Source organism: Chiloscyllium plagiosum, unplaced genomic scaffold, assembly GCF_037043375.1.
Source record: "Chiloscyllium plagiosum isolate Xiang-an unplaced genomic scaffold, Cpla_swu_hap1 HiC_scaffold_50, whole genome shotgun sequence".
In the NCBI taxonomy this organism is placed as follows: domain Eukaryota; kingdom Metazoa; phylum Chordata; class Chondrichthyes; order Orectolobiformes; family Hemiscylliidae; genus Chiloscyllium; species Chiloscyllium plagiosum.
In genome coordinates this window covers 52,205,601-52,272,834 of record NW_028270188.1, presented here as the reverse complement: position 1 = coordinate 52,272,834, position 67,234 = coordinate 52,205,601, and the positions used below count along the sequence as shown (strand labels likewise).

General features: G+C 54.6%; 1 protein-coding gene across 2 annotated transcripts; it reads left to right on the top strand.

Moving 5' to 3' along the window:
* Positions 1-7,561: 7,561 nt before the first annotated feature.
* Positions 7,562-52,413, top strand: LOC148135309 (uncharacterized). Of its 2 annotated transcripts, none has more exons than XM_087985047.1 (4): positions 7,562-7,684; positions 11,659-11,699; positions 12,966-13,095; positions 52,217-52,413. In XM_087985047.1, exons 1-4 carry the CDS (start codon positions 7,625-7,627, stop codon positions 52,316-52,318), a joined length of 333 nt encoding a protein of 110 aa, XP_087841173.1. In that variant the 5' UTR covers positions 7,562-7,624; the 3' UTR covers positions 52,319-52,413. The 2 variants fall into 2 exon arrangements, with proteins under 2 accessions (XP_087841173.1, XP_087841172.1); XM_087985046.1 differs by having other exon boundaries at positions 52,103-52,413.
* Positions 52,414-67,234: the final 14,821 nt, after the last annotated feature.

Genomic DNA, 67,234 nt, shown 5'->3' with positions numbered 1-67,234 from the left:
GGGGGTGAGGAGATGGGGGGGGTGAGGAGATGGGGGGGTGAGGAGATGGGGGGGTGAGGAGATGGGGGGGTGAGGAGATGGGGGGGTGAGGAGATGGGGGGGTGAGGAGATGGGGGGGGTGAGGAGATGGGGGGGTGAGGAGATGGGGGGGTGAGGAGATGGGGGGGTGAGGAGATGGGGGGGGTGAGGAGATGGGGGGGTGAGGAGATGGGGGGGTGAGGAGATGGGGGGGTGAGGAGATGGGGGGGTGAGGAGATGGGGGGGGTGAGGAGATGGGGGGGTGAGGAGATGGGGGGGTGAGGAGATGGGGGGGTGAGGAGATGGGGGGGTGAGGAGATGGGGGGGTGAGGAGATGGGGGGGTGAGGAGATGGGGGGGTGAGGAGATGGGGGGGGTGAGGAGTTGGGGGGGTGAGGAGATGGGGGGGTGAGGTGATGGGGGGGTGAGGAGATGGGGGGGTGAGGAGATGGGGGGGTGAGGAGATGGGGGGGGTGAGGAGATGGGGGGGTGAGGAGATGGGGGGGTGAGGAGATGGGGGGGTGAGGAGATGGGGGGGGTGAGGAGATGGGGGGGTGAGGAGATGGGGGGGGTGAGGAGATGGGGGGGGGAGGAGATGGGGGGGGAGGAGATGGGGGGGAGGAGATGGGGGGGGAGGAGATGGGGGGGGAGGAGATGGGGGGGGAGGAGAGGGGGGGGGAGGAGAGGGGGGGGGAGGAGAGGGGGGGAGGGGAGGGGGGGGGGAGGAGATGGGGGGGAGGAGATGGGGGGGGAGGAGATGGGGGGGGAGGAGATGGGGGGGGGAGGAGATGGGGGGGGAGGAGATGGGGGGGGGAGGAGATGGGGGGGGAGGAGAGGGGGGGGGAGGAGAGGGGGGGGGAGGAGAGGGGGGGGGGGAGGTGGAGGGGGGGGGGAGGAGAGGGGGGGGGGGGGGAGGAGAGGGGGGGGGGAGGAGAGGGGGGGGGAGGAGAGGGGGGGGAGGAGAGGGGGGGGGAGGAGAGGGGGGGGAGGAGTGGGGGGGGGAGGAGATGGGGGGGGAGGAGATGGGGGGGGAGGAGATGGGGGGGGTGGGATGGGGGGGGGAGGAGATGGGGGGGGGGTGGAGATGGGGGGGGGAGGAGATGGGGGGGGTGGAGTGGGGGGGGAGGAGATGGGGGGGAGGAGATGGGGGGGGAGGAGATGGGGGGGAGGAGATGGGGGGGGAGGAGATGGGGGGGGGAGGAGAGGGGGGGGGAGGAGAGGGGGGGGGAGGAGAGGGGGGGGAGGGGAGGGGGGGGGGAGGAGAGGGGGGGGGGGAGGGGAGGGGGGGGGAGGAGATGGGGGGAGGAGATGGGGAGGGAGGAGATGGGGGGGGGGAGGTGATGGGGGTGATGGCGGGGAGGAGATGGGGGGGATGGGGAGATGGGGGGGGAGGAGATGGGGGGGGTGGCGGGGAGGAGATGGGGGGACGGGGGGGAGGAGATGGGGGGACGGGGGGGAGGAGATGGGGGGATGGGGGGGATGGGGAGATGGGGGGGGGAGGAGATGGGGGGGGAGGAGATGGGGGGGGGAGGAGATGGGGGGGGAGGAGATGGGGGGGGAGGAGATGGGGGGGGGGAGATGGGGGGGGGGAGGAGATGGGGGGGGGGAGGAGATGGGGGGGGGGAGGAGATGGGGGGGGAGGAGATGGGGGGGGGAGGAGATGGGGGGGGGAGGAGATGGGGGGGGGAGGAGATGGGGGGGGGAGGAGATGGGGGGGGAGGAGATGGGGGGGGAGGAGATGGGGGGGAGGAGATGGGGGGGGGGAGGAGATGGGGGGGGGAGGAGATGGGGGGGGGAGGAGATGGGGGGGGAGGAGATGGGGAGGGAGGAGATGGGGAGGGAGGAGATGGGGAGGGAGGAGATGGGGGGGGGAGGTGATGGGGTGATGGCGGGGAGGAGATGGGGGGATGGGGAGATGGGGGGGAGGAGATGGGGGGATGGGGGGACGGGGGGGAGGAGATGGGGGGACGGGGGGGGAGGAGATGGGGGGGATGGGGGGGGAGGAGATGGGGGGGGAGGAGATGGGGGGGGGGAGGAGATGGGGGGGGGAGGAGATGGGGGGGGGAGATGGGGGGGGGGAGGAGATGGGGGGGGGAGGAGATGGGGGGGGGGAGGAGATGGGGGGGGGAGGAGATGGGGGGGGGAGGAGATGGGGGGGGAGGAGATGGGGGGGGGAGGAGAGGGGGGGAGGAGATGGGGGGAGGAGATGGGGGGACGGGGGGGGGAGGAGATGGGGGGACGGGGGGGGAGGAGATGGGGGGACGGGGGGGGGAGGAGATGGGGGGACGGGGGGGGGAGGAGATGGGGGGACGGGGGGGGAGGAGATGGGGGGACGGGGGGGGAGGAGATGGGGGACGGGGGGGGAGGGGATGGGGGGACGGGGGGGGAGGAGATGGGGGGACGGGGGGGGGAGGAGATGGGGGGACGGGGGGGAGGAGATGGGGGGACGGGGGGGGAGGAGATGGGGGGACGGGGGGGGGAGGAGATGGGGGGACGGGGGGGGAGGAGATGGGGGGACGGGGGGGGGGAGGAGATGGGGGGACGGGGGGGAGGAGATGGGGGGACGGGGGGGGAGGAGTTGGGGGTACGGGGGGGGAGGAGATGGGGGTACGGGGGGGGAGGGGATGGGGGGTACGGGGGGGGAGGGGATGGGGGGACGGGGGGGGAGGAGATGGGGGGACGGGGGGGGAGGGGATGGGGGGACGGGGGGGGAGGGGATGGGGGGACGGGGGGGGGAGGGGATGGGGGGACGGGGGGGGAGGGGATGGGGGGACGGGGGGGGGAGGGGATGGGGGGACGGGGGGGGGAGGGGATGGGGGGACGGGGGGGAGGGGATGGGGGGACGGGGGGGGGAGGGGATGGGGGGACGGGGGTGAGGATGGGGGGTAAGAGGAGGTGGGGATGGGGAAGTGGGGGGGGAAGAGGGAGTGAGGATGGGGGTAAGTGGGGATGGAGATTGGAGGGTGGGTGACAGGAAGTACCCGGAGGGAAGTGTTTGTGAGTGACACTTGGAGAAGATGAGCAACCGGAAGCCGGGGGGGGGGGAACACTCACCTGCCTGCACTCGGGGCACTTGTAGCTGCTGCGCACTTCCGGCGCCGGGATCGGGGAGACCTCGGGTCCTCCTCCACTTCCTGCCGCCGCCGCCGTCCGGCCCGGAGCCGAGGCCAGCCTTTGCTGGCGCTCCCGGCTCCGCCAGACGTGTGTGATGCAGCCCTGACAGAAGCTGTGGCCGCAGGCCAAGGTCACGGGCTCCCGGAAAAGCTCCAGGCAGACGGAGCAGCTCAGCTCCCGGCGGAGGCCCGCCTCCAGCGAAGCGTTGGCCTCGCCCGCCATCTTGGTGAAGGAAGCCTGGCGACGGGCCCGAGGTGCACACTGCGCATGCCTAAACGGGCCGGGACTACCTAGAGTGGGGGCGGTGATGGGAGCTTTGACCCGCCTCCTGCAATACAAAGTAATAGAGGCCTTTCACGTACGTCATCAGTGACGTAGGGGGGCAGGGCCGGCCGCCATCTTGGACGCCCCTTTTCACCTTGTTTCAGTTTTGGTCCACTTTCCAGATGCCCTGTACCATCCTGTATATTCTTTATTTGCTTAGTTTTTAATTGTTTTTAAAAAGTCTTAAATTTGGCCTTCAACATTTATCATTAGTACATTTTGTTTTATTTTTTAAAAAAATTCTGGCACGTTAATCCAGCCCATTTTAAAAATGTATTCATTTTGAAGGACGTGGGCACTGGTTGGGCCAGCTTTATTGCCCCATCCCGAGTTACCCCTTGAGAAGGTGGTGGTGAGTTGCCTTCCCCAGCCACTGCAGTCCACCTCTTTGGGGTGACCGGCTCACTGCTTGTCACAGCTCAGGCTGGGAGGGCTCGGGGGGAATTAGGGACATGGTGACTCAGTGGTTAGCGCTGCGGCTTCACAGCGCCTGGGACCCAGGTTCGATTCCACCCTCGGGCAACTGTTGTGTAGAGTTTGCACATTCTTCCCTGGGTTTGCAGGGGTTTCCTCCCACAGTCCAAAGATGTGCAGGTAGGGGTGGATTAGCCATGCTATATTGCCCATAATCTCCAGGGATATGCAGGTTAGGGTGGATTGGCCAGGCTCAATTGCCATATTGTGTCCAGGAATGTGTAGGCTAGGAGGTTGAGCCATGGGGAAATGCAGGGATAGGGTAGGCAGATGGGTCTGGGTGGGACGCTCTTCAGAGGGTTGATGCGGACCCAATAGGCTGAATGGTCTTCCAAACTGGAGGGATTCTACATCAGAATAGCCTTGGTTCTGGTCCTGATGTGGGTTGGAGCCATCTGACTTTTGAAAGTTCTCTCCAGTCAGTCTGCCAACCTCTGCATGGACTGGATAAAGCAATACAGTCTGAGGCATCTTAATTTTAACCTTTTTATGGTGGAGGCATCAACTTCATGGGGAAGTATGTAAGGAGCAGGAGGTTTAGAGGGGAAGTGAAGAGATTTTTTCTTCACCAGAGGATGGTACAAATCTGGACCTCACTGCTGACAGGGCAGAGACAGAAACCATCGTAACATCAACACTTGTGATGTTATGGCGTACAAGGCTAAGTTGTTGAAAAATGGGATTAGATTAGTGAGGACTCGAGACTGGCGCAGACTCAATGGACCTTTTCCTGTGCGTAGATCTCCATGATTCTTTGCGTCTACAGACTGATGTGAATCTAGTGACTAGTTACCACAGTACCGCTCGCAAAAGATCAAACATGTGATCCATCGGGCCAGATTTTGCTCTGGGATCTGACATGTCCTGTACTTTCTTTCTTTCCTTTTGGAAAGATCTCAGTTTTCTTGTTTCAGGTAAAACCTGTGACACTTAATTAAACAGTGAATAACTAATAAACACTACCCAACAGCGTCAGTTCAGCAATAATGAAAACTGGGGGTGGCAAAAAAGAGAGGCAGGGGATTGAATTAAAATTAAAGATAGTCAGCATGGCTTTGTGGAGGGGCAGGTCATGCCTCACAAGCCATATTGAGAACATGACGAGATAAGTTGACAAAGGATGAGCAGTAGACGTAGTGTAAATGTATTTCAGTAGGGCATTCGTTAAGGTTCCCCATGGTAGGCTCATTCAGAAAGTTAGGAGGTGTGGGATGCCTATTATGAAGGGTTGGGTGGATCTTTAAGAGAGTTAAAATCAGCAGAACTACTGGACACAGCGCCAAGTGTTCTCAATAAGTCAACAATGTAAGAGTGGGTTGGATAACTCAATTAGTTCGTTGCCCGGAGACAGAACCAAATTTGAATTTGGCCAATCAGTTTATACCCCGAAAAAGATACCAATTTCCAATCAAGTTTGAATTGAGTATATTGACAATCTTAAAAGCTAATGACACAATCTGATTTTGTGTGGTGTAAGACCGGGGGAAAATTGAACAGTTGAGAGGAGAACTTCCAAGTCCTAGCATGTAGACTGCTTTTGAAAAAAAGTATCTCTCTTAAAAGTACTTTTTCGATCAATAACCTGTGTGGGATATAGGTAAAGCAATGTTACTTCTGCAACCATAATTGTTTATACAAGGTAAAATGAATTAACACCATGAATGGAAATTATGTGAAAGAAATTCATAGTTGCTTTTCATTAGCTGAAATGTGCATATAGGAATGAAATGTGCCTGCAAACAATGGAAGATGTTACAGACAAACAGATAAGGTGAAAAGAACATCAAGATATGCCAAGCTCAGCACGTTTCTCTCATGTCAGCACTGAAGCGAGCCAAGTCGCTTACAAATAAGGGATAGGGGTGAGGGTCACCTGGCTTGGAGTAAGAGGAGAAGTAAATAAGGGCACAGAGCAGTTGAAAATGTGTTGCTGGAAAAGCGCAGCAGGTCAGGCAGCATCCAGGGAACAGGAGAATCGATGTTTCGGGCATAAGCCCTTCTTCAGGAATTCCTGAAGATTCCTGAAGAAGGGCTTATGCCCGAAACGTCGATTCTCCTGTTCCCTGGATGCTGCCTGACCTGCTGCGCTTTTCCAGCAACACATTTTCAGCTCTGATCTCCAGCATCTGCAGACCTCACTTTCTCCACAGAGCAGTTGGGCAGGGGCAGAACACAAGAAGGAATATTGATAGGTTTGAAGGCCAATGAGGTAAACGGGGAAGTACTCAGAATTAAACTGTATCAATTGTGGAGTAATGTCTGGATCGGGGTACCTACTTGCGAACCACCCCTCCTTGCAAGAACGTTTCAATAAAATCGGCTGCTTCAGAATTTGAATCGGACTGAAATTTATTATATTGTGAGCTCTGTTTCTCACACCTGTGATGCAGAAATTCCTAACAAAGAGAAAATAAGGGACAGGAAGATGCAAAGACAAGAACCTACAGCTGCCTGGTTTTGAGATGTGAAGCGTTGTTTTGTAAATCTTGATTGGGAGTTTTATCAGACCAGTATTACAGAAGGGAAGGTAAAAGAGGAAGAAATTGTAAATAATGGTTAGTTAATTACTCTCTGTTATACTTTACGAAATAAAGTTGTTAATTTTCACTTTACATAGTTCTTGGCCACTTGAATTTTTTACAGATTACTGCACGGGATAAATCTTTTCCGTGTTGCTGGTTTTAAACCAAGCAGGAGAGTTTACCCTGTGTTGGAACGTACAGGGAAATTTGGCTGTCTGGATACTGAATTGGTTGGCCGAATGAAGACAGCAAGTGGTAGTGGATGGAAAGATGTGGGCCAAAAGCAGGCAGTAGTTCAGTCTGGGAAAGCAGCATGGATGAGTTGGGCCGAAGGGCCTGTTTCAGTACTCTATGAACTCTGTTGCCAGAAATCGTCTGAGGATGCCTGATCAAGGAAAGGACCAGGAGCAGAATGGGGTCGAAAGCAGGGGGTGGGGTGGGAAATAGACGTGAGAAGGCCACCTCACACCCTTACACACCTCTGCCCCCCGAGGGTCAGCGACTGAGATCGGTCCAATCCACCTCTTGCTAACCCACTTGGTTGGGGACAAGCCTGCAGACACTGGAATCCAAGATAGACCAGCAGGAGGCTGGAGGAAGGCAGCATCAGGAGGTGGACAGGCCAACGTTTCGGGTGTAACCAGCCCACTGTTGAACGGCATACTTATTTTCAGTAGGAGGGACTTGCATCGGTGTGGCGCCTGTCACGTCCTTGGTGGTGTCCCTCCCTCACAGGCAGCCCCCCCACACACACACACACACAAAGTACCCTTCAGCAGTACAAGGCCACTCACTTATCCCCTCAGTCAGAGGGCTCTGGCTCGTTGGCTGCGGATTTTTTAAAAATTAAAACAAAAACCTCTCGAATTGTCGCTTGGCTGTTTATGGGACCTTGCTGTGTGCAGAACCGCCCCTGTCAGGACAGCCCGGGGAGGGGGGCTGTCCCAAACCCCTTGGCCCACCAGAGGGGGGAAAGGAGAGAGACATGGGACTGATCCCTTCGGTGAGAGGTAACAGCCCCTTTAAGACAGAGGGTAGCTGTCCCTTCCAGAATGTCGTCACCCCTGGCAACGACCCACCACTTCCGTCAACAAAGCCCAGGGGCACTGAGACAGTCTATACTTTCCTCCTCTGAGAGCGCAGAGAGCCTTCCAGTCCCCCACAGGAGCAGCCATGTGTACCCCCAAGAAGGAAGAGGTTGTCAAAGAAAGCTTGATGTCAGACACCATGCAGGTACTGGGCTATTCGACCAGGGAAGGGGGAGCAGGCAAGGAAGGAGGGGTGGGGGGTGTAATTGAGCTGGAGGGGAAAGGGCTATTCGACTGGGGGAGGGGGCAGGCCGAGAGGGGAAGGGGCTATTCGACTGGGAGAGGCAGGCAGAGAGGGGGAAGGGGCTATTCGACTGGGAGGGGCAGGCAGAGAGGGGAAGGGGCTATTCGACTGGGAGGGGCAGGCAGAGAAGGGGAGGGGGTTATTCGACTTGTGGAAGGGGAGGGAGGAGGCAGCAGGGACTGACCGCGATCTGCTATTCGAACGGGAGGGGCTGTTACAAAGGGCAAGGTGGGTCATTCGATTGGGGGGGACGGGCAGGGAGTGCAAGCTGAACTATTCGACTGGGGACGGAGGCACACGGAAAACCAGCCATTGGACTGGGTGAGGGAGGGGGTTGGTGGGAACAGCGAGGCAAGGACTGCGGGAATGCTATTCAACTGGGGAGGCAGCGCCAATAAGACAGTTCCCCGAAGGTGGAGGCAGTCAGAGGTGGCTGGAATGAAGCAGATGAGAGACTGCGGGCTGGCTATTCGACTGAGGTTGTCAGTCCAGGGCGATGGGTGGCTATTCAACCGAGAGGGGCAGGGAGGGGACTGCAAAGCTGGCTATTGGACTGGGAGTCAAAACATGTGGTGCTGGAAAAGCACAGCAGGTCAGGCAACGTCCGAGGAGCAGGAGAGTCGATATTTCGGGCATAGGCCCTTTATCGGGAATGCGGGGTGGCCCAAGGGGACCGAGAGATAAGTGGGAGGGGGAAGGTCGCTGGGAAGGCGATAGGTGGGGGAGGTCAGGGGGAAGTAATGGTGATAGGTCGGCGATGAGGGTGGAGTGGACAAGTGGGATGGACAGGTAGGATAGTTCAAGATGGTGGAGGACTGGATCTGGGGTAAGGTGGGGTGGGGGAAGGGGAGATGAGGAAACTGGTGAAATCTACATTGAGCCCATGTGGTTGGAGAGTCCCGAGGTGGAAGATGAAGCGTTCTTCCTCCAGGCGTCGGATGGCTAGGATTTGGCAGCGGAGGAGGCCCAGGACTTGCACAGAGTGGGAGGGGGGGGAAGTGTTGAACTGTTTCGGCCGGGGGGGAGGGTTGGTTGGTGCCAGATACAGAAGGATCCGTCAGGGCCTTGGATGGAGGATAGCAGGCCGGGACGATAGACCTGTTGGAATTTCAATGCCCCTTTAGCATTGACCAACAGGAAGGAACTGGGGATGGGGGGGTGGGGAGGGGAAGTGGGGAGGGGGGGGGGGGTGGTAACCCAAATTCAAATATATTGTCAGTCTGTGCCCCCTAAGTAAGCCCACAGCCATCACATTCATTGAATGGCAGGGCAGACTCGATGGGTTGAATGGCCTAATTTCTGCTCCTATGTCTTATGGATGACTAATGGGTTCAAGAGGTAATGGCAAAGTGGGGGGGGGGGGGGGTTTGGAGGTCAAAGGTTGCAAAAAAAAAGGATGTAGGGCAGGTAAGATAAAGAATCTCACCTCCAATTGGGGGCTGGGGTTTTTAAAAAATCAGACACAATCCATCCACCTCCCCATGCTCAGTTACCAGTCCCCTCTTCCTCCCTGGTGCTCCTGTAAAAACCAGCAACGCAGAAAAAGATATATCTCATGCAGCAAAATTCAAGAGGCCAAGAACTATTTTAAAGTAAAAATGAGCAGCTTTATTTCTTGAAGTATAACAGAGAATAACAACTGTTTACAATTCTTTCTCCAACCTATCTTTCTGGGCAGTGTGTAGATGTTGTTGGCTTGGCAGTTCTCATCCCAACTGTTCAATTTTCACTGGTCTCATACCCCCCCCCCCCCCCTCCCCTGCCAAAGCATCGGATGTGTCATTGGCTCTTAAGATTATCAATATCCTCAATTCAATTGGAGTTTGGTATTTTTTCTGGGTATAATTTAAACTGATTGACCTAATTTGAATCTGTTCTGTCATTTCCAGGCAACCAGCCAATCAAGTTGTTTGACCAAATATACGTGTAGATGAATAGGAAGGGTTTGGAGGGATATGGGCCGGGTGCTGGCAGGTGGGACTAGTTTGGGTTGGGATATCTGGTCGGCATGGACGGGTTGGACCGAAGGGTCTGTTTCCGTGCTGTACCCATCTCTATGACTCTATAAATGTTACATTATGTATATTTTTCAGAACACTCTGTAGTTTTTGCTAGCTCTTAACGCTCTTCAAGGTCCAGTACATCCACATCTTCACAAACGCTGGTAAAACAAAATAAAATCTGATGGGGTGGGTCATAGAATCACAGAGATACGCAGCGCAGAAATAAGACACTTTGGTCCAACTGAATTAATCTAGTCCCACCTGCCAGCACCCGGCCCATATCCCTCCAAACCCTCCCTATTCATATACCCATCCAAATGCCTTTTAAATGTTGCAATTGTACCAACCTCCACCTCTTCCTCTGGCAGCTCATTCCATACACGTACCATCCTCTGCGTGGAAAAAGTTGCCCCTTAGGTCTCTTTTATATCTTTCCCCTCTCACCCTAAACCTATGCCCCTCTAGTTCTGGACTCACCCACCCCAGGGAAAAGACCTTGTCTATTTATTCAATCCAACCCTTCATAATTTTGTAAACCTCTATAAGGTCACCCCTCAGCCTCTGACGCTCCAGGGAAAACAGCCCCAGCCTATTCAGCCTCTCCCTGTAGCTCAAATCCTCCAACATCCTTGTAAATCTTTTCTGAACCTTTTCTAGTTTCACAACATCCTTCCTATAGCAGGGAGACCAGAATTGAGCACAATATTCCAACAGTGGCCTAACCAATGTCCTGTACAGCCGCAACATGACCTCCCAACTCCTGTACTCAATACTCTGACCAATAAAGGAAAGCATACCAAACGCCGCCTTCACTATCCTATCTACCTGCAACTCCACTTTCAAGGAGCTATGAACCTGCACTCCAAGGTCTCTTTGTTCAGCAACACTCCCTAGGACCTTACCATTAAGTGGATAAGTCCTGCTAAGATTTGCTTTCCCAAAATACAGCACCTCACATTTATCTGAATTAAACTCCATCTGCCACGTCTCAGCCCATTGGCCCATCTGGTCCAGATCCTGTTGTAATCTGAGGTAACCCTCTTCGCTGTCCACTACACCTCCAATTTTGGTGTCATCTGCAAACTTACTAACTGTACGTCTTATGCTCGCATCCAAATCATTTATGTAAATGACAAAAAGTAGAGGACCCAGCAGCGATCCTTGTGGCACTCCACTGGTCACAGACCTCCAGTCTGAAAAACAACCCTCCACCACCACCCTCTGTCTTCTACCTTTGAGCCAGTTCTGTATCCACATGGCTCGTTCTCCCTTTATTCCGTGAGATCTAACCTTGCTAATCAGTCTCCCATGAGGAACCTTGTGAGATATGATTTCCCGCGCACAAAGCCATGTTGACTATCCCGAATCAGTCCTTGCCTTTCCAAATACATGTACATCCTGTCCCTCAGGATTCCCTCCAACAAATTGCCCACCACCGAGGTCAGACTCACTGGTGTATAGTTCCCTGGCTTGTCCTTAGCACCCTTCTTAAACAGTGGCACCACATTTGCCAACCTTCAGTCTTCCAGCACCTCACCTGTGACCATCGATGATACAAATATCTCAGCAAGAAACCCAGCAATCACTTCTCTAGCTTCCCACAGAGTTCTCGGGTACACCTGATCAGGCCCTGGGGATTTATCCACCTTTAACCATTTCAAGACATCCAGCACTTCCTCCTCTGTAATCTGGACATTTTGCAAGATGTCACCATCTATTTCCCTACAATCTATATCTTCCATATCCTTTTCCACAGTAAACACTGACGCAAAATACTCATTTAGCAAGGCAGGACAGTGATCAAGTTGGGGTGCGAGGGCTGCTGTAGCCAAATAGCCAGTGCTTACCAATCTGCTCTCTTTTGCATTTCAGAAGGAGGAGGAGATAAATGAACTCTTGAAAAGAATAGAGAGGTAAGAGGAGGGACGCTTTGAAAGGGGGTGAATGTCGGAGTTGGGGGGAGAATGGGGGATTCGCTCCCAAGGGGAGTGGGGGGGAGAATGGAGGACTCACTCCCACAGGGAGTGGGTGGAGAATGGGGGACTCACTCCCACAGGGAGTGGGGGGAGAATGGGGACTCGCTCCCACGGGGAGTGGGGGGGGGGAATGGGGGACTCGCTCCCAAGGGGAGTGAGGGGGGAGAATGGGGGACTCGCTCCCATGGGGAGTGGGGGGAGAATGGGGCACTCGCTCCCACGGGGAGTGGGGGGGGGGGGGAATGGGGGACTCGCTCCCAAGGGGAGTGAGGGGGGAGAATGGGGGACTCGCTCCCACGGGGAGTGGGGGGGAGAATGTGGGACTCGCTCCCACGGGGAGTGGGGGGAGAATGGGGGACTCACTCCCACGGGGAGTGGGGGGAGAATGGGGGACTCGCTCCCACGGGGAGTGGGGGGGGAGAATGTGGGACTCGCTCCCACGGGGAGTGGGGGGGAGAATGTGGGACTCGCTCCCACGGGGAGTGGGGGGAGAATGGGGAACTCACTCCCACGGGGAGTGGTGGGGAGAATGGGGGACTCGCTCCCACGGGGAGTGGGGGGAGAATGGGGGACTCGCTCCCACGGGGAGTGGGTGGGGGGGGGGAATGAGGGAACTCGCTCCCACGGGGAGTGGGGGGGGGAGAATGGGGGAACTCGCTCCCACGGGGAGTGGGGGGGGGGGGATTGAGGGACTCGCTCCCACGGGGAGTGGGTGGGGGGGGGAATGAGGGACTCGCTCCCACGGGGAGTGGGTGGGGGGGGGGGAATGAGGGGACTCGCTCCCACGGGGAGTTGGGGGGAGAATGGGGGACTCGCTCCCACGGGGAGTTGGGGGGAGAATGGGGGACTCGCTCCCACGGGGAGTGGGGGGAGAATGGGGGACTCGCTCCCACGGGGAGTGGGGGGGAGATTGGGGTGTTCGCTCCCACGGGGAGTGGGTGGGGGGGGGGAATGAGGGACTAGCTCATTGGGGTGTGATCAGACCCAACAGATGCATTTACATCGGGTAGCTGGAATACACAAGTGGGAAAGGGTAGAGGAGGCTAGTCTGGAACAGTAGGGCCGAATAGCCCTGGCTGTTGAGCATCTGGTTCCAAGCCGTTAGCCCGGTCGTGCCCGGGTGGCTGAGTGCCACTCTGGTGAAGCAGGTATAGACAGGACATGAGGCCAGCTCCTTTCACCCACCGGACTGTTTCCCGGCAGGTGGGAAAAACTCATCAAGGAAAACAGGATCCTGAAGGAAACTCAGATGTCGCTGCAGGTCAAGCAGAACCAAAAGCAGGTCAAAGCGATCCTGGACGAAGTGAGACTGGCCTCGAAAGCACTTCTGCTGGTAAACGTTCAGACTTTAACTTATAAAACAAACCTTCCTCTGGGCTCGAGTGGGAAGAGGGGAGTGTGAGAGGGAAGGTGGGAGTGCGAGGGAGGGAAGGAGGGAGTGAGAGGGAAGGAGGGAGTGCGAGGGAGGGAAGGAGGGAGTGTGAGAGAGAGGGAAGGAGGGAGTGAGAGAGAGGGAGTGAGAGAGAGAGGGAAGGAGGGAGTGCGAGAGAGGGAGTGAGAGAGAGAGGGAAGAAGGGAGTGAGAGAGAGGGAAGGAGGGAGTGTGAGAGAGGGAGTGAGAGAGAGGGAAGGAGGGAGTGCGAGAGAGGGAGTGAGAGAGAGAGAAGGAGGGAGTGCGAGAGAGGGAGTGAGAGAGAGCGAAGGTGGGAGTGCGAGAGAGGGAAGGAGGGAGTGCGAGAGAGGGAAGGAGGGAGTGAGAGAGAGGGAAGGAGGGAGTGCGAGAGAGGGAGTGCGAGAGAAGGAAGGAGGGAGTGCGAGAGAGGGAAGGAGGGAGTGTGAGAGAGAGGGAAGGAGGGAGTGAGAGAGAGGGAGTGAGAGAGAGGGAGTGAGAGAGAGAGGGAAGGAGGGAGTGCGAGAGAGGGAGTGAGAGAGAGAGGGAAGGAGGGAGTGAGAGAGAGGGAAGGAGGGAGTGCGAGAGAGGGAGTGAGAGAGAGAGAGGGAAGAAGGGAGTGAGAGAGAGGGAAGGAGGGAGTGCGAGAGAGGGAGTGAGAGAGAGAGAGGGAAGAAGGGAGTGAGAGAGAGGGAAGGAGGGAGTGCGAGAGAGGGAGTGAGAGAGAGGGAAGGAGGGAGTGCGAAAGAGGGAGTGAGAGAGAGAGAAGGAGGGAGTGCGAGAGAGGGAGTGAGAGAGAGCGAAGGAGGGAGTGCGAGAGAGGGAAGGAGGGAGTGCGAGAGAGGGAAGGAGGGAGTGAGAGAGAGGGAAGGAGGGAGTGAGAGAGAGGGAAGGAGGGAGTGAGAAAGAGGGAAGGAGGGAGTGCGAGAGAGGGAGTGCGAGAGAGGGAAGGAGGGAGTGTGAGAGAGGGAGTGTGAGAGAGGGAAGGAGGGAGTGCGAGAGAGGGAAGGAGGGAGTGTGAGAGAGGGAAGGTGGGAGTGCAAGAGAGAGTGAGTGAGAGAGAGGGAAGGAGGGAGTGCGAGAGAGGGAGTGAGAGAGAGGGAAGGAGGGAGTGAGAGAGAGGGAGTGAGAGAGAGGGAAGGAGGGAGTGCGAGAGAGGGAAGGAGGGAGTGCGAGAGAGGGAGTGCGAGAGAGGGAGTGCGAGAGAGGGAAGGAGGGAGTGAGAGAGAGGGAAGGAGGGAGTGAGAGAGAGGGAGTGAGAGAGGGAAGGAGGGAGTGCGAGAGAGGGAGTGCGAGAGAGGGAGTGCGAGAGAGGGAAGGAGGGAGTGCGAGAGAGGGAGGGTGAGAGAGGGAAGGAGGGAGTGCGAGAGAGGGAAGGAGGGAGTGAGAGAGAGGGAGTGCGAGAGTGGGAATGAGAGAGAGGGAAGGAGGGAGTGTGAGAGTGCGAGAGAGGGAGTGAGAGAGAGGGAAGGACGGAGTGCGAGAGAGGGAGTGCGAGAGAGGGAGTGCGAGAGAGGGAAGGAGGGAGTGCGAGAGAGGGAGTGTGAGAGAGGGAAGGAGGGAGTGCGAGAGAGGGAAGGAGGGAGTGCGAGAGAGGGAGTGCGAGAGAGGGAAGGAGGGAGTGAGAGAGAGGGAAGGAGGGAGTGAGAGAGAGGGAAGGAGGGAGTGCGAGAGAGGGAGTGCGAGAGTGGGAATGAGAGAGAGGGAAGGAGGGAGTGTGAGAGTGCGAGAGAGGGAGTGAGAGAGAGGGAAGGACGGAGTGCGAGAGAGGGAGTGCGAGAGAGGGAGTGCGAGAGAGGGAAGGAGGGAGTGCGAGAGAGGGAGTGTGAGAGAGGGAAGGAGGGAGTGCGAGAGAGGGAAGGAGGGAGTGCGAGAGAGGGAGTGCGAGAGAGGGAGTGAGAGAGAGGGAAGGAGGGAGTGAGAGAGAGGGAAGGAGGGAGTGCGAGAGAGGGAAGGAGGGAGTGCGAGAGAGGGAGTGCGAGAGTGGGAATGAAAGAGAGGGAAGGAGGGAGTGAGAGAGAGGGTGGGAAGGGGGGAGTGAGAGAGAGGGAGTGAGAGAAAGGGAAGGAGGGAGTGCGAGAGAGGGAGTGAGAGAGAGGGAGGGAAGGAGGGAGTGCGAGAGAGGGAGTGAGAGAGAGGGAAGGAGGGAGTGCGAGAGAGGGAGTGAGAGAAAGGGAAGGAGGGAGTGAGAGAGAGAGGGAAGGTGGGAGTGCGAGAGAGGGAATGACAGAGGGAAGGAGGGAGTGCGAGAGAGGGAGTGAGAGAGAGGGGGAAGGAGGGAGTGAGAGAGAGAGGGAAGGAGGGAGTGCGAGAGAGAGGGAAGGTGGGAGTGCGAGAGAGGGAGTGCGAGAGAGGGAGATCGAGAGCGGGAGTGAGAGAGAGAGGGAAGGAGGGAGTGCGAGAGAGGGAGTGAGAGAGAGAGGGAAGGAGGGAGTGCGAGAGAGGGAGTGAGAGAGAGGGAAGGAGGGAGTGCGAGAGAGGGAGTGAGAGAGAGGGAAGGTGGGAGTGTGGGAGAGGGAGTGAGAGAGAGGGAAGGTGGGAGTGAGAGAGAGGGAATGAGAGGGAGGGAAGGAGGGAGTGCGAGAGAGGGAATGAGAGGGAGGGAAGGTGGGAGTGCGAGAGAGGGAAGGTGGGAGTGAGAGAGAGGGAGTCAGAGAGAGGGAAGAAGGGAGTGCTAGAGAGAGATTGAGAGAGAGGGAAGGAGGGAGTGCGAGAGAGGGAAGGTGGGAGTGAGAGAGAGGGAAGGAGGGAGTGCGAGAGAGGGAGTGAGAGAGAGGGAAGGTGGGAGTGAGAGAGATGGAGTGAGAGAGAGGGAAGGAGGGAGTATGAGAGAGGGAAGGAGGGAGTGCGAGAGAGAGAGGGAGTGAGAGAGAGGGAAGGAGGGAGTGCGAGAGAGGGAAGGAGGGAGTGAGAGAGAAGGAGGGAGTGAGAGAGAGAGAGGGAAGGGAGTGTGAGAGAGGGATGGAGGGAGTGAGAGAGAGAGAAGGAGGGAGTGAGAGAGAAGGAAGGAGGGAGTGAGAGAGAGGGAGGGAAGGAGGGAGTGTGAGAGAGGGAGTGCGAGAGAGGGAAGGAGGGAGTGTGAATGCGAGTGAGGAAGGGAGTGGTAGTGTGTGCATGTGAGAGAGAGAGACAGTGAGTGAGTGTGTGTGAGAGACAGAGAGTGAGTGTGTGTGAGAGACAGTGAGTGAGTGTTTGTGAGAGACAGTGAGTGAGTTTGTGTGAGAGACAGTGAGTGAGTGTGAGAGAGAGACAGTGAGTGAGTGTGAGAGAGACACAGTGAGTGAGTGTGTGTGTGAGAGAGAGAGACAGTGAGTGTGTGTGAGAGACAGTGAGTGAGTGTGAGAGAGAGACAGTGAGTGAGTGTGTGAGAGAGACAGTGAGTGAGTGTGAGAGAGAGACAGTGAGTGAGTGTGTGTGAGAGACAGTGAGTGAGTGTGTGTGAGAGACAGTGAGTGAGTGTGAGAGAGAGACAGTGAGTGAGTGTGTGTGTGAGAGACAGTGAGTGAGTGTGTGTGAGAGACAGTGAGTGAGAGTGTGTGAGAGACAGTGAGTGAGTGTGAGAGAGAGACAGTGAGTGAGTGTGTGTGACAGACAGTGAGTGAGTGTGAAAGAGAGACAGTGTGAGTGTGTGTGAGAGACAGTGAGTGAGTGTGTGTGAGAGACAGAGAGTGAGTGTGTGTGAGAGACAGTGAGTGAGTGTGTGTGAGAGACAGTGGGTGAGTGTGTGTGAGAGACAGTGAGTGAGTGTTTGTGAGAGACAGAGAGTGAGTGTGTGTGAGAGACAGTGAGTGAGTGTGTGTGAGAGACAGTGAGTGAGTGTGTGTGAGAGACAGAGAGTGAGTGTGTGTGAGAGACAGTGAGTGAGTGTGTGTGAGAGACAGTGAGTGAGTGTGAGAGAGAGACAGTGAGTGAGTGTGTGTGAGAGACAGTGAGTGAGAGTGTGTGAGAGACAGTGAGTGTGTGTGAGAGACAGTGAGTGAGTGTGTGTGAGAGACATGGAGTGAGTGTGAGAGAGAGACAGTGAGTGAGTGTGTGTGAGAGACAGTGAGTGAGTGTGTGTGAGAGACAGTGAGTGAGTGTGTGTGAGAGACAGAGAGTGAGTGTGAGAGAGACAGTGAGTGTGTGTGAGAGACAGTGAGTGAGTGTGTGTGAGAGACAGTGAGTGAGTGTGTGTGAGAGACAGTGAGTGAGTGTGAGAGAGAGACAGAGAATGAGTGTGTGTGAGAGACAGTGAGTGAGTGTGTGTGAGAGACAGAGAGTGAGTGTGAGAGAGACAGTGAGTGTGTGTGAGAGACAGAGAGTGAGTGTGTGTGAGAGACAGTGAGTGAGTGTGTGTGAGAGACAGTGAGTGAGTGTGAGAGAGAGAGACAGTGAGTGACTGTGTGTGTGAGAGACAGTGAGTGAGTGTGTGTGAGAGACAGTGAGTGAGTGTGTGTGAGAGACAGAGAGTGAGTGTGTGTGAGAGACAGTGAGTGAGTGTGTGTGAGAGACAGTGAGTGAGTGTGTGTGAGAGACAGTGAGTGAGTGTGTGTGAGAGACAGAGAGTGAGTGTGAGAGAGACAGTGAGTGTGTGTGAGAGACAGAGAGTGAGTGTGTGTGAGAGACAGTGAGTGAGTGTGTGTGAGAGACAGTGAGTGTGTGTGAGAGAGAGTGAGTGAGTGTGTGTGAGAGACAGAGAGTGAGTGTGTGTGAGAGACAGTGAGTGAGTGTGTGTGAGAGACAGAGAGTGAGTGTGTGTGAGAGACAGTGAGTGAGTGTGTGTGAGAGACAGAGAGTGAGTGTGAGAGAGACAGTGAGTGTGTGTGAGAGAGAGTGAGTGAGTGTGTGTGAGAGACAGAGAGTGAGTGTGTGTGAGAGACAGTGAGTGAGTGTGTGTGAGAGACAGAGAGTGTGTGTGTGAGAGACAGTGAGTGAGTGTGTGTGAGAGACAGTGAGTGAGTGTGTGTGAGAGACAGTGAGTGAGTGTGTGTGAGAGACAGAGAGTGAGTGTGTGTGAGAGACAGTGAGTGAGTGTGAGAGAAAGACAGAGAGTGAGTGTGTGTGAGAGACAGTGAGTGAGTGTGTGTGAGAGACAGAGAGTGAGTGTGAGAGAGACAGTGAGTGTGTGTGAGAGACAGAGAGTGAGTGTGTGTGAGAGACAGTGAATGAGTGTGTGTGAGAGACAGTGAGTGAGTGTGAGAGAGAGAGACAGTGAGTGAGTGTGTGTGAGAGACAGTGAGTGAGTGTGTGTGAGAGACAGAGAGTGTGTGTGAGAGACAGTGAGTGAGTGTGTGTGAGAGACAGTGAGTGAGTGTGTGTGAGAGACAGAGAGTGAGTGTGTGTGAGAGACAGTGAGTGAGTGTGTGTGAGAGACAGTGAGTGAGTGTGAGAGAGAGACAGAGAATGAGTGTGTGTGAGAGACAGTGAGTGAGTGTGTGTGAGAGACAGTGAGTGAGTGTGTGTGAGAGACAGAGAGTGTGTGTGTGAGAGACAGTGAGTGAGTGTGTGTGAGAGACAGTGAGTGAGTGTGTGTGAGAGACAGAGAGTGAGTGTGTGTGAGAGACAGTGAGTGAGTGTGTGTGAGAGACAGAGAGTGAGTGTGTGTGAGAGACAGTGAGTGAGTGTGAGAGAGAGACAGAGAGTGAGTGTGTGTGAGAGACAGTGAGTGAGTGTGTGTGAGAGACAGAGAGTGAGTGTGAGAGAGACAGTGAGTGTGTGTGAGAGACAGAGAGTGAGTGTGTGTGAGAGACAGTGAGTGAGTGTGTGTGAGAGACAGTGAGTGAGTGTGAGAGAGAGAGACAGTGAGTGACTGTGTGTGAGAGACAGTGAGTGAGTGTGTGTGAGAGACAGAGAGTGAGTGTGTGTGAGAGACAGTGAGTGAGTGTGTGTGAGAGACAGTGAGTGAGTGTGTGTGAGAGACAGAGAGTGAGTGTGAGAGAGACAGTGAGTGTGTGTGAGAGACAGAGAGTGAGTGTGTGTGAGAGACAGTGAGTGAGTGTGAGAGAGAGAGACAGTGAGTGAGTGTGTGTGAGAGACAGTGAGTGAGTGTGTGTGAGAGAAAGAGAGTGAGTGTGTGTGAGAGACAGAGAGTGAGTGTGTGTGAGAGACAGTGAGTGTGTGTGAGAGACAGTGAGTGAGTGTGAGAGACAGTGAGTGAGTGTGAGTGAGAGACAGTGAGTGAGTGTGTGTGAGAGACAGAGAGTGAGTGTGTGTGAGGGACAGTGAGTGAGTGTGTGTGAGAGACAGAGAGTGAGTGTGTGTGAGAGACAGTGAGTGAGTGTGTGTGAGAGACAGAGGGTGAGTGTGTGTGAGAGACAGAGAGTGAGTGTGTGTGAGAGACAGTGAGTGAGTGTGTGTGAGAGACAGTGAGTGAGTGTGTGTGAGAGACAGTAAGTGAGTGTGTGTGAGAGACAGTGAGTGAGTGTGTGTGAGAGACAGTGAGTGAGTGTGAGAGAGAGACAGTGAGTGAGTGTGTGTGAGAGACAGTGAGTGAGTGTGTGTGAGAGACAGAGAGTGAGTGTGTGTGAGAGACAGTGAGTGAGTGTGTGTGAGAGACAGTGAGTGAGTGTGTGTGAGGGACAGTGAGTGAGTGTGTGTGAGAGACAGTGAGTGAGTGTGAGAGAGAGAGACAGTGAGTGAGTGTGTGTGAGAGACAGTGAGTGTGTGTGAGAGACAGTGAGTGAGTGTGAGAGAGAGAGACAGTGAGTGAGTGTGTGTGAGACAGAGAGTGAGTGTGTGTGAGAGACAGTGAGTGAGTGTGTGTGAGAGACAGTGAGTGAGTGTGAGAGACAGTGAGTGAGAGTGTGTGAGAGACAGTGAGTGTGTGTGAGAGACAGTGAGTGAGTGTGAGAGAGAGAGACAGTGAGTGAGTGTGTGTGAGAGACAGAGAGTGAGTGTGTGTGAGAGACAGAGAGTGAGTGTGTGTGAGAGACAGTGAGTGAGTGTGAGAGAGAGAGACAGTGAGTGAGTGTGTGTGAGACAGAGAGTGAGTGTGAGTGAGAGACAGTGAGTGAGTGTGTGTGAGAGACAGTGAGTGAGTGTGTGTGAGAGACACTGAGTGAGTGTGTGTGAGAGACAGTGAGTGAGTGTGTGTGAGAGAGAGACAGTGAGTGAGTGTGTGTGAGAGAGAGAGTTAGTGTGTGAGAGACAGAGAGTGAGTGTGTGTGAGAGACAGCGAGTGAGTGTGTGTGAGAGACAGTGGGTGAGTGTGTGTGAGAGACAGTGAGTGTGTGTGAGAGACAGTGAGTGAGTGTGAGAGAGAGAGACAGTGAGTGAGTGTGTGTGAGACAGAGAGTGAGTGTGTGTGAGAGACAGTGAGTGAGTGTGTGTGAGAGACAGTGGGTGAGTGTGTGTGAGAGACAGTGAGTGTGTGTGAGAGACAGTGAGTGAGTGTGAGAGAGAGAGACAGTGAGTGAGTGTGTGTGAGACAGAGAGTGAGTGTGTGTGAGAGACAGTGAGTGAGTGTGTGTGAGAGACAGTGTGTGAGTGTGTGTGAGAGACAGTGAGTGAGAGTGTGTGAGAGACAGTGAGTGAGTGTGTGTGAGAGACAGTGAGTGAGTGTGTGTGAGAGACAGTGAGTGAGTGTGAGAGAGAGAGACAGTGAGTGAGTGTGTGTGAGAGACAGAGAGTGAGTGTGTGTGAGAGACAGAGAGTGAGTGTGAGAGAGAGACAGTGAGTGAGTGTGTGTGAGAGACAGTGAGTGAGTGTGAGAGAGAGAGAGTGAGTGTGAGAGAGAGAGAGACAGTGAGTGAGTGTGTGTGAGAGACAGTGAGTGAGTGTGTGTGAGAGAGAGAGTGAGTGTGTGTGAGAGACAGTGAGTGAGTGTGTGTGAGAGACAGAGAGTGAGTGTGTGAGAGACAGAGAGTGAGTGTGTGTGAGAGACAGTGAGTGAGTGTGTGTGAGAGACAGTGAGTGAGTGTGAGAGAGAGAGACAGTGAGTGAGTGTGTGTGAGAGACAGAGAGTGAGTGTGTGTGAGAGACAGAGAGTGAGTGTGAGAGAGAGACAGTGAGTGAGTGTGTGTGAGAGACAGTGAGTGAGAGTGTGTGAGAGACAGTGAGTGAGTGTGAGAGAGAGACAGTGAGTGAGTGTGTGTGACAGACAGTGAGTGAGTGTGAAAGAGAGACAGTGTGAGTGTGTGTGAGAGACAGTGAGTGAGTGTGTGTGAGAGACAGTGAGTGAGTGTGTGTGAGAGACAGAGAGTGTGTGTGAGAGACAAAGAGTGAGTGTGTGTGAGAGACAGTGAGTGAGTGTGTGTGAGAGACAGTGGGTGAGTGTGTGTGAGAGACAGTGAGTGAGTGTTTGTGAGAGACAGAGAGTGAGTGTGTGTGAGAGACAGTGAGTGAGTGTGAGAGAGAGACAGTGAGTGAGTGTGTATGAGAGACAGTGAGTGAGAGTGTGTGAGAGACAGTGAGTGTGTGTGAGAGACAGTGAGTGAGTGTGTGTGAGAGACATGGAGTGAGTGTGAGAGAGAGACAGTGAGTGAGTGTGTGTGAGAGACAGTGAGTGAGTGTGTGTGAGAGACAGTGAGTGAGTGTGTGTGAGAGACAGAGAGTGAGTGTGTGTGAGGCACAGTGAGTGAGTGTGTGTGAGAGACACTGAGTGAGTGTGTGTGAGAGACAGTGAGTGTGTGTGAGAGACAGTGAGTGAGTGTGAGAGAGAGAGACAGTGAGTGAGTGTGTGTGAGAGAGAGAGTGAGTGTGTGTGAGAGACAGAGAGTGAGTGTGTGTGAGAGACAGCGAGTGAGTGTGTGTGAGAGACAGTGAGTGAGTGTGTGTGAGAGACAGTGAGTGAGTGTGTGTGAGAGACAGTGAGTGAGTGTGAGAGAGAGACAGAGAGTCAGTGTGTGTGAGAGACAGTGAGTGAGTGTGTGTGAGAGATAGTGAGTGAGTGTGTGTGAGAGACAGAGAGTGAGTGTGTGTGAGAGACAGTGAGTGAGTGTGTGTGAGAGACAGAGAGTGAGTGTGAGAGAGACAGTGAGTGTGTGTGAGAGAGAGTGAGTGAGTGTGTGTGAGAGACAGAGAGTGAGTGTGTGTGAGAGACAGTGAGTGAGTGTGTGTGAGAGACAGAGAGTGAGTGTGTGTGAGAGACAGTGATTGACTGTGTGTGAGAGACAGTGAGTGAGTGTGTGTGAGAGACAGAGAGTGAGTGTGTGTGAGAGACAGTGAGTGAGTGTGTGTGAGAGACAGAGAGTGAGTGTGTGTGAGAGACAGTGAGTGAGTGTGTGTGAGAGACAGTGAGTGAGTGTGAGAGAGAGACAGAGAGTGAGTGTGTGTGAGAGACAGTGAGTGAGTGTGTGTGAGAGACAGAGAGTGAGTGTGAGAGAGACAGTGAGTGTGTGTGAGAGACAGAGAGTGAGTGTGTGTGAGAGACAGTGAGTGAGTGTGTGTGAGAGACAGTGAGTGAGTGTGAGAGAGAGACAGTGAGTGAGTGTGTGTGAGAGACAGAGAGTGAGTGTGTGTGAGAGACAGTGAGTGAGTGTGTGTGAGCGACAGTGAGTGAGTGTGTGTGAGAGACAGAGAGTGAGTGTGAGAGAGACAGTGAGTGTGTGTGAGAGACAGAGAGTGAGTGTGTGTGAGAGACAGAGAGTGAGTGTGTGTGAGAGACAGTGAGTGAGTGTGAGAGAAAGACAGAGAGTGAGTGTGTGTGAGAGACAGTGAGTGAGTGTGTGTGAGAGACAGAGAGTGAGTGTGAGAGAGACAGTGAGTGTGTGTGAGAGACAGAGAGTGAGTGTGTGTGAGAGACAGTGAGTGAGTGTGTGTGAGAGACAGTGAGTGAGTGTGAGAGAGAGAGACAGTGAGTGAGTGTGTGTGAGAGACAGTGAGTGAGTGTGTGTGAGAGACAGTGAGTGAGTGTGTGTGAGAGACAGTGAGTGAGTGTGTGTGAGAGACAGAGAGTGAGTGTGTGTGAGAGACAGTGAGTGAGTGTGTGTGAGAGACAGTGAGTGAGTGTGAGAGAGAGACAGAGAATGAGTGTGTGTGAGAGACAGTAAGTGAGTGTGTGTGAGAGACAGTGAGTGAGTGTGTGTGAGAGACAGAGAGTGTGTGTGTGAGAGACAGTGAGTGAGTGTGTGTGAGAGACAGTGAGTGAGTGTGTGTGAGAGACAGAGAGTGAGTGTGTGTGAGAGACAGTGAGTGAGTGTGTGTGAGAGACAGAGAGTGATGTGTGTGAGAGACAGTGAGTGAGTGTGAGAGAGAGACAGAGAGTGAGTGTGTGTGAGAGACAGTGAGTGAGTGTGTGTGAGAGACAGAGAGTGAGTGTGAGAGAGACAGTGAGTGTGTGTGAGAGACAGAGAGTGAGTGTGTGTGAGAGACAGTGAGTGAGTGTGTGTGAGAGACAGTGAGTGAGTGTGAGAGAGAGAGACAGTGAGTGAGTGTGTGTGAGAGACAGTGAGTGAGTGTGTGTGAGAGACAGAGAGTGAGTGTGTGTGAGAGACAGTGAGTGAGTGTGTGTGAGAGACAGTGAGTGAGTGTGTGTGAGAGACAGAGAGTGAGTGTGAGAGAGACAGTGAGTGTGTGTGAGAGACAGTGAGTGAGTGTGTGTGAGAGACAGTGAGTGAGTGTGTGTGAGAGACAGTGAGTGAGTGTGAGAGAGAGAGACAGTGAGTGAGTGTGTGTGAGAGACAGTGAGTGAGTGTGTGTGAGAGAAAGAGAGTGAGTGTGTGTGAGAGACAGAGAGTGAGTGTGTGTGAGAGACAGTGAGTGTGTGTGAGAGACAGTGAGTGAGTGTGAGAGACAGTGAGTGAGTGTGAGTGAGAGACAGTGAGTGAGTGTGTGTGAGAGACAGAGAGTGAGTGTGTGTGAGGGACAGTGAGTGAGTGTGTGTGAGAGACAGAGAGTGAGTGTGTGTGAGAGACAGTGAGTGAGTGTGTGTGAGAGACAGTGAGTGAGTGTGAGAGAGAGACAGTGAGTGAGTGTGTGTGAGAGACAGAGGGTGAGTGTGTGTGAGAGACAGAGAGTGAGTGTGTGTGAGAGACAGTGAGTGAGTGTGTGTGAGACAGAGAGTGAGTGTGTGTGAGAGAGAGTGAGTGAGTGTGTGTGAGAGACAGTGAGTGAGTGTGTGTGAGAGACAGTAAGTGAGTGTGTGTGAGAGACAGTGAGTGAGTGTGTGTGAGAGACAGTGAGTGAGTGTGAGAGAGAGACAGTGAGTGAGTGTGTGTGAGAGACAGTGAGTGAGTGTGTGTGAGAGACAGAGAGTGAGTGTGTGTGAGAGACAGTGAGTGAGTGTGTGTGAGAGACAGTGAGTGAGTGTGTGTGAGGGACAGTGAGTGAGTGTGTGTGAGAGACAGTGAGTGAGTGTGAGAGAGAGAGACAGTGAGTGAGTGTGTGTGAGAGACAGTGAGTGAGTGTGTGTGAGAGACAGTGAGTGTGTGTGAGAGACAGTGAGTGAGTGTGAGAGAGAGAGACAGTGAGTGAGTGTGTGTGAGACAGAGAGTGAGTGTGTGTGAGAGACAGTGAGTGAGTGTGTGTGAGAGACAGTGAGTGAGTGTGAGAGACAGTGAGTGAGAGTGTGTGAGAGACAGTGAGTGTGTGTGAGAGACAGTGAGTGAGTGTGAGAGAGAGAGACAGTGAGTGAGTGTGTGTGAGAGACACTGAGTGAGTGTGTGTGAGAGACAGTGAGTGTGTGTGAGAGACAGTGAGTGAGTGTGTGTGAGTGAGAGACAGTGAGTGAGTGTGTGTGAGAGAGAGAGTTAGTGTGTGTGAGGGACAGAGAGTGAGTGTGTGTGAGAGACAGCGAGTGAGTGTGTGTGAGAGACAGTGGGTGAGTGTGTGTGAGAGACAGTGAGTGTGTGTGAGAGACAGTGAGTGAGTGTGAGAGAGAGAGACAGTGAGTGAGTGTGTGTGAGAGACAGTGAGTGAGTGTGTGTGAGAGACAGTGAGTGAGAGTGTGTGAGAGACAGTGAGTGAGTGTGTGTGAGAGACAGTGAGTGAGTGTGTGTGAGAGACAGAGAGTGAGTGTGAGAGAGACAGTGAGTGTGTGTGAGAGACAGAGAGTGAGTGTGTGTGAGAGACAGTGAGTGAGTGTGTGTGAGAGACAGTGAGTGAGTGTGAGAGAGAGAGACAGTGAGTGAGTGTGTGTGAGAGACAGAGAGTGAGTGTGTGTGAGAGACAGTGAGTGAGTGTGTGTGAGAGACAGTGAGTGAGTGTGTGTGAGAGACAGTGAGTGAGTGTGTGTGAGAGACAGAGAGTGAGTGTGTGTGAGAGACAGTGAGTGAGTGTGTGTGAGAGACAGTGAGTGAGTGTGAGAGAGAGACAGAGAATGAGTGTGTGTGAGAGACAGTAAGTGAGTGTGTGTGAGAGACAGTGAGTGAGTGTGTGTGAGAGACAGAGAGTGTGTGTGTGAGAGACAGTGAGTGAGTGTGTGTGAGAGACAGTGAGTGAGTGTGTGTGAGAGACAGAGAGTGAGTGTGTGTGAGAGACAGTGAGTGAGTGTGTGTGAGAGACAGAGAGTGATGTGTGTGAGAGACAGTGAGTGAGTGTGAGAGAGAGACAGAGAGTGAGTGTGTGTGAGAGACAGTGAGTGAGTGTGTGTGAGAGACAGAGAGTGAGTGTGAGAGAGACAGTGAGTGTGTGTGAGAGACAGAGAGTGAGTGTGTGTGAGAGACAGTGAGTGAGTGTGTGTGAGAGACAGTGAGTGAGTGTGAGAGAGAGAGACAGTGAGTGAGTGTGTGTGAGAGACAGTGAGTGAGTGTGTGTGAGAGACAGAGAGTGAGTGTGTGTGAGAGACAGTGAGTGAGTGTGTGTGAGAGACAGTGAGTGAGTGTGTGTGAGAGACAGAGAGTGAGTGTGAGAGAGACAGTGAGTGTGTGTGAGAGACAGTGAGTGAGTGTGTGTGAGAGACAGTGAGTGAGTGTGTGTGAGAGACAGTGAGTGAGTGTGAGAGAGAGAGACAGTGAGTGAGTGTGTGTGAGAGACAGTGAGTGAGTGTGTGTGAGAGAAAGAGAGTGAGTGTGTGTGAGAGACAGAGAGTGAGTGTGTGTGAGAGACAGTGAGTGTGTGTGAGAGACAGTGAGTGAGTGTGAGAGACAGTGAGTGAGTGTGAGTGAGAGACAGTGAGTGAGTGTGTGTGAGAGACAGAGAGTGAGTGTGTGTGAGGGACAGTGAGTGAGTGTGTGTGAGAGACAGAGAGTGAGTGTGTGTGAGAGACAGTGAGTGAGTGTGTGTGAGAGACAGTGAGTGAGTGTGAGAGAGAGACAGTGAGTGAGTGTGTGTGAGAGACAGAGGGTGAGTGTGTGTGAGAGACAGAGAGTGAGTGTGTGTGAGAGACAGTGAGTGAGTGTGTGTGAGACAGAGAGTGAGTGTGTGTGAGAGAGAGTGAGTGAGTGTGTGTGAGAGACAGTGAGTGAGTGTGTGTGAGAGACAGTAAGTGAGTGTGTGTGAGAGACAGTGAGTGAGTGTGTGTGAGAGACAGTGAGTGAGTGTGAGAGAGAGACAGTGAGTGAGTGTGTGTGAGAGACAGTGAGTGAGTGTGTGTGAGAGACAGAGAGTGAGTGTGTGTGAGAGACAGTGAGTGAGTGTGTGTGAGAGACAGTGAGTGAGTGTGTGTGAGGGACAGTGAGTGAGTGTGTGTGAGAGACAGTGAGTGAGTGTGAGAGAGAGAGACAGTGAGTGAGTGTGTGTGAGAGACAGTGAGTGAGTGTGTGTGAGAGACAGTGAGTGTGTGTGAGAGACAGTGAGTGAGTGTGAGAGAGAGAGACAGTGAGTGAGTGTGTGTGAGACAGAGAGTGAGTGTGTGTGAGAGACAGTGAGTGAGTGTGTGTGAGAGACAGTGAGTGAGTGTGAGAGACAGTGAGTGAGAGTGTGTGAGAGACAGTGAGTGTGTGTGAGAGACAGTGAGTGAGTGTGAGAGAGAGAGACAGTGAGTGAGTGTGTGTGAGAGACACTGAGTGAGTGTGTGTGAGAGACAGTGAGTGTGTGTGAGAGACAGTGAGTGAGTGTGTGTGAGTGAGAGACAGTGAGTGAGTGTGTGTGAGAGAGAGAGTTAGTGTGTGTGAGGGACAGAGAGTGAGTGTGTGTGAGAGACAGCGAGTGAGTGTGTGTGAGAGACAGTGGGTGAGTGTGTGTGAGAGACAGTGAGTGTGTGTGAGAGACAGTGAGTGAGTGTGAGAGAGAGAGACAGTGAGTGAGTGTGTGTGAGAGACAGTGAGTGAGTGTGTGTGAGAGACAGTGAGTGAGAGTGTGTGAGAGACAGTGAGTGAGTGTGTGTGAGAGACAGTGAGTGAGTGTGTGTGAGAGACAGTGAGTGTGTGTGAGAGACAGTGAGTGAGTGTGAGAGAGAGAGACAGTGAGTGAGTGTGTGTGAGAGACAGAGAGTGAGTGTGTGTGAGAGACAGAGAGTGAGTGTGAGAGAGAGACAGTGAGTGAGTGTGTGTGAGAGACAGTGAGTGAGTGTGAGAGAGAGAGAGTGAGTGTGAGAGAGAGAGAGACAGTGAGTGAGTGTGTGTGAGAGACAGTGAGTGAGTGTGTGTGAGAGAGAGAGTGAGTGTGTGTGAGAGACAGTGAGTGAGTGTGTGTGAGAGACAGAGAGTGAGTGTGTGAGAGACAGAGAGTGAGTGTGTGTGAGAGACAGTGAGTGAGTGTGTGTGAGAGACAGTGAGTGAGTGTGAGAGAGAGAGACAGTGAGTGAGTGTGTGTGAGAGACAGAGAGTGAGTGTGTGTGAGAGACAGAGAGTGAGTGTGAGAGAGAGACAGTGAGTGAGTGTGTGTGAGAGACAGTGAGTGAGTGTGTGTGACAGACAGTGAGTGAGTGTGAAAGAGAGACAGTGTGAGTGTGTGTGAGAGACAGTGAGTGAGTGTGTGTGAGAGACAGTGAGTGAGTGTGTGTGAGAGACAGAGAGTGAGTGTGTGTGAGAGACAAAGAGTGAGTGTGTGTGAGAGACAGTGAGTGAGTGTGTGTGAGAGACAGTGGGTGAGTGTGTGTGAGAGACAGTGAGTGAGTGTTTGTGAGAGACAGAGAGTGAGTGTGTGTGAGAGACAGTGAGTGAGTGTGAGAGAGAGACAGTGAGTGAGTGTGTGTGAGAGACAGTGAGTGAGAGTGTGTGAGATACAGTGAGTGTGTGTGAGAGACAGTGAGTGAGTGTGTGTGAGAGACAGAGAGTGAGTGTGTGTGAGAGACAGTGAGTGAGTGTGTGTGAGAGACAGAGAGTGAGTGTGAGAGAGACAGTGAGTGTGTGTGAGAGAGAGTGAGTGAGTGTGTGTGAGAGACAGAGAGTGAGTGTGTGTGAGAGACAGTGAGTGAGTGTGTGTGAGAGACAGTGAGTGAGTGTGTGTGAGAGACAGAGAGTGAGTGTGTGTGAGAGACAGTGAGTGAGTGTGTGTGAGAGACAGAGAGTGAGTGTGTGTGAGAGACAGTGAGTGAGTGTGTGTGAGAGACAGTGAGTGAGTGTGTGTGAGAGACAGTGAGTGAGTGTGTGTGAGAGACAGAGAGTGAGTGTGTGTGAGAGACAGTGAGTGAGTGTGTGTGAGAGACAGTGAGTGAGTGTGAGAGAGAGACAGAGAATGAGTGTGTGTGAGAGACAGTGAGTGAGTGTGTGTGAGAGACAGTGAGTGAGTGTGTGTGAGAGACAGAGAGTGTGTGTGTGAGAGACAGTGAGTGAGTGTGTGTGAGAGACAGTGAGTGAGTGTGTGTGAGAGACAGAGAGTGAGTGTGTGTGAGAGACAGTGAGTGAGTGTGTGTGAGAGACAGAGAGTGATGTGTGTGAGAGACAGTGAGTGAGTGTGAGAGAGAGACAGAGAGTGAGTGTGTGTGAGAGACAGTGAGTGAGTGTGTGTGAGAGACAGAGAGTGAGTGTGAGAGAGACAGTGAGTATGTGTGAGAGACAGAGAGTGAGTGTGTGTGAGAGACAGTGAGTGAGTGTGTGTGAGAGACAGTGAGTGAGTGTGAGAGAGAGAGACAGTGAGTGAGTGTGTGTGAGAGACAGTGAGTGAGTGTGTGTGAGAGACAGAGAGTGAGTGTGTGTGAGAGACAGTGAGTGAGTGTGTGTGAGAGACAGTGAGTGAGTGTGTGTGAGAGACAGAGAGTGAGTGTGAGAGAGACAGTGAGTGTGTGTGAGAGACAGTGAGTGAGTGTGTGTGAGAGACAGTGAGTGAGTGTGTGTGAGAGACAGTGAGTGAGTGTGAGAGAGAGAGACAGTGAGTGAGTGTGTGTGAGAGACAGTGAGTGAGTGTGTGTGAGAGAAAGAGAGTGAGTGTGTGTGAGAGACAGAGAGTGAGTGTGTGTGAGAGACAGTGAGTGTGTGTGAGAGACAGTGAGTGAGTGTGAGAGACAGTGAGTGAGTGTGAGTGAGAGACAGTGAGTGAGTGTGTGTGAGAGACAGAGAGTGAGTGTGTGTGAGGGACAGTGAGTGAGTGTGTGTGAGAGACAGAGAGTGAGTGTGTGTGAGAGACAGTGAGTGAGTGTGTGTGAGAGACAGTGAGTGTGTGTGAGAGAGAGACAGTGAGTGAGTGTGTGTGAGAGACAGAGGGTGAGTGTGTGTGAGAGACAGAGAGTGAGTGTGTGTGAGAGACAGTGAGTGAGTGTGTGTGAGACAGAGAGTGAGTGTGTGTGAGAGACAGTGAGTGAGTGTGTGTGAGAGACAGTGAGTGAGTGTGTGTGAGAGTCAGTGAGTGAGTGTGTGTGAGAGACAGTAAGTGAGTGTGTGTGAGAGACAGTGAGTGAGTGTGTGTGAGAGACAGTGAGTGAGTGTGAGAGAGAGACAGTGAGTGAGTGTGTGTGAGAGACAGTGAGTGAGTGTGTGTGAGAGACAGAGAGTGAGTGTGTGTGAGAGACAGTGAGTGAGTGTGTGTGAGAGACAGTGAGTGAGTGTGTGTGAGGGACAGTGAGTGAGTGTGTGTGAGAGACAGTGAGTGAGTGTGAGAGAGAGAGACAGAGAGTGAGTGTGTGTGAGAGACAGTGAGTGAGTGTGTGTGAGAGACAGTGAGTGTGTGTGAGAGACAGTGAGTGAGTGTGAGAGAGAGAGACAGTGAGTGAGTGTGTGTGAGACAGAGAGTGAGTGTGTGTGAGAGACAGTGAGTGAGTGTGTGTGAGAGACAGTGAGTGAGTGTGAGAGACAGTGAGTGAGAGTGTGTGAGAGACAGTGAGTGTGTGTGAGAGACAGTGAGTGAGTGTGAGAGAGAGAGACAGTGAGTGAGTGTGTGTGAGAGACAGAGAGTGAGTGTGTGTGAGAGACAGAGAGTGAGTGTGTGTGAGAGACAGTGAGTGAGTGTGAGAGAGAGAGACAGTGAGTGAGTGTGTGTGAGACAGAGAGTGAGTGTGTGTGAGAGACAGTGAGTGAGTGTGTGTGAGAGACAGTGAGTGAGTGTGTGTGAGAGACACTGAGTGAGTGTGTGTGAGAGACAGTGAGTGTGTGTGAGAGACAGTGAGTGAGTGTGTGTGAGTGAGAGACAGTGAGTGAGTGTGTGTGAGAGAGAGAGTTAGTGTGTGTGAGAGACAGAGAGTGAGTGTGTGTGAGAGACAGCGAGTGAGTGTGTGTGAGAGACAGTGGGTGAGTGTGTGTGAGAGACAGTGAGTGTGTGTGAGAGACAGTGAGTGAGTGTCAGAGAGAGAGACAGTGAGTGAGTGTGTGTGAGAGACAGTGAGTGAGTGTGTGTGAGAGACAGTGAGTGAGAGTGTGTGAGAGACAGTGAGTGAGTGTGTGTGAGAGACAGTGAGTGAGTGTGTGTGAGAGACAGTGAGTGTGTGTGAGAGACAGTGAGTGAGTGTGAGAGAGAGAGACAGTGAGTGAGTGTGTGTGAGAGACAGAGAGTGAGTGTGTGTGAGAGACAGAGAGTGAGTGTGAGAGAGAGACAGTGAGTGAGTGTGTGTGAGAGACAGTGAGTGAGTGTGAGAGAGAGAGAGTGAGTGTGAGAGAGAGAGAGACAGTGAGTGAGTGTGTGTGAGAGACAGTGAGTGAGTGTGTGTGAGAGAGAGAGTGAGTGTGTGTGAGAGACAGTGAGTGAGTGTGTGTGAGAGACAGAGAGTGAGTGTGTGAGAGACAGAGAGTGAGTGTGTGTGAGAGACAGTGAGTGAGTGTGTGTGAGAGACAGTGAGTGAGTGTGAGAGAGAGAGACAGTGAGTGAGTGTGTGTGAGAGACAGTGAGTGAGTGTGTGTGACAGACAGTGAGTGAGTGTGAAAGAGAGACAGTGTGAGTGTGTGTGAGAGACAGTGAGTGAGTGTGTGTGAGAGACAGAGAGTGAGTGTGTGTGAGAGACAAAGAGTGAGTGTGTGTGAGAGACAGTGAGTGAGTGTGTGTGAGAGACAGTGGGTGAGTGTGTGTGAGAGACAGTGAGTGAGTGTTTGTGAGAGACAGAGAGTGAGTGTGTGTGAGAGACAGTGAGTGAGTGTGAGAGAGAGACAGTGAGTGAGTGTGTGTGAGAGACAGTGAGTGAGAGTGTGTGAGAGACAGTGAGTGTGTGTGAGAGACAGTGAGTGAGTGTGTGTGAGAGACAGAGAGTGAGTGTGTGTGAGAGACAGTGAGTGAGTGTGTGTGAGAGACAGAGAGTGAGTGTGAGAGAGACAGTGAGTGTGTGTGAGAGAGAGTGAGTGAGTGTGTGTGAGAGACAGAGAGTGAGTGTGTGTGAGAGACAGTGAGTGAGTATGTGTGAGAGACAGAGAGCGTGTGTGTGAGAGACAGTGAGTGAGTGTGTGTGAGAGACAGTGAGTGAGTGTGTGTGAGAGACAGAGAGTGAGTGTGTGTGAGAGACAGTGAGTGAGTGTGTGTGAGAGACAGAGAGTGAGTGTGTGTGAGAGACAGTGAGTGAGTGTGAGAGAAAGACAGAGAGTGAGTGTGTGTGAGAGACAGTGAGTGAGTGTGTGTGAGAGACAGAGAGTGAGTGTGAGAGAGACAGTGTGTGTGAGAGACAGTGAGTGAGTGTGTGTGAGAGACAGTGAGTGAGTGTGAGAGAGAGACAGAGAGTGAGTGTGTGTGTGAGACAGTGAGTGAGTGTGTGTGAGAGACAGTGAGTGAGTGTGTGTGAGAGACAGAGAGTGAGTGTGTGTGAGAGACAGTGAGTGAGTGTGTGTGAGAGACAGTGAGTGAGTGTGTGTGAGAGACAGAGAGTGAGTGTGTGTGAGAGACAGTGAGTGAGTGTGTGTGAGAGACAGTGAGTGAGTGTGAGAGAGAGACAGAGAATGAGTGTGTGTGAGAGACAGTGAGTGAGTGTGTGTGAGAGACAGTGAGTGAGTGTGTGTGAGAGACAGAGAGTGTGTGTGTGAGAGACAGTGAGTGAGTGTGTGTGAGAGACAGTGAGTGAGTGTGTGTGAGAGACAGAGAGTGAGTGTGTGTGAGAGACAGTGAGTGAGTGTGTGTGAGAGACAGAGAGTGAGTGTGTGTGAGAGACAGTGAGTGAGTGTGTGTGAGAGACAGAGAGTGAGTGTGTGTGAGAGACAGTGAGTGAGTGTGAGAGAGAGACAGAGAGTGAGTGTGTGTGAGAGACAGTGAGTGAGTGTGTGTGAGAGACAGAGAGTGAGTGTGAGAGAGACAGTGAGTGTGTGTGAGAGACAGAGAGTGAGTGTGTGTGAGAGACAGTGAGTGAGTGTGTGTGAGAGACAGTGAGTGAGTGTGAGAGAGAGAGACAGTGAGTGAGTGTGTGTGAGAGACAGTGAGTGAGTGTGTGTGAGAGACAGAGAGTGAGTGTGTGTGAGAGACAGTGAGTGAGTGTGTGTGAGAGACAGTGAGTGAGTGTGTGTGAGAGACAGTGAGTGAGTGTGTGTGAGAGACAGAGAGTGAGTGTGAGAGAGACAGTGAGTGTGTGTGAGAGACCGTGAGTGAGTGTGTGTGAGAGACAGTGAGTGAGTGTGTGTGAGAGACAGTGAGTGAGTGTGAGAGAGAGAGACAGTGAGTGAGTGTGTGTGAGAGACAGTGAGTGAGTGTGTGTGAGAGAAAGAGAGTGAGTGTGTGTGAGAGACAGAGAGTGAGTGTGTGTGAGAGACAGTGAGTGTGTGTGAGAGACGGTGAGTGAGTGTGAGTGAGAGACAGTGAGTGAGTGTGTGTGAGAGACAGAGAGTGAGTGTGTGTGAGGGACAGTGAGTGAGTGTGTGTGAGAGACAGAGAGTGAGTGTGTGTGAGAGATAGTGAGTGAGTGTGTGTGAGAGACAGTGAGTGAGTGTGAGAGAGAGACAGTGAGTGAGTGTGTGTGAGAGACAGAGGGTGAGTGTGTGTGAGAGACAGAGAGTGAGTGTGTGTGAGAGACAGTGAGTGAGTGTGTGTGAGACAGAGAGTGAGTGTGTGTGAGAGACAGTGAGTGAGTGTGTGTGAGAGACAGTGAGTGAGTGTGTGTGAGAGACAGTGAGTGAGTGTGTGTGAGAGACAGTAAGTGAGTGTGTGTGAGAGACAGTGAGTGAGTGTGAGAGAGAGACAGTGAGTGAGTGTGTGTGAGAGACAGTGAGTGAGTGTGTGTGAGAGACAGAGAGTGAGTGTGTGTGAGAGACAGTGAGTGAGTGTGTGTGAGAGACAGTGAGTGAGTGTGTGTGAGGGACAGTGAGTGAGTGTGTGTGAGAGACAGTGAGTGTGTGTGAGAGACAGTGAGTGAGTGTGTGTGAGAGACAGTGAGTGAGTGTGTGTGAGAGACAGTGAGTGAGTGTGAGAGAGAGAGACAGTGAGTGAGTGTGTGTGAGAGACAGTGAGTGAGTGTGTTTGAGAGACAGAGAGTGAGTGTGTGTGAGAGACAAAGAGTGAGTGTGTGTGAGAGACAGTGAGTGAGTGTGTGTGAGAGACAGTGGGTGAGTGTGTGTGAGAGACAGTGAGTGAGTGTTTGTGAGAGACAGAGAGTGAGTGTGTGTGAGAGACAGTGAGTGAGTGTGAGAGAGAGACAGTGAGTGAGTGTGTGTGAGAGACAGTGAGTGAGAGTGTGTGAGAGACAGTGAGTGTGTGTGAGAGACAGTGAGTGAGTGAGTGTGTGTGAGAGACAGAGAGTGAGTGTGTGTGAGAGACAGTGAGGGAGTGTGTGTGAGAGACAGAGAGTGAGTGTGAGAGAGACAGTGAGTGTGTGTGAGAGAGAGTGAGTGAGTGTGTGTGAGAGACAGAGAGTGAGTGTGTGTGAGAGACAGTGAGTGAGTATGTGTGAGAGACAGAGAGCGTGTGTGTGAGAGACAGTGAGTGAGTGTGTGTGAGAGACAGTGAGTGAGTGTGTGTGAGAGACAGAGAGTGAGTGTGTGTGAGAGACAGTGAGTGAGTGTGAGAGAAAGACAGAGAGTGAGTGTGTGTGAGAGACAGTGAGTGAGTGTGTGTGAGAGACAGAGAGTGAGTGTGAGAGAGACAGTGTGTGTGAGAGACAGAGAGTGAGTGTGTGTGAGAGACAGTGAGTGAGTGTGTGTGAGAGACAGTGAGTGAGTGTGAGAGAGAGAGACAGTGAGTGAGTGTGTGTGAGAGACAGTGAGTGAGTGTGTGTGAGAGACAGAGAGTGAGTGTGTGTGAGAGACAGTGAGTGAGTGTGTGTGAGAGACAGTGAGTGAGTGTGTGTGAGAGACAGTGAGTGAGTGTGTGTGAGAGACAGTGAGTGAGTGTGTGTGAGAGACAGTGAGTGAGTGTGAGAGAGAGACAGAGAATGAGTGTGTGTGAGAGACAGTGAGTGAGTGTGTGTGAGAGACAGTGAGTGAGTGTGTGTGAGAGACAGAGAGTGTGTGTGTGAGAGACAGTGAGTGAGTGTGTGTGAGAGACAGTGAGTGAGTGTGTGTGAGAGACAGAGAGTGAGTGTGTGTGAGAGACAGTGAGTGAGTGTGTGTGAGAGACAGAGAGTGAGTGTGTGTGAGAGACAGTGAGTGAGTGTGAGAGAGAGACAGAGAGTGAGTGTGTGTGAGAGACAGTGAGTGAGTGTGTGTGAGAGACAGAGAGTGAGTGTGAGAGAGACAGTGAGTGTGTGTGAGAGACAGAGAGTGAGTGTGTGTGAGAGACAGTGAGTGAGTGTGTGTGAGAGACAGTGAGTGAGTGTGTGTGAGAGACAGTGAGTGAGTGTGTGTGAGAGACAGAGAGTGAGTGTGAGAGAGACAGTGAGTGTGTGTGAGAGACAGTGAGTGAGTGTGTGTGAGAGACAGTGAGTGAGTGTGTGTGAGAGACAGTGAGTGAGTGTGAGAGAGAGAGACAGTGAGTGAGTGTGTGTGAGAGACAGTGAGTGAGTGTGTGTGAGAGAAAGAGAGTGAGTGTGTGTGAGAGACAGAGAGTGAGTGTGTGTGAGAGACAGTGAGTGTGTGTGAGAGACAGTGAGTGAGTGTGAGAGACGGTGAGTGAGTGTGAGTGAGAGACAGTGAGTGAGTGTGTGTGAGAGACAGAGAGTGAGTGTGTGTGAGGGACAGTGAGTGAGTGTGTGTGAGAGACAGAGAGTGAGTGTGTGTGAGAGATAGTGAGTGAGTGTGTGTGAGAGACAGTGAGTGAGTGTGAGAGAGAGACAGTGAGTGAGTGTGTGTGAGAGACAGAGGGTGAGTGTGTGTGAGAGACAGAGAGTGAGTGTGTGTGAGAGACAGTGAGTGAGTGTGTGTGAGACAGAGAGTGAGTGTGTGTGAGAGACAGTGAGTGAGTGTGTGTGAGAGACAGTGAGTGAGTGTGTGTGAGAGACAGTGAGTGAGTGTGTGTGAGAGACAGTAAGTGAGTGTGTGTGAGAGACAGTGAGTGAGTGTGAGAGAGAGACTGTGAGTGAGTGTGTGTGAGAGACAGTGAGTGAGTGTGTGTGAGAGACAGAGAGTGAGTGTGTGTGAGAGACAGTGAGTGAGTGTGTGTGAGAGACAGTGAGTGAGTGTGTGTGAGGGACAGTGAGTGAGTGTGTGTGAGAGACAGTGAGTGAGTGTGAGAGAGAGACAGTGAGTGAGTGTGTGTGAGAGACAGTGAGTGTGTGTGAGAGACAGTGAGTGAGTGTGAGAGAGAGAGACAGTGAGTGAGTGTGTGTGAGAGACAGAGAGTGAGTGTGTGTGAGAGACAGAGAGTGAGTGTGTGTGAGAGACAGTGAGTGAGTGTGAGAGAGAGAGACAGTGAGTGATTGTGTGTGAGACAGAGAGTGAGTGTGTGTGAGAGACAGTGAGTGAGTGTGTGTGAGAGACAGTGAGTGAGTGTGTGTGAGAGACACTGAGTGAGTGTGTGTGAGAGACAGTGAGTGTGTGTGAGAGACAGTGAGTGAGTGTGTGTGAGAGAGAGACAGTGAGTGAGTGTGTGTGAGAGAGAGAGTTAGTGTGTGTGAGAGACAGAGAGTGAGTGTGTGTGAGAGACAGCGAGTGAGTGTGTGTGAGAGACAGTGGGTGAGTGTGTGTGAGAGACAGTGAGTGTGTGTGAGAGACAGTGAGTGAGTGTGTGAGAGAGAGACAGTGAGTGAGTGTGTGTGAGACAGAGAGTGAGTGTGTGTGAGAGACAGTGAGTGAGTGTGTGTGAGAGACAGTGAGTGAGAGTGTGTGAGAGACAGTGAGTGAGTGTGTGTGAGAGACAGTGAGTGAGTGTGTGTGAGAGACAGTGAGTGAGTGTGTGTGAGAGACAGTGAGTGAGTGTGAGAGAGAGAGACAGTGAGTGAGTGTGTGTGAGAGACAGAGAGTGAGTGTGTGTGAGAGACAGAGAGTGAGTGTGAGAGAGAGACAGTGAGTGAGTGTGTGTGAGAGACAGTGAGTGAGTGTGAGAGAGAGAGAGTGAGTGAGAGAGAGAATGAGTGTGAGAGAGAGAGAGACAGTGAGTGAGTGTGTGTGAGAGACAGTGAGTGAGTGTGTGTGAGAGAGAGAGTGAGTGTGTGTGAGAGACAGTGAGTGAGTGTGTGTGAGAGACAGTGAGTGAGTGTGTGTGAGAGACAGAGAGTGAGTGTGTGAGAGACAGAGAGTGAGTGTGTGTGAGAGACAGTGAGTGAGTGTGTGTGAGAGACAGTGAGTGAGTGTGAGAGAGAGAGACAGTGAGTGAGTGTGTGTGAGAGACAGAGAGTGAGTGTGTGTGAGAGACAGTGAGTGAGTGTGTGTGTGAGACAGAGAGTGAGTGTGTGTGAGAGACAGTGAGTGAGTGTGTGTGAGAGACAGTGAGTGAGAGTGTGTGAGAGACAGTGAGTGTGTGTGAGAGACAGTGAGTGAGTGTGAGAGAGAGAGACAGTGAGTGAGTGTGTGTGAGAGACAGAGAGTGAGTGTGTGTGAGAGACAGAGAGTGAGTGTGTGTGAGAGACAGTGAGTGAGTGTGAGAGAGAGAGACAGTGAGTGATTGTGTGTGAGACAGAGAGTGAGTGTGTGTGAGAGACAGTGAGTGAGTGTGTGTGAGAGACAGTGAGTGAGTGTGTGTGAGAGACACTGAGTGAGTGTGTGTGAGAGACAGTGAGTGTGTGTGAGAGACAGTGAGTGAGTGTGTGTGAGAGAGAGACAGTGAGTGAGTGTGTGTGAGAGAGAGAGTTAGTGTGTGTGAGAGACAGAGAGTGAGTGTGTGTGAGAGACAGCGAGTGAGTGTGTGTGAGAGACAGTGGGTGAGTGTGTGTGAGAGACAGTGAGTGTGTGTGAGAGACAGTGAGTGAGTGTGAGAGAGAGAGACAGTGAGTGAGTGTGTGTGAGACAGAGAGTGAGTGTGTGTGAGAGACAGTGAGTGAGTGTGTGTGAGAGACAGTGAGTGAGAGTGTGTGAGAGACAGTGAGTGAGTGTGTGTGAGAGACAGTGAGTGAGTGTGTGTGAGAGACAGTGAGTGAGTGTGTGTGAGAGACAGTGAGTGAGTGTGAGAGAGAGAGACAGTGAGTGAGTGTGTGTGAGAGACAGAGAGTGAGTGTGTGTGAGAGACAGAGAGTGAGTGTGAGAGAGAGACAGTGAGTGAGTGTGTGTGAGAGACAGTGAGTGAGTGTGAGAGAGAGAGAGTGAGTGTGAGAGAGAGAATGAGTGTGAGAGAGAGAGAGACAGTGAGTGAGTGTGTGTGAGAGACAGTGAGTGAGTGTGTGTGAGAGAGAGAGTGAGTGTGTGTGAGAGACAGTGAGTGAGTGTGTGTGAGAGACAGAGAGTGAGTGTGTGTGAGAGACAGTGAGTGAGTGTGTGTGAGAGACAGTGAGTGAGTGTGAGAGAGAGAGACAGTGAGTGAGTGTGTGTGAGAGACAGAGAGTGAGTGTGTGTGAGAGACAGAGAGTGAGTGTGAGAGGGAGACAGTGAGTGAGTGTGTGTGACAGACAGTGAGTGAGTGTGAAATAGAGACAGTGTGAGTGTGTGTGAGAGACAGTGAGTGAGTGTGTGTGAGAGACAGTGAGTGAGTGTGTGTGAGAGACAGAGAGTGAGTGTGTGTGAGAGACAAAGAGTGAGTGTGTGTGAGAGACAGTGAGTGAGTGTGTGTGAGAGACAGTGGGTGAGTGTGTGTGAGAGACAGTGAGTGAGTGTTTGTGAGAGACAGAGAGTGAGTGTGTGTGAGAGACAGTGAGTGAGTGTGAGAGAGAGACAGTGAGTGAGTGTGTGTGAGAGACAGTGAGTGAGAGTGTGTGAGAGACAGTGAATGAGTGTGTGTGAGAGACATGGAGTGAGTGTGAGAGAGAGACAGTGAGTGAGTGTCTGTGAGAGACAGTGAGTGAGTGTGTGTGAGAGACAGTGAGTGAGTGTGTGTGAGAGACAGAGAGTGAGTGTGTGTGAGGCACAGTGAGTGAGTGTGTGTGAGAGACACTGAGTGAGTGTGTGTGAGAGACAGTGAGTGTGTGTGAGAGACAGTGAGTGAGTGTGAGAGAGAGAGACAGTGAGTGAGTGTGTGTGAGAGAGAGAGTGAGTGTGTGTGAGAGACAGCGAGTGAGTGTGTGTGAGAGACAGTGAGTGAGTGTGTGTGAGAGACAGTGAGTGAGTGTGTGTGAGAGACAGTGAGTGAGTGTGAGAGAGAGACAGAGAGTCAGTGTGTGTGAGAGACAGTGAGTGAGTGTGTGTGAGAGATAGTGAGTGAGTGTGTGTGAGAGACAGAGAGTGAGTGTGTGTGAGAGACAGTGAGTGAGTGTGTGTGAGAGACAGAGAGTGAGTGTGAGAGAGACAGTGAGTGTGTGTGAGAGAGAGTGAGTGAGTGTGTGTGAGAGACAGAGAGTGAGTGTGTGTGAGAGACAGTGAGTGAGTGTGTGTGAGAGACAGAGAGTGAGTGTGTGTGAGAGACAGTGATTGAGTGTGTGTGAGAGACAGTGAGTGAGTGTGTGTGAGAGATAGAGAGTGAGTGTGTGTGAGAGACAGTGAGTGAGTGTGTGTGAGAGACAGAGAGTGAGTGTGTGTGAGAGACAGTGAGTGAGTGTGTGTGAGAGACAGTGAGTGAGTGTGAGAGAGAGACAGAGAGTGAGTGTGTGTGAGAGACAGTGAGTGAGTGTGTGTGAGAGACAGAGAGTGAGTGTGAGAGAGACAGTGAGTGTGTGTGAGAGACAGAGAGTGAGTGTGTGTGAGAGACAGTGAGTGAGTGTGTGTGAGAGACAGTGAGTGAGTGTGTGTGAGAGACAGAGAGTGAGTGTGAGAGAGACAGTGAGTGTGTGTGAGAGACAGTGAGTGAGTGTGTGTGAGAGACAGTGAGTGAGTGTGTGTGAGAGACAGTGAGTGAGTGTGAGAGAGAGAGACAGTGAGTGAGTGTGTGTGAGAGACAGTGAGTGAGTGTGTGTGAGAGAAAGAGAGTGAGTGTGTGTGAGAGACAGAGAGTGAGTGTGTGTGAGAGACAGTGAGTGTGTGTGAGAGACAGTGAGTGAGTGTGAGAGACGGTGAGTGAGTGTGAGTGAGAGACAGTGAGTGAGTGTGTGTGAGAGACAGTGAGTGAGTGTGTGTGAGGGACAGTGAGTGAGTGTGTGTGAGAGACAGAGAGTGAGTGTGTGTGAGAGATAGTGAGTGAGTGTGTGTGAGAGACAGTGAGTGAGTGTGAGAGAGAGACAGTGAGTGAGTGTGTGTGAGAGACAGAGGGTGAGTGTGTGTGAGAGACAGAGAGTGAGTGTGTGTGAGAGACAGTGAGTGAGTGTGTGTGAGACAGAGAGTGAGTGTGTGTGAGAGACAGTGAGTGAGTGTGTGTGAGAGACAGTGAGTGAGTGTGTGTGAGAGACAGTAAGTGAGTGTGTGTGAGAGACAGTGAGTGAGTGTGAGAGAGAGACAGTGAGTGAGTGTGTGTGAGAGACAGTGAGTGAGTGTGTGTGAGAGACAGAGAGTGAGTGTGTGTGAGAGACAGTGAGTGAGTGTGTGTGAGAGACAGTGAGTGAGTGTGTGTGAGGGACAGTGAGTGAGTGTGTGTGAGAGACAGTGAGTGAGTGTGAGAGAGAGACAGTGAGTGAGTGTGTGTGAGAGACAGTGAGTGTGTGTGAGAGACAGTGAGTGAGTGTGTGTGAGAGACAGTGAGTGAGTGTGTGTGAGAGACAGAGAGTGAGTGTGTGTGAGAGACAGAGAGTGAGTGTGTGTGAGAGACAGTGAGTGAGTGTGAGAGAGAGAGACAGTGAGTGATTGTGTGTGAGACAGAGAGTGAGTGTGTGTGAGAGACAGTGAGTGAGTGTGTGTGAGAGACAGTGAGTGAGTGTGTGTGAGAGACACTGAGTGAGTGTGTGTGAGAGACAGTGAGTGTGTGTGAGAGACAGTGAGTGAGTGTGTGTGAGAGAGAGACAGTGAGTGAGTGTGTGTGAGAGAGAGAGTTAGTGTGTGTGAGAGACAGAGAGTGAGTGTGTGTGAGAGACAGCGAGTGAGTGTGTGTGAGAGACAGTGGGTGAGTGTGTGTGAGAGACAGTGAGTGTGTGTGAGAGACAGTGAGTGAGTGTGTGAGAGAGAGACAGTGAGTGAGTGTGTGTGAGACAGAGAGTGAGTGTGTGTGAGAGACAGTGAGTGAGTGTGTGTGAGAGACAGTGAGTGAGAGTGTGTGAGAGACAGTGAGTGAGTGTGTGTGAGAGACAGTGAGTGAGTGTGTGTGAGAGACAGTGAGTGAGTGTGTGTGAGAGACAGTGAGTGAGTGTGAGAGAGAGAGACAGTGAGTGAGTGTGTGTGAGAGACAGAGAGTGAGTGTGTGTGAGAGACAGAGAGTGAGTGTGAGAGAGAGACAGTGAGTGAGTGTGTGTGAGAGACAGTGAGTGAGTGTGAGAGAGAGAGAGTGAGTGAGAGAGAGAATGAGTGTGAGAGAGAGAGAGACAGTGAGTGAGTGTGTGTGAGAGACAGTGAGTGAGTGTGTGTGAGAGAGAGAGTGAGTGTGTGTGAGAGACAGTGAGTGAGTGTGTGTGAGAGACAGAGAGTGAGTGTGTGAGAGACAGAGAGTGAGTGTGTGTGAGAGACAGTGAGTGAGTGTGTGTGAGAGACAGTGAGTGAGTGTGAGAGAGAGAGACAGTGAGTGAGTGTGTGTGAGAGACAGAGAGTGAGTGTGTGTGAGAGACAGTGAGTGAGTGTGTGTGTGAGACAGAGAGTGAGTGTGTGTGAGAGACAGTGAGTGAGTGTGTGTGAGAGACAGTGAGTGAGTGTGAGAGACAGTGAGTGAGAGTGTGTGAGAGACAGTGAGTGTGTGTGAGAGACAGTGAGTGAGTGTGAGAGAGAGAGACAGTGAGTGAGTGTGTGTGAGAGACAGAGAGTGAGTGTGTGTGAGAGACAGAGAGTGAGTGTGTGTGAGAGACAGTGAGTGAGTGTGAGAGAGAGAGACAGTGAGTGATTGTGTGTGAGACAGAGAGTGAGTGTGTGTGAGAGACAGTGAGTGAGTGTGTGTGAGAGACAGTGAGTGAGTGTGTGTGAGAGACACTGAGTGAGTGTGTGTGAGAGACAGTGAGTGTGTGTGAGAGACAGTGAGTGAGTGTGTGTGAGAGAGAGACAGTGAGTGAGTGTGTGTGAGAGAGAGAGTTAGTGTGTGTGAGAGACAGAGAGTGAGTGTGTGTGAGAGACAGCGAGTGAGTGTGTGTGAGAGACAGTGGGTGAGTGTGTGTGAGAGACAGTGAGTGTGTGTGAGAGACAGTGAGTGAGTGTGAGAGAGAGAGACAGTGAGTGAGTGTGTGTGAGACAGAGAGTGAGTGTGTGTGAGAGACAGTGAGTGAGTGTGTGTGAGAGACAGTGAGTGAGAGTGTGTGAGAGACAGTGAGTGAGTGTGTGTGAGAGACAGTGAGTGAGTGTGTGTGAGAGACAGTGAGTGAGTGTGTGTGAGAGACAGTGAGTGAGTGTGAGAGAGAGAGACAGTGAGTGAGTGTGTGTGAGAGACAGAGAGTGAGTGTGTGTGAGAGACAGAGAGTGAGTGTGAGAGAGAGACAGTGAGTGAGTGTGTGTGAGAGACAGTGAGTGAGTGTGAGAGAGAGAGAGTGAGTGTGAGAGAGAGAATGAGTGTGAGAGAGAGAGAGACAGTGAGTGAGTGTGTGTGAGAGACAGTGAGTGAGTGTGTGTGAGAGAGAGAGTGAGTGTGTGTGAGAGACAGTGAGTGAGTGTGTGTGAGAGACAGAGAGTGAGTGTGTGAGAGACAGAGAGTGAGTGTGTGTGAGAGACAGTGAGTGAGTGTGTGTGAGAGACAGTGAGTGAGTGTGAGAGAGAGAGACAGTGAGTGAGTGTGTGTGAGAGACAGAGAGTGAGTGTGTGTGAGAGACAGAGAGTGAGTGTGAGAGGGAGACAGTGAGTGAGTGTGTGTGACAGACAGTGAGTGAGTGTGAAATAGAGACAGTGTGAGTGTGTGTGAGAGACAGTGAGTGAGTGTGTGTGAGAGACAGTGAGTGAGTGTGTGTGAGAGACAGAGAGTGAGTGTGTGTGAGAGACAAAGAGTGAGTGTGTGTGAGAGACAGTGAGTGAGTGTGTGTGAGAGACAGTGGGTGAGTGTGTGTGAGAGACAGAGAGTGTGTGTGAGAGACAAAGAGTGAGTGTGTGTGAGAGACAGTGAGTGAGTGTGTGTGAGAGACAGTGAGTGAGTGTGTGTGAGAGACAGTGAGTGAGTGTGTGTGAGAGACAGTGAGTGTGTGTGAGAGACAAAGAGTGAGTGTGTGTGAGAGACAGTGAGTGAGTGTGTGTGAGAGACAGTGAGTGAGTGTGTGTGAGAGACAGTGAGTGAGTGTGTGTGAGAGACAGAGAGTGAGTGTGTGTGAGAGACAAAGAGTGAGTGTGTGTGAGAGACAGTGAGTGAGTGTGTGTGAGAGACAGTGGGTGAGTGTGTGTGAGAGACAGAGAGTGTGTGTGAGAGACAGTGAGTGAGTGTGTGTGAGAGACAGTGAGTGAGTGTGAGAGAGAGAGACAGTGAGTGAGTGTTTGTGAGAGACAGAGAGTGAGTGTGTGTGAGAGACAGTGAGTGAGTGTGAGAGAGAGACAGTGAGTGAGTGTGTGTGAGAGACAGTGAGTGAGAGTGTGTGAGAGACAGTGAATGAGTGTGTGTGAGAGACATGGAGTGAGTGTGAGAGAGAGACAGTGAGTGAGTGTCTGTGAGAGACAGTGAGTGAGTGTGTGTGAGAGACAGTGAGTGAGTGTGTGTGAGAGACAGAGAGTGAGTGTGTGTGAGGCACAGTGAGTGAGTGTGTGTGAGAGACACTGAGTGAGTGTGTGTGAGAGACAGTGAGTGTGTGTGAGAGACAGTGAGTGAGTGTGAGAGAGAGAGACAGTGAGTGAGTGTGTGTGAGAGAGAGAGTGAGTGTGTGTGAGAGACAGCGAGTGAGTGTGTGTGAGAGACAGTGAGTGAGTGTGTGTGAGAGACAGTGAGTGAGTGTGTGTGAGAGACAGTGAGTGAGTGTGAGAGAGAGACAGAGAGTCAGTGTGTGTGAGAGACAGTGAGTGAGTGTGTGTGAGAGATAGTGAGTGAGTGTGTGTGAGAGACAGAGAGTGAGTGTGTGTGAGAGACAGTGAGTGAGTGTGTGTGAGAGACAGAGAGTGAGTGTGAGAGAGACAGTGAGTGTGTGTGAGAGAGAGTGAGTGAGTGTGTGTGAGAGACAGAGAGTGAGTGTGTGTGAGAGACAGTGAGTGAGTGTGTGTGAGAGACAGAGAGTGAGTGTGTGTGAGAGACAGTGATTGAGTGTGTGTGAGAGACAGTGAGTGAGTGTGTGTGAGAGACAGAGAGTGAGTGTGTGTGAGAGACAGTGAGTGAGTGTGTGTGAGAGACAGAGAGTGAGTGTGTGTGAGAGACAGTGAGTGAGTGTGTGTGAGAGACAGTGAGTGAGTGTGAGAGAGAGACAGAGAGTGAGTGTGTGTGAGAGACAGTGAGTGAGTGTGTGTGAGAGACAGAGAGTGAGTGTGAGAGAGACAGTGAGTGTGTGTGAGAGACAGAGAGTGAGTGTGAGAGAGAGAGACAGTGAGTGAGTGTGTGTGAGAGACAGTGAGTGAGTGTGAGAGAGAGAGACAGTGAGTGAGTGTGTGTGAGAGACAGTGAGTGAGTGTGTGTGAGAGACAGAGAGTGAGTGTGTGTGAGAGACAGTGAGTGAGTGTGTGTGAGAGACAGTGAGTGAGTGTGTGTGAGAGACAGAGAGTGAGTGTGAGAGAGACAGTGAGTGTGTGTGAGAGACAGAGAGTGAGTGTGTGTGAGAGACAGTGAGTGAGTGTGTGTGAGAGACAGTGAGTGAGTGTGAGAGAGAGAGACAGTGAGTGAGTGTGTGTGAGAGACAGTGAGTGAGTGTGTGTGAGAGACAGAGAGTGAGTGTGTGTGAGAGACAGTGAGTGAGTGTGTGTGAGAGACAGTGAGTGAGTGTGTGTGAGAGACAGTAAGTGAGTGTGTGTGAGAGACAGTGAGTGAGTGTGAGAGAGAGACAGTGAGTGAGTGTGTGTGAGAGACAGTGAGTGAGTGTGTGTGAGAGACAGAGAGTGAGTGTGTGTGAGAGACAGTGAGTGAGTGTGTGTGAGAGACAGTGAGTGAGTGTGTGTGAGGGACAGTGAGTGAGTGTGTGTGAGAGACAGTGAGTGAGTGTGAGAGAGAGACAGTGAGTGAGTGTGTGTGAGAGACAGTGAGTGTGTGTGAGAGACAGTGAGTGAGTGTGAGAGAGAGAGACAGTGAGTGAGTGTGTGTGAGAGACAGAGAGTGAGTGTGTGTGAGAGACAGAGAGTGAGTGTGTGTGAGAGACAGTGAGTGAGTGTGAGAGAGAGAGACAGTGAGTGATTGTGTGTGAGACAGAGAGTGAGTGTGTGTGAGAGACAGTGAGTGAGTGTGTGTGAGAGACAGTGAGTGAGTGTGTGTGAGAGACACTGAGTGAGTGTGTGTGAGAGACAGTGAGTGTGTGTGAGAGACAGTGAGTGAGTGTGTGTGAGAGAGAGACAGTGAGTGAGTGTGTGTGAGAGAGAGAGTTAGTGTGTGTGAGAGACAGAGAGTGAGTGTGTGTGAGAGACAGCGAGTGAGTGTGTGTGAGAGACAGTGGGTGAGTGTGTGTGAGAGACAGTGAGTGTGTGTGAGAGACAGTGAGTGAGTGTGTGAGAGAGAGACAGTGAGTGAGTGTGTGTGAGACAGAGAGTGAGTGTGTGTGAGAGACAGTGAGTGAGTGTGTGTGAGAGACAGTGAGTGAGAGTGTGTGAGAGACAGTGAGTGAGTGTGTGTGAGAGACAGTGAGTGAGTGTGTGTGAGAGACAGTGAGTGAGTGTGTGTGAGAGACAGTGAGTGAGTGTGAGAGAGAGAGACAGTGAGTGAGTGTGTGTGAGAGACAGAGAGTGAGTGTGTGTGAGAGACAGAGAGTGAGTGTGAGAGAGAGACAGTGAGTGAGTGTGTGTGAGAGACAGTGAGTGAGTGTGAGAGAGAGAGAGTGAGTGAGAGAGAGAATGAGTGTGAGAGAGAGAGAGACAGTGAGTGAGTGTGTGTGAGAGACAGTGAGTGAGTGTGTGTGAGAGAGAGAGTGAGTGTGTGTGAGAGACAGTGAGTGAGTGTGTGTGAGAGACAGAGAGTGAGTGTGTGAGAGACAGAGAGTGAGTGTGTGTGAGAGACAGTGAGTGAGTGTGTGTGAGAGACAGTGAGTGAGTGTGAGAGAGAGAGACAGTGAGTGAGTGTGTGTGAGAGACAGAGAGTGAGTGTGTGTGAGAGACAGTGAGTGAGTGTGTGTGTGAGACAGAGAGTGAGTGTGTGTGAGAGACAGTGAGTGAGTGTGTGTGAGAGACAGTGAGTGAGTGTGAGAGACAGTGAGTGAGAGTGTGTGAGAGACAGTGAGTGTGTGTGAGAGACAGTGAGTGAGTGTGAGAGAGAGAGACAGTGAGTGAGTGTGTGTGAGAGACAGAGAGTGAGTGTGTGTGAGAGACAGAGAGTGAGTGTGTGTGAGAGACAGTGAGTGAGTGTGAGAGAGAGAGACAGTGAGTGATTGTGTGTGAGACAGAGAGTGAGTGTGTGTGAGAGACAGTGAGTGAGTGTGTGTGAGAGACAGTGAGTGAGTGTGTGTGAGAGACACTGAGTGAGTGTGTGTGAGAGACAGTGAGTGTGTGTGAGAGACAGTGAGTGAGTGTGTGTGAGAGAGAGACAGTGAGTGAGTGTGTGTGAGAGAGAGAGTTAGTGTGTGTGAGAGACAGAGAGTGAGTGTGTGTGAGAGACAGCGAGTGAGTGTGTGTGAGAGACAGTGGGTGAGTGTGTGTGAGAGACAGTGAGTGTGTGTGAGAGACAGTGAGTGAGTGTGAGAGAGAGAGACAGTGAGTGAGTGTGTGTGAGACAGAGAGTGAGTGTGTGTGAGAGACAGTGAGTGAGTGTGTGTGAGAGACAGTGAGTGAGAGTGTGTGAGAGACAGTGAGTGAGTGTGTGTGAGAGACAGTGAGTGAGTGTGTGTGAGAGACAGTGAGTGAGTGTGTGTGAGAGACAGTGAGTGAGTGTGAGAGAGAGAGACAGTGAGTGAGTGTGTGTGAGAGACAGAGAGTGAGTGTGTGTGAGAGACAGAGAGTGAGTGTGAGAGAGAGACAGTGAGTGAGTGTGTGTGAGAGACAGTGAGTGAGTGTGAGAGAGAGAGAGTGAGTGTGAGAGAGAGAATGAGTGTGAGAGAGAGAGAGACAGTGAGTGAGTGTGTGTGAGAGACAGTGAGTGAGTGTGTGTGAGAGAGAGAGTGAGTGTGTGTGAGAGACAGTGAGTGAGTGTGTGTGAGAGACAGAGAGTGAGTGTGTGAGAGACAGAGAGTGAGTGTGTGTGAGAGACAGAGAGTGAGTGTGTGTGAGAGACAGTGAGTGAGTGTGTGAGAGAGAGACAGTGAGTGAGTGTGTGTGAGAGACAGAGAGTGAGTGTGTGTGAGAGACAGAGAGTGAGTGTGAGAGGGAGACAGTGAGTGAGTGTGTGTGACAGACAGTGAGTGAGTGTGAAATAGAGACAGTGTGAGTGTGTGTGAGAGACAGTGAGTGAGTGTGTGTGAGAGACAGTGAGTGAGTGTGTGTGAGAGACAGAGAGTGAGTGTGTGTGAGAGACAAAGAGTGAGTGTGTGTGAGAGACAGTGAGTGAGTGTGTGTGAGAGACAGTGGGTGAGTGTGTGTGAGAGACAGAGAGTGTGTGTGAGAGACAAAGAGTGAGTGTGTGTGAGAGACAGTGAGTGAGTGTGTGTGAGAGACAGTGAGTGAGTGTGTGTGAGAGACAGTGAGTGAGTGTGTGTGAGAGACAGTGAGTGTGTGTGAGAGACAAAGAGTGAGTGTGTGTGAGAGACAGTGAGTGAGTGTGTGTGAGAGACAGTGAGTGAGTGTGTGTGAGAGACAGTGAGTGAGTGTGTGTGAGAGACAGAGAGTGAGTGTGTGTGAGAGACAAAGAGTGAGTGTGTGTGAGAGACAGTGAGTGAGTGTGTGTGAGAGACAGTGGGTGAGTGTGTGTGAGAGACAGAGAGTGTGTGTGAGAGACAGTGAGTGAGTGTGTGTGAGAGACAGTGAGTGAGTGTGAGAGAGAGAGACAGTGAGTGAGTGTTTGTGAGAGACAGAGAGTGAGTGTGTGTGAGAGACAGTGAGTGAGTGTGAGAGAGAGACAGTGAGTGAGTGTGTGTGAGAGACAGTGAGTGAGAGTGTGTGAGAGACAGTGAATGAGTGTGTGTGAGAGACATGGAGTGAGTGTGAGAGAGAGACAGTGAGTGAGTGTCTGTGAGAGACAGTGAGTGAGTGTGTGTGAGAGACAGTGAGTGAGTGTGTGTGAGAGACAGAGAGTGAGTGTGTGTGAGGCACAGTGAGTGAGTGTGTGTGAGAGACACTGAGTGAGTGTGTGTGAGAGACAGTGAGTGTGTGTGAGAGACAGTGAGTGAGTGTGAGAGAGAGAGACAGTGAGTGAGTGTGTGTGAGAGAGAGAGTGAGTGTGTGTGAGAGACAGCGAGTGAGTGTGTGTGAGAGACAGTGAGTGAGTGTGTGTGAGAGACAGTGAGTGAGTGTGTGTGAGAGACAGTGAGTGAGTGTGAGAGAGAGACAGAGAGTCAGTGTGTGTGAGAGACAGTGAGTGAGTGTGTGTGAGAGATAGTGAGTGAGTGTGTGTGAGAGACAGAGAGTGAGTGTGTGTGAGAGACAGTGAGTGAGTGTGTGTGAGAGACAGAGAGTGAGTGTGAGAGAGACAGTGAGTGTGTGTGAGAGAGAGTGAGTGAGTGTGTGTGAGAGACAGAGAGTGAGTGTGTGTGAGAGACAGTGAGTGAGTGTGTGTGAGAGACAGAGAGTGAGTGTGTGTGAGAGACAGTGATTGAGTGTGTGTGAGAGACAGTGAGTGAGTGTGTGTGAGAGACAGAGAGTGAGTGTGTGTGAGAGACAGTGAGTGAGTGTGTGTGAGAGACAGAGAGTGAGTGTGTGTGAGAGACAGTGAGTGAGTGTGTGTGAGAGACAGTGAGTGAGTGTGAGAGAGAGACAGAGAGTGAGTGTGTGTGAGAGACAGTGAGTGAGTGTGTGTGAGAGACAGAGAGTGAGTGTGAGAGAGACAGTGAGTGTGTGTGAGAGACAGAGAGTGAGTGTGTGTGAGAGACAGTGAGTGAGTGTGTGTGAGAGACAGTGAGTGAGTGTGAGAGAGAGAGACAGTGAGTGAGTGTGTGTGAGAGACAGTGAGTGAGTGTGTGTGAGAGACAGAGAGTGAGTGTGTGTGAGAGACAGTGAGTGAGTGTGTGTGAGAGACAGTGAGTGAGTGTGTGTGAGAGACAGAGAGTGAGTGTGAGAGAGACAGTGAGTGTGTGTGAGAGACAGAGAGTGAGTGTGTGTGAGAGACAGTGAGTGAGTGTGTGTGAGAGACAGTGAGTGAGTGTGAGAGAGAGAGACAGTGAGTGAGTGTGTGTGAGAGACAGTGAGTGAGTGTGTGTGAGAGACAGAGAGTGAGTGTGTGTGAGAGACAGTGAGTGAGTGTGTGTGAGAGACAGTGAGTGAGTGTGAGAGAGAGACAGAGAGTGAGTGTGTGTGAGAGACAGTGAGTGAGTGTGTGTGAGAGACAGAGAGTGAGTGTGAGAGAGACAGTGAGTGTGTGTGAGAGACAGAGAGTGAGTGTGTGTGAGAGACAGTGAGTGAGTGTGTGTGAGAGACAGTGAGTGAGTGTGAGAGAGAGAGACAGTGAGTGAGTGTGTGTGAGAGACAGTGAGTGAGTGTGTGTGAGAGACAGAGAGTGAGTGTGTGTGAGAGACAGTGAGTGAGTGTGTGTGAGAGACAGTGAGTGAGTGTGTGTGAGAGACAGAGAGTGAGTGTGAGAGAGACAGTGAGTGAGTGTGTGTGAGAGACAGAGAGTGAGTGTGTGAGAGACAGTGAGTGAGTGTGTGTGAGAGACAGTGAGTGAGTGTGAGAGAGAGAGACAGTGAGTGAGTGTGTGTGAGAGACAGAGAGTGAGTGTGTGTGAGAGACAGAGAGTGAGTGTGTGTGAGAGACAGTGAGTGTGTGTGAGAGACAGTGAGTGAGTGTGAGAGACAGTGAGTGAGTGTGAGTGAGAGACAGTGAGTGAGTGTGTGTGAGAGACAGAGAGTGAGTGTGTGTGAGGGACAGTGAGTGAGTGTGTGTGAGAGACAGAGGGTGAGTGTGTGTGAGAGACAGAGTGAGTGTGTGTGAGAGACAGTGAGTGAGTGTGTGTGAGAGACAGTGAGTGAGTGTGTGAGAGAGACAGTGAGTGAGTGTGTGTGAGAGACAGTGAGTGAGTGTGAGAGAGAGACAGTGAGTGAGTGTGTGTGAGAGACAGTGAGTGAGTGTGTGTGAGAGACAGAGAGTGAGTGTGTGTGAGAGACAGTGAGTGAGTGTGTGTGAGAGACAGTGAGTGAGTGTGTGTGAGGGACAGTGAGTGAGTGTGTGTGAGAGACAGTGAGTGAGTGTAAGAGAGAGACAGTGAGTGAGTGTGTGTGAGAGACAGTGAGTGAGTGTGTGTGAGAGACAGTGAGTGTGTGTGAGAGACAGTGAGTGAGTGTGAGAGAGAGAGACAGTGAGTGAGTGTGTGTGAGACAGTGAGTGAGTGTGTGTGAGAGACAGTGAGTGAGTGTGTGTGAGAGACAGTGAGTGAGAGTGTGTGAGAGACAGTGAGTGTGTGTGAGAGACAGTGAGTGAGTGTGAGAGAGAGAGACAGTGAGTGAGTGTGTGTGAGAGACAGAGAGTGAGTGTGTGTGAGAGACAGAGAGTGAGTGTGAGAGAGAGACAGTGAGTGAGTGTGTGTGAGAGACAGTGGGTGAGTGTGTGAGAGACAGTGAGTGAGTGTGAGAGAGAGAGACAGTGAGTGAGTGTGTGTGAGACAGAGAGTGAGTGTGTGTGAGAGACAGTGAGTGAGTGTGTGTGAGAGACAGTGAGTGAGAGTGTGTGAGAGACAGTGAGTGAGTGTGTGTGAGAGACAGTGAGTGAGTGTGTGTGAGAGACAGTGAGTGTGTGTGAGAGACAGTGAGTGAGTGTGAGAGAGAGAGACAGTGAGTGAGTGTGTGTGAGAGACAGAGAGTGAGTGTGTGTGAGAGACAGAGAGTGAGTGTGAGAGAGAGACAGTGAGTGAGTGTGTGTGAGAGACAGTGAGTGAGTGTGAGAGAGAGAGGGTGAGTGTGAGAGAGAGAGACAGTGAGTGAGTGTGTGTGAGAGACAGTGAGTGAGTGTGTGTGAGAGAGAGAGTGAGTGTGTGTGAGAGACAGTGAGTGAGTGTGTGTGAGAGACAGAGAGTGAGTGTGTGTGAGAGACAGTGAGTGAGTGTGTGTGAGAGACAGTGAGTGAGTGTGAGAGAGAGAGACAGTGAGTGAGTGTGTGTGAGAGACAGAGAGTGAGTGTGTGTGAGAGACAGAGAGTGAGTGTGAGAGAGAGACAGTGAGTGAGTGTGTGTGAGAGACAGTGGGTGAGTGTGTGTGAGAGACAGTGAGTGTGTGTGAGAGACAGTGAGTGAGTGTGAGAGAGAGAGACAGTGAGTGAGTGTGTGTGAGACAGAGAGTGAGTGTGTGTGAGAGACAGTGAGTGAGTGTGTGTGAGAGACAGTGAGTGAGAGTGTGTGAGAGACAGTGAGTGAGTGTGTGTGAGAGACAGTGAGTGAGTGTGTGTGAGAGACAGTGAGTGTGTGTGAGAGACAGTGAGTGAGTGTGAGAGAGAGAGACAGTGAGTGAGTGTGTGTGAGAGACAGAGAGTGAGTGTGTGTGAGAGACAGTGAGTGAGTGTGTGTGAGAGACAGTGAGTGAGTGTGTGTGTGAGACAGTGAGTGCGTGTGTGTGAGAGACAGAGAGTGAGTGTGTGTGAGAGACAGAGAGTGAGTGTGAGAGAGAGACAGTGAGTGAGTGTGTGTGAGAGACAGTGAGTGAGTGTGTGTGAGAGACAGAGAGTGAGTGTGTGTGAGAGACAGTGAGTGTGTGTGAGAGACAGTGAGTGAGTGTGCGTGAGAGACAGTGAGTGAGTGTGTGTGAGAGACAGAGTGTGAGTGTGTGTGAGAGACAGTGAGTGAGTGTGTGTGAGAGACAGAGAGTGAGTGTGTGTGAGAGACAGTGAGTGAGTGTGTGTGAGAGACAGTGAGTGAGTGTGTGTGAGAGACAGTGAGTGTGTGTGAGAGACAGTGAGTGAGTGTGAGAGAGAGACAGAGAGTGAGTGTGTGTGAGAGACAGTGGGTGAGTGTGTGTGAGAGACAGTGAGTGAGTGTGAGTGACAGTGAGTGAGTGTGAGAGAGAGACAGTGAGTGAGTGTGTGTGAGAGACAGTGAGTGAGTGTGTGTGAGAGACAGTGAGTGAGTGTGTGTGAGAGACAGGAGGTGCTCTCAGCTGATATTCAGCCCTCCCCTGTCACATTGGAGTCTGTAGCCTCTTGCTGCCTGTGAGTTACCCCATTCCCCGTTGTGAGCTCTGACGAGGGTTTTGATAACAATAGATGCTGCCGGTGCCTGTCAAATTCAGCGGAATATATCTGGAGCCATACCCACACCAGCGAATACCGGCAGTGAATTCAGCATCCCCGACCTCCTCTATCACCCTTCTCTCACAGATACGACAGGCAGCCCTCAAGGACCTACTGGAGATGGAAAACACGCAGTACCTGGAAGAGCTGACAGCCATGGGAAAGACATTCTATAAGCAACGGATCTGAGCTGAGAAAGCTCACAGTAATACTGCCAAATTCAAAAGCACCAAACAGTGTATTCAGTCAGAGAAAGGTATTAAAGGTCATGAGTAAATGTTTTCATTAAAGTGACTCCACTCGGGTGGATGTTCGATAATGCTGAGGGAGGGCCGCACTGTCAGAGGGTCAGTGCTGAGGGAGTGCCGCACTGTCAGAGGGTCAGTGCTGAGGGAGCGCCGCACTGTCAGACGGTCAGTACTGAGGGAGTGCCGCACTGTCAGACGGTCAGTACTGAGGGAGTGCCGCACTGTCGGAGGGTCAGTACTGAGGGAGGGCCGCACTGTCAGAGGGTCAGTGCTGAGGGAGCGCCGCACTGTCAGAGGGTCAGTGCTGAGGGAGCGCCGCACTGTCAGAGGGTCAGTACTGAGGGAGTGCCGCACTGTCAGAGGGTCAGTGCGGAGGGAGCGCCGCACTGTCAGAGGGTCAGTGCTGAGGGAGTGCCGCACTGTCAGAGGGTCAGTGCGGAGGGAGCGCCGCACTGTCAGAGGGTCAGTACTGTGGGAGTGCCGCACTGTCCGAGGGTCAGTACTGAGGGAGTGCCGCACTGTCCGAGGATCAGTGCTGAGGGAGTGCCGCACTGTCAGAGGGTCAGTACTGAGGGAGTGCCGCACTGTCAGAAGGTCAGTACTGAGGGAGGGCCGCACTGTCAGAGGGTCAGTTCTGAGGGAGCACCGCACTGTCAGAGGGTCAGTACTGAGGGAGCGCCGCAATGTCAGAGGGTCAGTACTGAGGGAGTAGTGCACTGTCGGAGGGTCAGTACTGAGGGAGTGCCGCACTGTCGGAGGGTCAGTACTGAGGGAGTGCCGCACTGTCAGAGGGTCAGTACTGAGGGAGTGCCGCACTGTCAGAGGGTCAGTGCTGAGGGAGTGGTCCCTGTCGGATGGTCAGTGCTGAGGGAGCACCGCACTGTTAGAGGGTCAGTACTGAGGGAGCACCGCAATGTCAGAGGGTCAGTGCTGAGGGAGTGGGCCCTGTCAGATGGTCAGTGCTGAGGGATCACAGCACTGTCAGAGGGTCAGTACTGAGGGAGCACCGCACTGTCAGAGGGTCAGTGCTGAGGGAGCGCCGCACTGTCAGAGGGTCAGTACTGAGGGAGTGCCGCACTGTCAGAGGGTCAGTGCGGAGGGAGCGCCGCACTGTCAGAGGGTCTGTGCTGAGGGAGCGCCACACTGTCAGAGGGTCAGTACTGAGGGAGCAACACACTGTCAGAGGGTCCGTGCTGAGGGAGCACCGCACTATCAGAGGGTCAGTACTGAGGGAGCGCCGCACTGTCAGAGGGTCAGTGCGGAGGGAGCGCCGCACTGTCAGAGGGTCAGTACTGAGGGAGTGCCGCACTGTCAGAGGGTCAGTGCGGAGGGAGCGCCGCACTGTCAGAGGGTCTGTGCTGAGGGAGCGCCACACTGTCAGAGGGTCAGTACTGAGGGAGCAACACACTGTCAGAGGGTCCGTGCTGAGGGAGCACCGCACTATCAGAGGGTCAGTACTGAGGGAGCGCCGCACTGTCAGAGGGTCAGTGCGGAGGGAGCGCCGCACTGTCAGAGGGTCAGTACTGAGGGAGCGCCGCACTGTCGGAGGGTCAGTACTGAGGGAGGGCCGCACTGTCAGAGGGTCAGTACTGAGGGAGGACCGCACTGTCAGAGGGTCAGTTCTGAGGGAGCACCGCACTGTCAGAGGGTCAGTACTGAGGGAGTGCCGCACTGTCAGAGGGTCAGTACTGAGGGAGCGCCGCAATGTCAGAGGGTCAGTACTGAGGGAGTAGTGCACTGTCGGAGGGTCAGTACTGAGGGAGTGCCGCACTGTCGGAGGGTCAGTACTGAGGGAGTGCCGCACTGTCAGAGGGTCAGTACTGAGGGAGTGCCGCACTGTCAGAGGGTCAGTGCTGAGGGAGTGGTCCCTGTCGGATGGTCAGTGCTGAGGGAGCACCGCACTGTTAGCGGGTCAGTACTGAGGGAGCACCACAATGTCAGAGGGTCAGTGCTGAGGGAGTGGGCCCTGTCAGATGGTCAGTGCTGAGGGATCACAGCACTGTCAGAGGGTCAGTACTGAGGGAGCACCGCACTGTCAGAGGGTCAGTGCTGAGGGAGCGCCGCACTGTCAGAGGGTCAGTGCGGAGGGAGCGCCGCACTGTCAGAGGGTCAGTACTGAGGGAGTGCCACACTGTCGGAGGGTCAGTGTGAGGGAGCGCCGCACTGTCGGAGGGTCAGTACTGAGGGAGCGCCGCACTGTCAGAGGGTCGGTACTGTGGGAGTGCCGCACTGTCAGAGGGTCAGTACTGAGGGAGCACCGCACTGTCAGAGGGTCAGTTCTGAGGGAGCACCGCACTGTCAGAGGGTCAGTACTGAGGGAGTGCCGCACTGTCAGAGGGGCAGTACTGAGGGAGCGCCGCAATGTCAGAGGGTCAGTACTGAGGGAGTAGTGCACTGTCGGAGGGTCAGTACTGAGGGAGTGCCGCACTGTCGGAGAGTCAGTACTGAGGGAGTGCCGCACTGTCAGAGGGTCAGTACTGAGGGAGTGCCGCACTGTCAGAGGGTCAGTGCTGAGGGAGTGGTCCCTGTCGGATGGTCAGTGCTGAGGGAGCACCGCACTGTTAGAGGGTCAGTACTGAGGGAGCACCGCAATGTCAGAGGGTCAGTACTGAGGGAGTGGGCCCTGTCAGATGGTCAGTGCTGAGGGATCACAGCACTGTCAGAGGGTCAGTACTGAGGGAGCACCGCACTGTCAGAGGGTCAGTACTGAGGGAGCACCGCACTGTTAGAGGGTCAGTACTGAGGGAGCGCCGCAATGTCAGAGGGTCAGTGCTGAGGGAGTGGGCCCTGTCAGATAGTCAGTGCTGAGGGATCACAGCACTGTCAGAGGCTCAGTACTGAGGGAGCACCGCACTGTCAGAGGGTCAGTGCTGAGGGAGCGCCGCACTGTCAGAGGGTCAGTACTGAGGGAGTGCCGCACTGTCGGAGGGTCAGTGCTGAGGGAGCACCGCATTGTTGGAGGGTCAGTACTGAGGGAGGGCCGCACTGTCGGAGGGTCAGTGCTGAGGGAGCGCCGCACTGTCGGAGGGTCAGTGCTGAGGGAGCACCGCATTGTTGGAGGGTCAGTACTAAGGGAGCACCGCACTGTCGGAGGGTCAGTGCTGAGGGAGCACCGCATTGTTGGAGGGTCAGTACTGAGGGAGCACCGCACTGTCAGAGGGTCAGTGGTGAGGGAGCGCCGCACTGTCGGAGGGTCAGTGCTGAGGGAGGGACGCACTGTCAGAGGGTCAGAGCTGAGGGACTGCCGCACTGTCGGAGGGTCAGTGCTGAGGGAGCACCGCACTGTCAGAGGGTCAGTACTGAGGGAGCGCCGCACTGTCGGAGGGTCAGTACTGAGGGAGGGCCGCACTGTCGGAGGGTCAGTGCTGAGGGAGCGCCGCACTGTCGGAGCGTCAGTACTGAGGGAGCACCGCACTGTCAGAGGGTCAGTGCTGAGGGAGCACCGCACTGTCAGAGGGTCAGTACTGAGGGAGTGCCGCATTGTTGGAGGGTCAGTGCTGAGGGAGGGCCACACTGTCAGAGGGTCAGTACGAGGGAGTGCCGCACTGTGGGAGGGTCAGTACTGAGGGAGGGCCACACTGTTTGAGGGTCAATGCGAGGGAGTAGTGCACTGTCGGAGGGTCAGTGCTGAGGGAGGACCGCACTGTCAGAGGGTCAGTACGAGGGAGTACCGCACTGTGGGAGGGTCAGTACTGAGGGAGGGCCACACTGTTTGAGGGTCAATGCGAGGGAGTAGTGCACTGTCAGAGGGTCAGTGCTGAGGAAATCCCGCACTGTCGGAGGGTCAGTGCTGAGGGAGTGGGCACACTGTTGGAGGGTCGGTGCGGAGGGAGTGCCGCACTGTCGGAGGGTCAGTGCTGAGTGAGTGCCACACTGTTGGAGGGTCAGGGCGGAGGGAGTGGGCACACTGTTGGAGGGTCGGTGCGGAGGGAGTGCCGCACTGTCGGAGGGTCAGTGCTGAGGGAGTGCCACACTGTCGGAGGGTCGGTGCGGAGGGACGCCGCACTCTCGGAGGGTCAGTGCTGAGGGAGTGCCACACTGTCGGAGGGTCGGTGCGGAGGGACGCCGCACTGTCGGAGGGTCAGTACTGAGGGAGCGCCGCACTGTCGGAGGGTCAGTACTGAGGGAGGGCCGCACTGTCGGAGGGTCAGTGCGGAGGGAGCGCCGAACTGTCGGAGGGTCAGTACTGAGGGAGCGCCGCACTGTCAGAGGGTCAGTACTGAGGGAGTGCCGCACTGACAGAGGGTCAGTACTGAGGGAGTGCCAGACTGTCGGAGGGTCAGTGCTGAGGGAGGGCCGCACTGTCGGAGGGTCAGTGCTGAGGGAGTGCCACACTGTTGGAGGGTCAGTGCTGAGGGAGCGGGCACACTGTTGGAGGGTCAGTGCTGAGGGAGCACCGCACTGTTAGAGGGTCAGTACTGAGGGAGCACCGCAATGTCAGAGGGTCAGTGCTGAGGGAGTGGGCCCTGTCAGATGGTCAGTGCTGAGGGATCACAGCACTGTCAGAGGGTCAGTACTGAGGGAGCACCGCACTGTCAGAGGGTCAGTGCTGAGGGAGTGCCACACTGTTGGAGGGTCAGTGCTGAGGGAGCGGGCACACTGTTGGAGGGTGGGTGCGGAGGGAGCGCCGCACTGTCGGAGGGTCAGTGCTGATGGAGTGCCACATTGTCAGAGGGTCAGTGCTGAGGGAGTGGGCACTGTCGGAGGGTCAGTGCTGAGGGAGGGCCGCACTGTCGGAAGGTCAGTGCGGAGGAAGCGCCGCACTGTCGGAGGGTCAGTGCTGAGGGAGGGCCGCACTGTCGGAAGGTCAGTGCGGAGGAAGCGCCGCACTGTCGGAGGGTCAGTGCTGAGGGAGTGCCGCACTGTCGGAGGGTCAGTGCGGAGGGAGGGCCACTCTGTCGGAGGGTCAGTGCTGAGGGAGTGCCGCACTGTCGGAGGGTCAGTGCGGAGGGAGTGCCAGACTGTCGGAGGGTCAGTGCTGAGGGAGTGGCGCACTGTCAGAGGGTCAGTGCTGAGGGAGCGCCGCACTGTCGGACGGTCAGTACTGAGGGAGTGCCGCACTGTCGGAGGGTCAGTGCTGAGGGAGCGCTGCACTGTCGGAGGGTCAGTGCTGAGGGAGCGCTGCACTGTCGGAGGGTCAGTGCTGGGGGAGTGCCGCACTGTCGGCGGGTCAGTGCTGGGGGAGTGCCGCACTGTTAGAGGGTCAGTGCTGAGGGAGCGCCGCACTGTCGGAGGGTCAGTGCTGGGGGAGCGCTGCACTGTCGGAGGGTCAGTGTTGAGGGAGTGCACCACTGTCGGAGGGTCAGTGCTGGGGGAGCGCTGCACTGTCGGAGGGTCAGTGCTGAGGGAGTGCAGCACTGTCGGAGGGTCAGTGCTGGGGGAGTGCCGCACTGTCAGAGGGTCAGTGCTGAGGGAGCGCCGCACTGTCGGAGGGTCAGTGCGGAGGGAGCGCCGCACTGTCAGAGGGTCAGAGCTGAGGGAGCGCCGCACTGTCAGAGGGTCAGTACTGAAGGAGTGCCGCACTGTCAGAGGGTCAGTACTGAGGGAGTGCCGCACTATCAGAGGGTCAGTACTGAGGGAGCGCCGCACTGTCAGAGGGTCAGTGCGAAGGGTGCGCCGCACTGTCAGAGGGTCAGTGCTGAGGGAGCGCCACACTGTCAGAGGGTCAGTACTGAGGGAGCAACACACTGTCAGAGGGTCCGTGCTGAGGGAGCGCCGCACTGTCAGAGGGTCAGTACTGAGGGAGTGCCACACTATCAGAGGGTCAGTACTGAGGGAGCGCCGCACTGTCAGAGGGTCAGTGTGGAGGGAGCGCCGCACTGTCAGAGGGTCAGTACTGAGGGAGTGCCGCACTGTCAGAGGGTCAGTTCTGAGGGAGCACCGCACTGTCAGAGGGTCAGTACTGAGGGAGTGCCGCACTGTCAGAGGGTCAGTACTGAGGGAGCGCCGCAATGTCAGAGGGTCAGTACTGAGGGAGTAGTGCACTGTCGGAGGGTCAGTACTGAGGGAGTGCCGCACTGTCGGAGGGTCAGTACTGAGGGAGTGCCGCACTGTCAGAGGGTCAGTACTGAGGGAGTGCCGCACTGTCAGAGGGTCAGTGCTGAGGGAGTGGTCCCTGTCGGATGGTCAGTGCTGAGGGAGCACCGCACTGTTAGAGGGTCAGTACTGAGGGAGCACCGCAATGTCAGAGGGTCAGTGCTGAGGGAGTGGGCCCTGTCAGATGGTCAGTGCTGAGGGATCACAGCACTGTCAGAGGGTCAGTACTGAGGGAGCACCGCACTGTCAGAGGGTCAGTGCTGAGGAAGCGCCGCACTGTCAGAGGGTCAGTGCGGAGGGAGCGCCGCACTGTCAGAGGGTCAGTACTGAGGGAGTGCCACACTGTCGGAGGGTCAGAGCTGAGGGAGCGCCGCACTGTCAGAGGGTCAGTACTGAGGGAGTAGTGCACTGTCGGAGGGTCAGTACTGAGGGAGTGCCGCACTGTCGGAGGGTCAGTACTGAGGGAGTGCCGCACTGTCAGAGGGTCAGTACTGAGGGAGTGCCGCACTGTCAGAGGGTCAGTGCTGAGGGAGTGGTCCCTGTCGGATGGTCAGTGCTGAGGGAGCACCGCACTGTTAGAGGGTCAGTACTGAGGGAGCACCGCAATGTCAGAGGGTCAGTGCTGAGGGAGTGGGCCCTGTCAGATGGTCAGTGCTGAGGGATCACAGCACTGTCAGAGGGTCAGTACTGAGGGAGCACCGCACTGTCAGAGGGTCAGTGCTGAGGGAGCGCCGCACTGTCAGAGGGTCAGTGCGGAGGGAGCGCCGCACTGTCAGAGGGTCAGTACTGAGGGAGTGCCACACTGTCGGAGGGTCAGTGTGAGGGAGCGCCGCACTGTCGGAGGGTCAGTACTGAGGGAGCGCCGCACTGTCAGAGGGTCGGTACTGTGGGAGTGCCGCACTGTCAGAGGGTACTTACTGAGGGAGCACCGCACTGTCAGAGGGTCAGTTCTGAGGGAGCACCGCACTGTCAGAGGGTCAGTACTGAGGGAGTGCCGCACTGTCAGAGGGGCAGTACTGAGGGAGCGCCGCAATGTCAGAGGGTCAGTACTGAGGGAGTAGTGCACTGTCGGAGGGTCAGTGCTGAGGGAGTGCCACACTGTGGGGGGGTCAGTACTGAGGGAGCGCCGCACTGTCGGAGGGTCAGTACTGAGGGAGCGCCGCACTGTCGGAGGGTCAGTACTGAGGGAGTGCCGCACTGTCGGAGAGTCAGTACTGAGTGAGTGCCGCACTGTCAGAGGGTCAGTACTGAGGGAGTGCCGCACTGTCAGAGGGTCAGTACTGAGGGAGCGCCGCAATGTCAGAGGGTCAGTACTGAGGGAGTAGTGCACTGTCGGAGGGTCAGTACTGAGGGAGTGCCGCACTGTCGGAGGGTCAGTACTGAGGGAGTGCCGCACTGTCAGAGGGTCAGTACTGAGGGAGTGCCGCACTGTCAGAGGGTCAGTGCTGAGGGAGTGGTCCCTGTCGGATGGTCAGTGCTGAGGGAGCACCGCACTGTTAGAGGGTCAGTACTGAGGGAGCACCGCAATGTCAGAGGGTCAGTGCTGAGGGAGTGGGCCCTGTCAGATGGTCAGTGCTGAGGGATCACAGCACTGTCAGAGGGTCAGTACTGAGGGAGCACCGCACTGTCAGAGGGTCAGTGCTGAGGAAGCGCCGCACTGTCAGAGGGTCAGTGCGGAGGGAGCGCCGCACTGTCAGAGGGTCAGTACTGAGGGAGTGCCACACTGTCGGAGGGTCAGTGTGAGGGAGCGCCGCACTGTCGGAGGGTCAGTACTGAGGGAGCGCCGCACTGTCAGAGGGTCGGTACTGTGGGAGTGCCGCACTGTCAGAGGGTCAGAGCTGAGGGAGCGCCGCACTGTCAGAGGGTCAGTACTGAGGGAGTAGTGCACTGTCGGAGGGTCAGTACTGAGGGAGTGCCGCACTGTCGGAGGGTCAGTACTGAGGGAGTGCCGCACTGTCAGAGGGTCAGTACTGAGGGAGTGCCGCACTGTCAGAGGGTCAGTGCTGAGGGAGTGGTCCCTGTCGGATGGTCAGTGCTGAGGGAGCACCGCACTGTTAGAGGGTCAGTACTGAGGGAGCACCGCAATGTCAGAGGGTCAGTGCTGAGGGAGTGGGCCCTGTCAGATGGTCAGTGCTGAGGGATCACAGCACTGTCAGAGGGTCAGTACTGAGGGAGCACCGCACTGTCAGAGGGTCAGTGCTGAGGGAGCGCCGCACTGTCAGAGGGTCAGTGCGGAGGGAGCGCCGCACTGTCAGAGGGTCAGTACTGAGGGAGTGCCACACTGTCGGAGGGTCAGTGTGAGGGAGCGCCGCACTGTCGGAGGGTCAGTACTGAGGGAGCGCCGCACTGTCAGAGGGTCGGTACTGTGGGAGTGCCGCACTGTCAGAGGGTACTTACTGAGGGAGCACCGCACTGTCAGAGGGTCAGTTCTGAGGGAGCACCGCACTGTCAGAGGGTCAGTACTGAGGGAGTGCCGCACTGTCAGAGGGGCAGTACTGAGGGAGCGCCGCAATGTCAGAGGGTCAGTACTGAGGGAGTAGTGCACTGTCGGAGGGTCAGTACTGAGGGAGTGCCGCACTGTCGGAGAGTCAGTACTGAGTGAGTGCCGCACTGTCAGAGGGTCAGTACTGAGGGAGTGCCGCACTGTCAGAGGGTCAGTGCTGAGGGAGTGGTCCCTGTCGGATGGTCAGTGCTGAGGGAGCACCGCACTGTTAGAGGGTCAGTACTGAGGGAGCACCGCAATGTCAGAGGGTCAGTACTGAGGGAGTGGGCCCTGTCAGATGGTCAGTGCTGAGGGATCACAGCACTGTCAGAGGGTCAGTACTGAGGGAGCACCGCACTGTCAGAGGGTCAGTACTGAGGGAGCACCGCACTGTTAGAGGGTCAGTACTGAGGGAGCACCGCAATGTCAGAGGGTCAGTGCTGAGGGAGTGGGCCCTGTCAGATGGTCAGTGCTGAGGGATCACAGCACTGTCAGAGGCTCAGTACTGAGGGAGCACCGCACTGTCAGAGGGTCAGTGCTGAGGGAGCGCCGCACTGTCAGAGGGTCAGTACTGAGGGAGTGCCGCACTGTCGGAGGGTCAGTGCTGAGGGAGCACGGCATTGTTGGAGGGTCAGTACTGAGGGAGGGCCGCACTGTCGGAGTGTCAGTGCTGAGGGAGCACCGCACTGTCGGAGGGTCAGTGCTGAGGGAGCACCGCATTGTTGGAGGGTCAGTACTGAGGGAGCACCGCACTGTCGGAGGGTCAGTGCTGAGGGAGCACCGCATTGTTGGAGGGTCAGTACTGAGGGAGCACCGCACTGTCAGAGGGTCAGTGGTGAGGGAGCGCCGCACTGTCAGAGGGTCAGAGCTGAGGGACTGCCGCACTGTCGGAGGGTCAGTGCTGAGGGAGCACCGCACTGTCAGAGGGTCAGTACTGAGGGAGCGCCGCACTGTCAGAGGGTCAGTACTGAGGGAGGGCCGCACTGTCGGAGGGTCAGTGCTGAGGGAGCGCCGCACTGTCGGAGGGTCAGTACTGAGGGAACGCCGCACTGTCAGAGGGTCAGTGCTGAGGGAGCACGGCACTGTCAGAGGGTCGGTACTGAGGGAGTGCCGCACTGTCAGAGGGTCAGTACTGAGGGAGCACCGCACTGTCAGAGGGTCAGTGCTGAGGGACACCGCACTGTCAGAGGGTCAGTACTGAGGGAGTGCCGCATTGTTGGAGGGTCAGTGCTGAGGGAGGGCCACACTGTCAGAGGGTCAGTACGAGGGAGTGCCGCACTGTGGGAGGGTCAGTACTGAGGGAGGGCCACACTGTTTGAGGGTCAATGCGAGGGAGTAGTGCACTGTAAGAGGGTCAGTGCTGAGGGAGGGCCACACTGTTTGAGGGTCAATGCGAGGGAGTAGTGCACTGTCGGAGGGTCAGTGCTGAGGGAGGACCGCACTGTCAGAGGGTCAGTACGAGGGAGTACCGCACTGTGGGAGGGTCAGTACTGAGGGAGGGCCACACTGTTTGAGGGTCAATGCGAGGGAGTAGTGCACTGTAAGAGGGTCAGTGCTGAGGAAATCCCGCACTGTCGGAGGGTCAGTGCTGAGGGAGTGGGCACACTGTTGGAGGGTCGGTGCGGAGGGAGTGCCGCACTGTCGGAGGATCAGTGCTGAGGGAGTGCCACACTGTTGGAGGGTCAGGGCGGAGGGAGTGGGCACACTGTTGGAGGGTCGGTGCGGAGGGAGTGCCGCACTGTCGGAGGGTCAGTGCTGAGGGAGTGCCACACTGTCGGAGGGTCGGTGCGGAGGGACGCCGCACTCTCGGAGGGTCAGTGCTGAGGGAGTGCCACACTGTCGGAGGGTCGGTGCGGAGGGACACCGCACTGTCGGAGGGTCAGTACTGAGGGAGCGCCGCACTGTCGGAGGGTCAGTACTGAGGGAGGGCCGCACTGTCGGAGGGTCAGTGCGGAGGGAGCGCCGAACTGTCGGAGGGTCAGTACTGAGGGAGCGCCGCACTGTCAGAGGGTCAGTACTGAGGGAGTGCCGCACTGACAGAGGGTCAGTACTGAGGGAGTGCCGCACTGTCAGAGGGTCAGTGCTGAGGGAGTGCCAGACTGTCGGAGGGTCAGTGCTGAGGGAGGGCCGCACTGTCGGAGGGTCAGTGCTGAGGGAGTGCCACACTGTTGGAGGGTCAGTGCTGAGGGAGTGGGCACACTGTTGGAGGGTGGGTGCGGAGGGAGCGCCGCACTGTCGGAGGGTCAGTGCTGAGGGAGCGCCGCACTGTCGGAGGGTCAGTGCTGAGGGAGTGCCACATTGTCAGAGGGTCAGTGCTGAGGGAGTGGGCACTGTCGGAGGGTCAGTGCTGAGGGAGGGCCACACTTTCGGAAGGTCAGTGCGGAGGAAGCGCCGCACTGTCGGAGGGTCAGTGCTGAGGGAGTGCCGCACTGTCGGAGGGTCAGTGCGGAGGGAGGGCCACTCTGTCGGAGGTTCAGTGCTGAGGGAGTGCCGCACTGTCGGAGGGTCAGTGCGGAGGGAGTGCCAGACTGTCGGAGGGTCAGTACTGAGGGAGTGGCGCACTGTCAGAGGGTCAGTGCTGAGGGAGCGCCGCACTGTCGGAGGGTCAGTGCTGAGGGAGTGCCGCACTGTCGGAGGGTCAGTGCTGAGGGAGCGCTGCACTGTCGGAGGGTCAGTGCTGAGGGAGCGCTGCACTGTCGGAGGGTCAGTGCTGAGGGAGTGCCGCACTGTCGGCGGGTCAGTGCTGGGGGAGTGCCGCACTGTCGGAGGGTCAGTGCTGAGGGAGTGCACCACTGTCGGAGGGTCAGTGCTGGGGGAGCGCTGCACTGTCGGAGGGTCAGTGCTGAGGGAGTGCAGCACTGTCAGAGGGTCAGTGCTGAGGGAGCGCCGCACTGTCAGAGGGTCAGAGCTGAGGGAGCGCCGCACTGTTAGAGGGTCAGTGCTGAGGGAGCGCCGCACTGTCGGAGGGTCAGTGCTGGGGGAGCGCTACACTGTCGGAGGGTCAGTGCTGAGGGAGTGCACCACTGTCGGAGGGTCAGTGCTGGGGGAGCGCTGCACTGTCGGAGGGTCAGTGCTGAGGGAGTGCAGCACTGTCGGAGGGTCAGTGCTGGGGGAGTGCCGCACTGTCAGAGGGTCAGTGCTGAGGGAGCGCCGCACTGTCGGAGGGTCAGTGCGGAGGGAGCGCCGCACTGTCAGAGGGTCAGAGCTGAGGGAGCGCCGCACTGTCAGAGGGTCAGTACTGAGGGAGTGCCGCACTGTCAGAGGGTCAGTACTGAGGGAGTGCCGCACTATCAGAGGGTCAGTACTGAGGGAGCGCCGCACTGTCAGAGGGTCAGTGCGAAGGGAGCGCCGCACTGTCAGAGGGTCAGTGCTGAGGGAGCGCCACACTGTCAGAGGGTCAGTACTGAGGGAGCAACACACTGTCAGAGGGTCCGTGCTGAGGGAGCGCCGCACTGTCAGAGGGTCAGTACTGAGGGAGTGCCACACTATCAGAGGGTCAGTACTGAGGGAGCGCCGCACTGTCAGAGGGTCAGTGCAGAGGGAGCGCCGCACTGTCAGAGGGTCAGTACTGAGGGAGTGCCGCACTGTCAGAGGGTCAGTTCTGAGGGAGCACCGCACTGTCAGAGGGTCAGTACTGAGGGAGTGCCGCACTGTCAGAGGGTCAGTACTGAGGGAGCGCCGCAATGTCAGAGGGTCAGTACTGAGGGAGTAGTGCTCTGTCGGAGGGTCAGTACTGAGGGAGTGCCGCTCTGTCGGAGGGTCAGTACTGAGGGAGTGCCGCACTGTCAGAGGGTCAGTACTGAGGGAGTGCCGCACTGTCAGAGGGTCAGTGCTGAGGGAGTGGTCCCTGTCGGATGGTCAGTGCTGAGGGAGCACCGCACTGTTAGAGGGTCAGTACTGAGGGAGCACCGCAATGTCAGAGGGTCAGTGCTGAGGGAGTGGGCCCTGTCAGATGGTCAGTGCTGAGGGATCACAGCACTGTCAGAGGGACAGTACTGAGGGAGCACCGCACTGTCAGAGGGTCAGTGCTGAGGGAGCGCCGCACTGTCAGAGGGTCAGTGCGGAGGGAGCGCCGCACTGTCAGAGGGTCAGTACTGAGGGAGTGCCACACTGTCGGAGGGTCAGTGTGAGGGAGCGCCGCACTGTCGGAGGGTCAGTACTGAGGGAGCCCCGCACTGTCAGAGGGTCGGTACTGTGGGAGTGCCGCACTGTCAGAGGGTCAGAGCTGAGGGAGCGCCGCACTGTCAGAGGGTCAGTACTGAGGGAGTAGTGCACTGTCGGAGGGTCAGTACTGAGGGAGTGCCGCACTGTCGGAGGGTCAGTACTGAGGGAGTGCCGCACTGTCAGAGGGTCAGTACTGAGGGAGTGCCGCACTGTCAGAGGGTCAGTGCTGAGGGAGTGGTCCCTGTCGGATGGTCAGTGCTGAGGGAGCACCGCACTGTTAGAGGGTCAGTACTGAGGGAGCACCGCAATGTCAGAGGGTCAGTGCTGAGGGAGTGGGCCCTGTCAGATGGTCAGTGCTGAGGGATCACAGCACTGTCAGAGGGTCAGTACTGAGGGAGCACCGCACTGTCAGAGGGTCAGTGCTGAGGGAGCGCCGCACTGTCAGAGGGTCAGTGCGGAGGGAGCGCCGCACTGTCAGAGGGTCAGTACTGAGGGAGTGCCACACTGTCGGAGGGTCAGTGTGAGGGAGCGCCGCACTGTCGGAGGGTCAGTACTGACGGAGCACCGCACTGTCAGAGGGTCAGTTCTGAGGGAGCACCGCACTGTCAGAGGGTCAGTACTGAGGGAGTGCCGCACTGTCAGAGGGGCAGTACTGAGGGAGTAGTGCACTGTCGGAGGGTCAGTACTGAGGGAGTGCCGCACTGTCGGAGAGTCAGTACTGAGGGAGTGCCGCACTGTCAGAGGGTCCGTACTGAGGGAGTGCCAAACTGTCAGAGGGTCAGTGCTGAGGGAGTGGTCCCTGTCGGATGGTCAGTGCTGAGGGAGCACCGCACTGTTAGAGGGTCAGTACTGAGGGAGCACCGTAATGTCAGAGGGTCAGTACTGAGGGAGTGGGCCCTGTCAGATGGTCAGTGCTGAGGGATCACAGCACTGTCAGAGGGTCAGTACTGAGGGAGCACCGCACTGTCAGAGGGTCAGTACTGAGGGAGCACCGCACTGTTAGAGGGTCAGTACTGAGGGAGGGCCGCAATGTCAGAGGGTCAGTGCTGAGGGAGTGGGCCCTGTCAGATGATCAGTGCTGAGGGATCACAGCACTGTCAGAGGCTCAGTACTGAGGGAGCACCGCACTGTCAGAGGCTCAGTACTGAGGGAGCACCGCACTGTCAGAGGGTCAGTGCTGAGGGAGCGCCGCACTGTCAGAGGGTCAGTACTGAGGGAGTGCCGCACTGTCGGAGGGTCAGTGCTGAGGGAGCACCGCATTGTTGGAGGGTCAGTACTGAGGGAGGGCCGCACTGTCGGAGTGTCAGTGCTGAGGGAGCACCGCACTGTCGGAGGGTCAGTGCTGAGGGAGCACCGCATTGTTGGAGGGTCAGTACTGAGGGAGCACCGCACTGTCGGAGGGTCAGTGCTGAGGGAGCACCGCATTGTTGGAGGGTCAGTACTGAGGGAGCACCGCACTGTCAGAGGGTCAGTGGTGAGGGAGCGCCGCACTGTCAGAGGGTCAGAGCTGAGGGACTGCCGCACTGTCGGAGGGTCAGTGCTGAGGGAGCACCGCACTGTCAGAGGGTCAGTACTGAGGGAGCGCCGCACTGTCGGAGGGTCAGTACTGAGGGAGGGCCGCACTGTCGGAGGGTCAGTGCTGAGGGAGCGCCGCACTGTCGGAGGGTCAGTACTGAGGGAACGCCGCACTGTCAGAGGGTCAGTGCTGAGGGAGCACGGCACTGTCAGAGGGTCGGTACTGAGGGAGTGCCGCACTGTCAGAGGGTCAGTACTGAGGGAGCACCGCACTGTCAGAGGGTCAGTGCTGAGGGACACCGCACTGTCAGAGGGTCAGTACTGAGGGAGTGCCGCATTGTTGGAGGGTCAGTGCTGAGGGAGGGCCAGACTGTCAGAGGGTCAGTACGAGGGAGTGCCGCACTGTGGGAGGGTCAGTACTGAGGGAGGGCCACACTGTTTGAGGGTCAATGCGAGGGAGTAGTGCACTGTCGGAGGGTCAGTGCTGAGGGAGGACCGCACTGTCAGAGGGTCAGTACGAGGGAGTACCGCACTGTGGGAGGGTCAGTACTGAGGGAGGGCCACACTGTTTGAGGGTCAATGCGAGGGAGTAGTGCACTGTCAGAGGGTCAGTGCTGAGGAAATCCCGCACTGTCGGAGGGTCAGTGCTGAGGGAGTGGG

What these genes read in the sequence shown, in the direction of transcription:
- LOC148135309 (XM_087985046.1), top strand. Translation starts at nt 7,625, where the DNA reads ATGTGTACCCCCAAGAAGGAAGAGGTTGTCAAAGAAAGCTTGATGTCA. An exon ending in CTCTTGAAAAGAATAGAGAG is followed by an intron (nt 11,700 to 12,965) that starts GTAAGAGGAGGG and finishes GTTTCCCGGCAG; the next exon opens with GTGGGAAAAACTCATCAAGG. An exon ending in CCTCGAAAGCACTTCTGCTG is followed by an intron (nt 13,096 to 52,102) that starts GTAAACGTTCAG and finishes TGATAACAATAG; the next exon opens with ATGCTGCCGGTGCCTGTCAA.